This window comes from Peromyscus leucopus, chromosome 15 (genome assembly GCF_004664715.2).
Source record: "Peromyscus leucopus breed LL Stock chromosome 15, UCI_PerLeu_2.1, whole genome shotgun sequence".
In the NCBI taxonomy this organism is placed as follows: Eukaryota; Metazoa; Chordata; class Mammalia; order Rodentia; family Cricetidae; genus Peromyscus; species Peromyscus leucopus.
The window spans coordinates 80,264,621-80,336,709 of record NC_051076.1 but is presented as its reverse complement, the minus strand read 5'-3'; positions in this window follow the sequence as shown (position 1 = coordinate 80,336,709).

Sequence of the window (72,089 nt, the reverse complement as noted above, 5' to 3'; positions counted from 1 at the left end):
TTATTACACAGTTTTTGGTGAAAGTGCTGAGTCAGCCCTGCCAGTGGAAAGGCATACCAGTGTTATGGAAAAAATATATTACACACACACACACACACACACACAAACACACACACACACACACACACACACACACACACACACATATATATATATATATATATAGGCAGGGGTTTTATCCTCAAGAAAAAAGGTAAATGGACTGGAAGGATGTCCAATGCTGCAGCACAAAATTCTCTTCTGTCAAAGTTTTCTATCTTCTATCCCTTTCTCAGTTTCTATCTGTGAAAAATAAGTATAAGGTATAGGGTAGTAATATAGTGTAGGAAAAACTTAGAAGTGTAAGATTGTGTAGAAAAATTTAAGATAACTAAGGCAACTAGACAGAAAAAACTCTGCAATTTTCTAACTTTGTGGGCTTTGAATGCAAACTGGGGGGAAAACCTTTCTTTGGGCTTTAAGGGTAAAGTAAAATAAAAAGCTCTTCCTTGAGCTTATGGGAAAGAAAAAGTTTCCTATGCAACCTTTTGACCCGGGGACATCTGAAATGCTAAGTCCAAGTGGTAGGAGAAAGTGGTTTCTCCCTGAGGCAAAATGGGGGTGTAAAAAGTCAAAGTTTAAAGTTCAGAAGTTTTGGAAAAAGTTGGTCTTTCTCTCTGGGGGGAAAAGCCTTTCTCTTAAACTATAAAGCTTTTCTTGGAAAATTTGGGCGGAAAAAAAATCTCTCTAAAAAGTCTTAATCTTCCTCAAAAGCTCTCTTAAAAAACTTAAAAACTAAAGCCTTTAACTTTCTTTCTCAGCAGGACAAAAATTAGAATCACCTGAAGATATTAGTATGGGGACCACCTATGATTAGCTCTAAGGGAAAACAACAAACTTCTTAAGACAACAAAACCTCTCTAAGTTTTCTTTCAAGCTTTAAAAGTCCCCCCTGCAATTAAGGAGGCAGGGACAAGTTCCTAAAAACCTCTTCTAAGCTCTGTCTCTTCAAGCTAGTAAAAGACTGTGGGTCAGAGTACCCTGAGGGAAACGCTTGGGAGAGTGCAGGTGAAGAGCTACAGAGAGCCCAAAAGGGCCAGAAACTTTACCCTGAGAAAAGCAAAAAAGCCAAGCTTTTCAGTTACAGCCGAACTGAGGCATCAAGTGTTTTGTTTCTTTTCTTTTTTTTTTTTTTACTTATTTGTGGTGGTAATCTAATTGTACTGAATTATTATTTTGATTGTATGTTAATAAATAAAGTTGTCTGGGGGTCAGAGCTATTAGAGCCATAGCAAGAGTGTGGCAGTGGTGGCACACGCCTTTAATCCCATAAGATCTCTGTGAGTTCAGGGATATAGCCAGCATTGGAGACATATGCCTTTAAGACCTAGGGGGCTGTACATTCAGACAGTGACAAGGCAGTCATGTGTTTGGGTTTACAACCAATGAGAAGGCAGAACAACATACTATAAAAAAACGAACCGACAGGAAGTAGGTCTCTTTTCGCGAAGCTGGGACAGCAGGAGGAAGGGTGAGATTTTAGCTCTGAGCTCTGACCTCTCGGCTTTCTCTTTTACATTGTTTCTGTGTTTCTTATTTAATAAGACGGTTGGATACATCAATATCTGGCGCCCAACGTGACAAGAATCCATTAAAAACTGCTTGGCTTGGCGGCAGGTCCGCTTTCCCGCAAGGGCGGCAGGCGGCCGGCGGCGGCGGCGGCAAGCGGCGGCCAGCAGCGATCGGCTTCTTAGTCCGAGCAGCGGCTTCTTAGCCTGGGTCTAGTTCTGCTTGACCTCAGGCTGGACTATCGGTGAGCTGCTTGCTTAAATCCTGCTTGCTTAAAGCCGGTGCTACAAACAACTCAGAGTTGCCCTGCCTAACAGGGCCCTGCCTGTAAAGCCAACGCACGTGATCGGAGCTTAAGGAAGCCAGACCCAAGCCTTGACTCGGCACAAGAGGGAACACGTGGCTGCATTTAAACTTTAGCCAGCTATGCTTTCTTACTCTCTCTCTCTCTCTCTCTCTCTCTCTCTCTCTCTCTTTCTCTTTGGATTTACACCTGGGACACTAGGTGGCTGCTTTGAAAATCCCCTCGGATTTCTACTGTTCTACGCAGATTTGGTAAGTCATAACATATCAGATATTTTAAAGGAAACTATCTAAAAGAGAATTTTTTCCACATTAAAAAACAAATGGGTTTTATGTGTACATTGGAAGAAAATTGGTTTTTGTTCGAAATTTTAGGCAGTCTGACAATGGAACAACTATATAATATTAGTATTGGTGGAATTATGCACCTTATCACTATAATAATCCACATTTTAATATTTAAAAAGATAGTCAATTTAAGTGCCAGGATAACAGCTTTAGAAGAACTTGTTAAACCTGTAAAAATTCAGACAGAAGAAATTAACAGTGAAGTTGTTTCAAGTTGGGATCATAAGGTTGCAGAAAGAAAGCCTGTTTTCACACAGTCACCCTTAATTTATCCTGTAACCATACAGCAGATGCCTGATCAAATGGCTACACAAAATAATTGGGCTCCAATTGAAATGTTGGATTTAAAAAGGTTTAAGGAGGCAATAGTATCTTATGGCATGCATTCCCCATATGTAAAGCAAATGTTAAACTCTTGGTCAGCATATAATAGGATAGTACCACAGGACTGGTGGGACCTTGCACAAGGTGTTCTGGAACCCAGCCAGAGACTTCAATTTCTGACTTGGTTTAAGGAGGAGGCTAAAAACATAGAAAAACAATGGAGGGATAAAGGAATACAAGTTTGCCAGGATCAGCTTATGGGCGAAGGCCAATATGCTTCAGCACAAACACAATGTTTATATGATGTCCAAACCCTAATTTTATGTCGAACGGCAGCCTTGAATGCATGGGACAAAGTTGAGGAACCAGGAAAAAAATCTGAGTCATTTACAAAGGTGAAGCAAGGCCCAAAAGAGTCTTTTACAGATTTTTTTACAAAGACTGGCTTCAGCAGTAAAGAGAATGGTCTCGGATTCAGAAGCTGGTAAGGCAATAATTGAATCTTTGGCCTTTGAGAATGCGAATGCAGCATGCAAAAGAATAATCAGGCCATTAAGGGCAAGATCTGCACCTATGGAAGATTGGATTAGAGAAACAATTAGCGCAGGCCCCCAGTGCAAATCCAGTTCAAACCTTTCCTGCAGCCATAGAGGAATTCCCTGCTCTGGAGAGCGATTAAATAACCAAATGCCTATTGGAATAAATCATGCTGGTCAGGATGATAAAACAGAGAGAATAGAAAATTCAGGAGAAAACATAAAGAAAAATTTTTGGCAAACTTCTATTAATGAACAAAGACCAAAATTAACAATAAAAATAAATGGTGTTTTGTTGTCTGGTCTGGTAGACACAGGTGCGGACGTTACCATAATTGCACCAGAATTTTGGCATCCAACTTGGCCTCTTCAGGAGGTAAACGTTCAACTGTTAGGAATTGGGACATTATCTCAGGTGAAACAGAGTGCAAGATGGATCGAATGTATAGGTCCAGAAGGACAGAGAGGAAAATTAAAACCATATGTGGCTAACATAACTATGAATCTGTGGGGTCGAGACTTGTTGCAACAATGGAATACTCAGATTAACATCCCTCCAATCTCAGAAACAAATCATAAACTAGCACATGTTACTGAGAGAAATATTAGAAGATATTGTTCTAATGAGTGGTCACCAGCCATCCATATTATATAAGAACAGGGCACAATAACTGATGATCTTCCAAAGACACCAACAGCTCTACCTTTAAAATGGTTAACAGACAAGCCTGTATGGGTCCAGCAATGGCCTTTAACAACAGAGAAACTCCAGGCTTTAGAAGAGCTGGTAGAAGAACAGTTAAATGCTCAGCATATTGAAGAATCAACCAGCCCTTGGAATTCTCCTGTATTTGTTATTAAAAAGAAATCTGGTAAATGGAGAATGGTAACAGACCTTAGAGCAATTAACAAAGTAATTCAGCCAATGGGCTCTCTACAATCTGGATGCCTTTGCCTACTCTGTTACCAAAAGGATGGCCTCTCATAGTTATTGATTTAAAAGACTGTTCCTTTTCAATACCCTTACAAGAAAAAGACAGAGAAAGATTTGCTTTTACAGTGCCTACTTATAATAATTCTCAACCGGTTAAAAGATTTCAATGGAGGGTCCTCCCTCAGGGGATGTTGAATAGCCCAACTCTGTGCCAATATTTTGTACAACAGCCATTGGAAGTGATATGTAAAAAATTTCCTAAATCTATAATTTATCATTATATGGACGATATTTTACTAGCTGACTCAAATGCAGATACTTTAGAAATAATGTTTGAAGAAGTAAAGAAAATTTTGCCTTGCTGGGGATTACAAATTGCTCCTGAAAAGATACAAAGAGGAGATTCTATTAATTATTTAGGATATAAAATAGAGCTACAAAAAATGAGACCCAAAAGGTGCAAATTCGGAGAGATAGACTACAGACTCTTAATGACTTTCAAAGATTATTTGGAGATATTTCTCATCTACGAACTATTGTTGGGGTAAAAATGATGAACTGACTAATTTGTCCAGAACCTTAGAAGGTGACAAGGACTTAAATAGTCCAAGAGAATTATTACCTGAAGCTGAGAAAGAATTGGCCTTGGTAGAAAAGAAAGTGCATGAAGGACACATGGATCGTATTGATCCAAAGCTGGATTGCATTTTGGTTATTTTACCTTCTAGGCGTTCTCCTACTGGAATATTAATGCAGAGGGAAGATATTATATTGGAATGGATATTTTTACCAAATAAACCAAATAAAAAATTAAAAACTTATGTGGAAAAATCTCTGACTTGATTTACAAAGGAAAACTGAGACTTCGTCAATTAGCAGGCATAAATCCAGCAGAAATTGTCGTACCATTAACTAAGGAGGACATTGAAAAATTATGGACAGAAAGTGAACCTTGGCAAAGAGCTTGCAGTAATTTTTTGGGAGAAATTAACAGCAAATATCCCAAAAGCAATAGAATTGATCTTATAAAGAGAGCTGATTGGATCTTGCCTCGAATTGTACGGCAAAAACCCATATCTGGAGTTCGTACATTTTATACAGATGCCAACAAAGAAGGAAAGGCAGGTTACAAATCAGAAAATTTAAGTAAAGTGGTTCAAAGTCCGTATAATTCAGTTCAAAAATCAGAATTGTATGCTATTCTATTGGTATTAATGGATTTTTCAGAAACTCTCAACATAGTAACTGACTCTCAGTATGCTGAAAGAGTGGTGTTACATATTGAGACTGCAGAATTTATCCCTGATGCTTCAGAATTAACTTCACTATTTATTCAATTACAAGATACAATCAGGAAAAGGAATCATCCTTTATATATAACTCACATTCGATCCCATACTGGTCTGCCAGGCCCTCTAGCAAAAGGCAATGATGAGATTGATAAATTATTGATAGGAAATGTGCTGGAGGCCTCAGAATTTCATAAAAAACATCACGTTAATAGTAAAGGTTTAAAAAAGGATTTTTCCATAACCTGGCAACAAGCCAAAGAAATAGTAAAGAAATGTCCTACTTGTTCCTTCTACAATCAAACGCCATTACCAGCAGGATGTAACCCAAAAGGTACTCAAAGAAATGAAATCTGGCAGATGGACGTGTTTCACTTTGCCGAATTTTGAAAATTGAAATATTTACACCACACTATCGATACTTATTCAGGATTTCAATGGGCATCTGCTTTGAGTTCTGAAAAAGCTGATTCTGTAATCACTCATTTGCTAGAAGTTATGGCCATCATGGGTATACCTGCACAAATCAAAACTGACAATGCTCCATCATATGTCTCTGTTAAAATGAAACAGTTTTTTGCTTATTACAATATAAAGCATATTACAGGCATACCACATAATCCTACAGGTCAAGCAGTTATAGAAAGATCAAACAGAACTCTAAAGGATATGCTAAATAAACAGAAATGGGTAACAAAAACCCCCAGAAATAGACTGCATAATGTTCTTCTAACTTTGAATTTTCTGAATGCCAATTCAAAAGGAACAACAGCTGCAGAGAGACATTGGATAATAGAAAAAACTACAGAATTAAATCAGCCTATATACTTTAAGGATGTGCTGACCTCAGAATGGAAACCAGGGTATGTATTACATTGGGGATGAGGTTTTGCTTTTGTTTCTACAGGAGAAGATAAGCTGTGGGTACCATCAAAATTGATAAAGGTTCGATATGAACAAGAGAGACCTCTCAATTAGAGGAGGTGATAGTTCATCAACCAGCATGAACATCCAATTTAAACTAACTTCTATCAATAACACAAGCCTTTTCATTTAATCAGATAATAACTTGCCAAAAAGGAACATCCCAAAATTAGTCTTGGGGAAAGGTTTTTGTTTTTATCTTTTAGGAGAATGAAGGTTAAGGAATCTGAAGAACACTGGACAAATGAGACAACTGAAGAAAAGGGACAAATCATCTATCCCAAGAAACAGAGTGAAACGGTGTATGGGTATATATTATCTAAAAAAATTTTTATGTCTTCCTAAATGTTTGTTTCTGCTTTTCTCTAAAGGTTTAACACTATTGGTTTTCTAATAGTCCCAGTTCAATTAAAATTTAAAGCTGACTTTGGAGTTGGAGAATGGATCTCTCCTTCTTTAAACTCAAGCATGTTGTTAAAAGGAAAATGCAAACTCCCTGTATCATGCCAGAATAAAAGAGCCATCTTCTGCTATGGTACAGGACAAAAGCCAAATTAATTAAGGGACTATTCTATTACTAATCTCAACTCTTTGATTCTATTCTGATTCTTTAAACTTTTCTCAAAGTATAAATTTTATATCAAAATTTACAAGATTAATATATATATACATTTTAAACTTTATTAAGATATGAATGGTCACATAGAGTACTAACTAATTCTAGAAAAAAGGCTAGCTGCATATATATGTTTTTGTGTTCGAGTCTCTTATCAGTTTTCTGCAGGAAATCACGGCCAGGCCTAACATCAACTGAAGTCTCCAGAAAGAAGATGGGGCCCACAACAACAACAATTCCACATGGACAATAATAATATCATTAAGCTGACAAACATCATCCATAGATCAGCTTTGAACTACAAGGTGCTCAGAGCAAATTTGAGATGACTAGCTGAGATGATCCAGTCTCAAAGACTACTTGAATAAGGACTTGAGATAAACCCTGAACTTTGGCATTATACACAGACTGGATAATGAAGGATATAGTTACCTCTCCTAGAATTTGACAATTAACCTAAATTTTTTCTTTCAGGATAAAGAAAACTTCGCCCATACCCAGCAGGAAGCAATTTTAAGAATACGACGCCCACATTCCCAAAGAGGTGGTGTGGGTGGGTGGTTTTTTGGTCTTTTTAATGGGTTTTGGGTCTGGGATAATTTTCAGTATTTAGGGGGTTGGTTAAAAGTTATTGTCAAGGGTTAGGAAAAAGGCTAAGCAAAGGAGATTAGATTTAAGGTTCTTGTTTAAAAAAAAAGAAAGAAAGAAAGAAAAGAAAAAGACAATTACTAGTTTTAAATACTTTACATTGGATTTAATTGTTTTATATTGTATACAAATTTGAAACTGATATTGTTAGAAAATGCTATATGTATATTTCTAATTGTATTTATTCCATCCATTTAACAATGTAATGCAAATTTCTGATCCTTGAATGTTATTATTATCAACTATTAGGGTATAAAGAAATGAAAGCTAGTAGTTAGACATTATCATAGAACTTGTAGTCATATTAGATATGTTTTAAAAATTGAGCAGAGATGTTTTAGACAGGTCATCTTCAAACCCTTCAGAGATCTACAGAATATGGCATTTAAAATATTTTAATAACTTAGAAAATTTTTCTTTTTTGAGACATGTCGGCTCCTGGCAGTACCAATCTACTTTAGAGAAAATATGGGCATTGAAGAAACTGCATATGGAGTCAACTTTCATTCTGGCAAAAGTTAGCCACTGGACAACAAAGTATCCTCAAATCAACAGGACAAAATGGACAGACAGATCATGAAACAAGGGACTACTGATTCTTGCCAAAACAAGTGTGGTTATGGCTTTATCAAAAGGCATCTTCTGAGGCCAGGACAATATGGCCCCATCCCTGAAGTGGCCTTCGCATCCGGAAAAGGTACAGTGCCCTTTTCTTCGAAGGCAGCTTAACAGGCAGAGGGCCGATGGATTCTGTTGTACAATGGAACAGCAGCTGAAAGCTCATGCCTCTCAAAAGTAGACTGGCATTTAATAGAGGGATGTGGAGAAGAAGGGGATGCTGAGATGAAGCCATATATACACAGCCAAGAAGAATGGACAGCTGAATTAAAAAACTGTCAACAATTTCCAGAATTTAAAATCCTGAATCATGACAGGACACTAGTGGAATTCAGGTGTTTCTGGTACGTGGACTGCTCTCACCCAATGTGAGGTTGAACTGTTGACCTTGTGTACATCCTACATCACAAATGAGTCTGTCAGATACACTAAGCCTATAGGCTGAAGATGATGCCCCAACACTGCGGAGAAACCTCAGGTGACTGCCCAGGCAGCTGGCTGTTTCTGTCAACTCACAAAATTTTTTGGAAGTTGCTTGCATGCACTTCCTGTTTTTATTTTTGTTAGCTAATATTATTCCCTTTTTGGGTCTCTGAGGGAGTTGAAGATTAGTTAGTTATGGTTGAAGATTAGTTAGTTATAGTTGAAAATTAATTAGGATAGAAAGTGCATTAGATACATCTTGGATTTACCAAAATAGAATAGATAATGGAATTATTTTCTCTGATTTGTCAAATACCTGTTTAGGTATTTATTACTTGTATATATTGTATATAGTTATTGTACTTTTGTATATAGTTTTTCTTTTGTTAGTTATAACCTTTTGCTTTTTTTCTTTTTATTAAAATAGAAAAGGGGAAATGTGGTGGTAATCTAATTGTACTGAATTATTATTTTGATTGTATGTTAATAAATAAAGTTGTCTGGGGGTCAGAGCTATTAGAGCCATAGCAAGAGTGTGGTGGTGGTGGTGGTGGTGGTGGTGGTGGTGGTGGTGGTGGTGGCGGTGGCACACGCCTTTAATCCCATAAGATCTCTGTGTGTTCAGGGATATAGCCAGCATTGGAGACATATGCCTTTAAGACCTAGGGGGCTGTACATTCAGACAGTGAAGAGGCAGTCATGTGTTTGGGTTTACAACCAATGAGAAGGCAGAACAACATACTATAAAAAAACGAACCGACAGGAAGTAGGTCTCTTTTCGCGAAGCTGGGACAGCAGGAGGAAGGGTGAGATTTTAGCTCTGAGCTCTGACCTCTCGGCTTTCTCTTTTACATTGTTTCTGTGTTTCTTATTTAATAAGACGGTTGGATACATCAATACTTATTTTTTATTTATTTTACAATACTTTTCAGTTCTACATAATAGCCACAGATTCCCTTGTTCTCTCCTTTCCTGCCCCCTCCCCTTCCCCCCAGCCTACCCCCCATTCCCACCGCCTCCAGATCAAGGTCTCTCCTGAGGACTGGGATCAACCTGATAGACTCAGTCCAGGCAGGTCCAGTCCCCTCCTCCCAGATTGAGCCAAGCGTCCCTTCATAAGTCCCAGGTTTCAAACAGATAACTCATGCAACGAGCCCAGGACGTGGTACCACTGCCTAGATGCCTCCCAAACAGATCAAGCCAATCAACTGTCTCACCTATTCAGAGGGCCTTTTCCAGTTGGGGGCCCCTCAGCCTTTGGTTCATAATTCATGTGTTTCCATTCATTTGGTTATTTGTCCCTGTGCTTTATCCAACCTTGGTTTCAACAATTCTTGCTCATATAGACCCCCCCTCTTTCTCACTAATTAGACTCCCAGCGCTCCACCAGGGGCCTAGCCGTGGATGTCTGCATCCAGATTCTTCAGTCCTTGGATGGGGTTTATGGCACAACTATTAGGGTGTTTGGCCATCCCATCACCAGAGTAGGTCAGTCCCAGCTATCTCTCGACCATTGCCAGCAGTCTTTTGTGGAGGTATCTTTGTGGATTTCTGTGGGCCTCTTTAGCTCTTTGTTTCTTCCTTTTTTCATGTGGTCTTCATTTACCATGGTCTCCTATTCCTTGTTCTCCCTCTCTGTTCTTGATCCAACTGGGATCTCCCGCTCTCTTTCCCTCGACCCTCACCATTCATTGCTCCCACTCATTTCCAGGCTATTCATGTAGATCTCATCCATTTCTCCGTGTCTTTCTTGGGGTCCCGTTTTCCAGGTAGCCTCACTGGTGATGTGAGTAGCAGTCCAGTCATCCTTGTTCCACATCTAGCATCTTCCTATGAGTGAGTACATACCATATTTGTCTTTCTGAGTCTGGGTTACCTCACTCAGGATGATTTTTTTCTAGATCCATCCATTTGCCTACAAACCTCATGATGTCATTGTTTATCTCTGCTGAGTAGTATTCCATTGTGTATATGTGCCACAATTTATTTATCCATTCTTCAGTTGAAGGGCATCTAGGTTGTTTCCAGGTTTTGGCTATTACAAACAATGCTGATATGAACATAGCTGAGCAAGTGCCATTGTGGTATGATTGAGCATTTCTTGGGTATATGCCCAAGAGTGGTATAGCTGGATCTTGGGGGAGATTGATTCCCAATTTTCTAAGAAAGCACCATATTGATTTCCAAAGTGGTTGTACAAGCTTGCATTCCCAGCAGCAGTGGAGGAGAGTTCCCCTAGTTCCACATCCTCTCCAGCATAAAGTGTCTTCAGTGTTTTTGATGTTAGCCATTCTGACAGGCATAAGACAAAGAAGCTGAGAAGGCAATTAGAGATACATCACCCTTTACAATAGCCACAAATGACATAAAATACCTTGGGGTAACACTAACCAAGCAAGTGAAGTACCTATATGACTAGAACTTTAAGTCCCTGAAAAAAGGTCTCTGGCTTGAGAATAAAAGTTGCAGAGACACTTGTTTGAACTAAAATTGTTAACTGCAAAAAGTTTTGGTTGAAAAACTCTTCATATTTGGAAGTGAAAGCCTGATACCAGAATTTATTTCTTGTTTGAACTTTTTGAACTTAAAATGAGATAAAACTACAGAAAGATTTTGGTTATGGATTTCTTCATATTTGGATGGCTAGTACCAGAATTTATCATTTGAATTTTGGGACTTAATGAAATGAACAATAGATTTCATTGCAATGGGACAATTTTGAGTTTACTTATAGTAATGACCTAGGAACTGTTTGCTGGAATTGGGTTAAAAATGGAACTGTTTAAATGAAGAAATTTATTTCTACCTAGAATCAAGATGCAGTTTTGTGTATGCACATGCTTTATTAACTGGTCATTCATGAATTGTTTTGTGGAACTGTTTATGTAAAAATGGAATTACTTATGGAACTGGTTTTGTGTTACAAATGGAACTGTTTAAACAGAAAAGTTTGGGTTTTCTTACTAGGCTTGAGATTTTGCTTAAAATTATAAAGAAAAAGGAGAGTTAATATTCCTTAGTCTATTTATTTTAAATTGTTGTTTGAGTGGATTAATGTCATGTTTTGTTAGTAAGAAATGCAAATGGGGTATACTAAGAGACTACTTTTAAAGTGTAAAGAGTTTTATTATGAAATTGCTTTTGGATGATTTGCTAAGTTTTCAAAGTGTTAATGGTTAGATTGAGAATACTGCATTTCAATATGGGTTTATAGGAATTGTATAAGTTTGTTTTTTCTAACTAGTTTTGAGACTTTGTTTAAAAAATTATAAAGAAGAGGAGTTATGAGGTTGACTTATGTTTGAAGAAATTATGTTTAACCTATTGATATTAATGTACCCTGGTTTTGTGGAGTTAAGGAAATATTTAAGTTTGATATGAATACATTGAAGTTTTTCCTATGTTCTGTTAGCAAGGAAATTCAAATGATTGAGTTAAAGTTGTAAGACAGAAAAAATTGTTAACTATATATAGCACCATATATGCTAATTCAAATGGTTCTGTTAAGAGTTTGCTCTGAGTTGTAAGATTGAGAGAATTGTGACTATGTATAGCAATATTTATGTTAACCTGTTAATGGTAATGATGAAGCTAAGGGATTCTTTAAGTTTGTAGTTGCCTTAAGAATTTTTGGTTTAGAAAGGGCTTGAGGCAGCTGAGACTGCTGTAGTCACCTTGGACCTAATTCAAAAAAGAATGCCATCTTTATCATTCCATATTGGGAGGTGTAACAGCTATGGAGATTGCTGTAAGTCATTAATAGTTATTTTTTATATATTAAGAAAGGGGGACCTGTGGGAGCCTGTTCTCGAGTTTCTCGTGGCTTTACCCAGCAGGTCCGCATAGAGGATGATTAGGACCATGGGCCTGAGTGCAGGTGTCTGAGATGGTCTGCACTTGGCTGTGCTGTGGGAGGAGGTCTTTTGCTCCACCCCTTGGTGTCTTTATAAAAACCCTGGGGCAGAGACAGTTGGGGCCTATTGGAAAAGGTTCCAGGCCCTCTCGAGGCTATCCTTTATTTTCTATCTGTTTATCTCCATGATATTCTCTGCAATAAATCCTTCTATCTAATATTTCGTGCTGCTCACACTCAAGAAAACTCTGGGGAGCTGTGGGGTTGGTGGGTAAATGCCCCACATCCATTCTTCAGTTGAAGGGCATCTGGGTTGTTTCTAGGTTCTGGCTTATTACAAATAATGCTGCTATGAACATAGTTGAGAATGTGTTCTTGTGGTATGATTGAGCATTCCTGGGGAATATAGCTGGGTATATACTACCCAGTGGTTTAGCTGTGTTTTGAGGGAGGTTGATTCCCAATTTTCTAAGAAATCTCCATAATGATTTTCAAAATGGCTATACAAGTTTGCATCCCCACCAACAGTGGAGGAGTATTCCCCCTGCTCCATATCCTCTCCAACATAAGCTGTCTACAGTGTTTTTGATCTTAGCCATTCTGACAGGTGTAAGATGGTATCTCATAGTCATTTTGATTTGTATTTCCCTGATGACTAAGGATGTTGAGCAATTCCTTAAATGTCTTTCAGCCATTTGAGTTTCTTCTGTTGAGAATTCTCTGTTTAGTTCTATAGCCCATTTTTTTAATTGGAATGTTGGGTATTTTGATGTCTAATTTCTTGAGTTCTTTATATGTTCTGGATATCAGCCCTATGTCAGATGTAGGACTGGTAAAGATCTTTTCCCATTCTGCAGGCTGTCATTTTGTCTTGTTGAAATGGTGCTGGCATAACTTGATGTCAACATGTAGAAGACTGCAAATAGATCCCTATCTGTCACCATGCACAAAACTTAAGTCCAAGTGAATCAAAGACCTCAACATAAATCAAGTTACTCTGAACCTGATAGAAGAGAAAGTAGGAAGTAGTCTTGAATGCATTGGCACCAGAGATCACTTCCTAAATATAACACCAGTAGCACAGACATTGAGATAAATAATTAATAAATGGGACCTCTTGAAACTGAGAAGCTTTTGTAGGGCAAAGGACATGGTCAGCAATTCCAACTATTTGTATGGTTATTGATTGATATCTCACTCTCCAACAACCTTCTCAGCTTCACATGGCAGGGTAGCTGTCCAGAGTGCTGTTCATTAAACAGCAATTAGCACAGTGCCTGGTGCAGAGCACTTGCTCAGTAGTTAGCTATTGCATATATGAATGCATGGGCCTCCAGGACTGGCCCTAAAGTATATGTTTAGGGAGAGATAAATGCACTATATGAAGTGTAAGACAGGGCCATATTTCAGTGTTTCCTTTAAGTGTGTAAGTGAGCTGGCTTGAGAGTAAAGTTCATTATATGTCCTAGTCTACTGACTTTGTTAGAGACTTTTCTTCATGTGAGATTATCTTGTGTGTAATAGACTTTTTTTTTTTCTATTTGTCTACAAAGTCCCAGTAGTGTGCTGTGGATATCGCTCTATATAAATAAAACACTGATGGCCAGTGACCAGACAGGAAGTATAGGTGGGACAAGGAGAGAGGAGAATTGGGGAAACAGGAAGAAGGAGGGAGAGACACTGCAGCCACCACCAGGACAAGCAGCATGTAAAGATGCCGGTAAGCCACCAGCCATGTGGCAAGGTATAGATTTATAAAAATGGGTTAATTTAAGATATAACAACAGTTAGCAAGAAGCCTGCCACGGCCATACAGTTTATAAGTAATATAAGCGTCTGAGTGATTATTTTATATGTGGATTGTGGGACTGCAGGGCTTGGTGGAACCTGGAGAGAAGCCCTCCAGCAACAGTAGTGTTTTTCTTCTTTTCTAAATCATTTCCTCATTTCCATGGGATCCTAGATATTTACAAATGACGAGTAAGTGGGTTAACAGTTTTTTTCTAGTTGCTGTGAATTAATATCTCACAAGAAGCAATTTAGGGAAGGAAGGATTTATGCCATCTCACAGTTGAGGGTACTCCATAATGGTGGGAACATGGGCAGGAGACCTACTGGTCACATTGTATCCACAGTCAGGAAACAGAGAGCAAAGAAAAACATAGGAAGCGTGACTGGGCCATAATGCCTCAAGACTTATGCCTAGTATCCCACTTCTTTGACTGAGACTCTACCAAATGTTTCCACAACTTTCTCTAAATGTACCATCAGTTGGAAATCAAGGGTTCAAATATAAGAGCCCTAGTCTGATATTTAACATTCAAAACACAAAAGCAACACGTTATTCTTAATTCTCTTTTTAACTTTAATTTTGTTAATTCTTTGATAGTTTTGTACTGTGTTTTGGTTATTTCCCCCCCCAAGCCTCAACTACTTCAAGATTTACCCTGTTCTCTTTCTCCCCATACCCATCAAGTTTAATTTATGCTTCCTGTATATTGTTGGATATTTTGCCTTTCACTGAAGCAACACCAACTTACCTGAGTCAACTCTCTTAAAGAAAATTCCTCTCCATCTCCCAGCAGTAATCAATTGGCAATAGATCCTGGAATAGGGGTAGAATTTTGTGTCAAACTCTCCTCTCCAGAATGGAATCTGGTTTGGATTGGTCTGGTCAGAGTAGACTGTAACAATCAATATGAATTCATGTGTGCAGTTGATCTGTATCAGGAGGACACTCTTTCCTTATTTTACCCACTGCCTTTAACCCTTACAGCCTTTATTCCCCCATTTCCACAATGACCTTTGAGCCTTAGGGGACAATATATAATATAGATGTCTCATTTAGGGCTGAGTGTTCTGCAGATTCTTTTCTTTGCATCCTAAGCAGTCATGCGACTTTTTATTAATCACTGCCTACTGCAAGTAGAAGCTTCTCTGATGAGAATTTGGAGGTGACTTAGTCTATAGGTATCCTGATATGTTATTAGGAGTCTGTTTACTATTATGCCCATTTAGCAGAATAGTAGTAGCAGGTTCTCTCCTAGAGCCTGTGACCTATATCTAGTTACAGGTTCTGGACATTTTAGTGATGCCATTATGTATTTCTTTTTGTGGAGCTAGATTTAAATCTAGTGTGAAAGTGTTTGGTTAATCCCATGGGATTTGTGTCCATCCATGCTCATTTCTTTTAATCCCGTTAGCAGCTGTTCCTGCTTTAAAGAGGTCTATTCCCACAGACACAATCCTGCGTCTCATCCCTAGCACTACAAAAGATCACCAGCTACAGCCCACTTGCCCCTTCCAAAGTCTTCTGTGGATCCCATAAACTTCCACTCCTAAACCCCCACTCCTTGCTCTATCCCAGTCCCCAACTCCAGCTGGCACCCTCTGCTCATCCACAAGCCATGCCTGCCAGAAACCCAGGTAGGCTGCCTGCAGACTCCTCTCTCTCTCTCTTTCTCTCTCTCTCCCTCCCTCCCTCTGCCTCTATCTCTTCCCCCAGATCCAGTCCTGAGTCTCATCCCTAGTGCTGAAACAGAACACCAGCTTCAACATTATTTCTCCTCTAACATCTCCTCTAGATCCCATAGACCTTCCCCTCCCAACCTAATTCCCCTCACTTATTGCTGTACCCAAGTCCATCAGGCACCCCCTCCTAAATCCAAGGTTGTACCTGCCAGAAAAAACATGTAGGCTGTCTACAGACCTTCTCCTCTCTCTCACTTCCCTCAGACCCACTCCCCATGTCTCATCGCCCAGTTCTGCATCAGAACACTGGTGGCAGCCTTGCCTTTCCCTGTGCTCCCATCTCCTATTGATCTCATAGATTTCTCCCTTCTAACATTCCTCTCTCAGCTGGTTGCCTTGTCCCACAGCCAAACTTCAGTAGGTGCTCCCCACCAACTTCAGGGGTCCTCCTCCCAGTATAACAAGTGGGCTAAAGGCAAACCCACACCTCTCCCACTGCTCATGATATCCAACTCCCCCACTTCATTCCCAGCTCTGTAGCATAACAACTGATCTGGTCTCTCTTTCCACTCTGACCCTAGCTCCAAAAGATCACAAAAATCTCCTATAATCCTCCTTCCACCAACATCCCAACTATGAAAATACTAGCTGAGTAGGCCAGGAAATCAGGCAATACACAGCTATAACACTCTCCAAAAATTCAGAAAAGAGATGAACCATGGGAAAATAACAACCACCCAAAAAAGATAATCCAGAAGTTAGCAACTAGAATTTTAATTATCCCAAACCCAAATGCATAGATGCCAATATAAAAACACTGCCAATAACAGACAGGGAACTATGTCTACACTAGAGCCAAGCTATACTGCCATATAAGACTCCAAATATTCCAAAAGAAACCAACTATATGAAGATTATAGAGGACTTAGATAGATGAAAGAGGAAATGAGTAAATCCCTTAAAGAAATCAAGGAAAATACAAACATTTGGAGGAAATCAATAAACCTTTTCAAGAAATCTAAGAAAATACACACTTGAAGGAAACAAAAATAATTGTTCAAGTCCTGAAAATGGAAATATAATCAATTAAGGAAACATAAATTGAGGTAGTTACGGACATGAAAAAGTTAGAAATTGTAACAGGAACTACAGAGGCAAGCCTCACCTATAGAATACAGCAGATGAAAGAGAGAATCTCAATGATAATATCGTAGAAGAAGTGGATGCATAAGTCAAAGAAAATGGAGAATCCAAGACCTTCTAACATAAAACATTCAGGAAATATGGGACAGTATGTAAAAAGGAAATCTAAGAATAATAGGAATAGAAGAATGAGAAGAAACTCAGCTCAAAAGCCCACAAAATGTCTTTAACAAAACCATAGAAGAAAATTTTCCTAACTTAAGGAAGGTGATGCCCGAAAAAGTATAAGAAGCACACAGAACACCTAATAGATTGAACCAGAAAAGGATGTCCCCTCACCACACAATAATCAAAAGACAAAGCATGTATGTTGTGTGATATTTTTAAGTAGGCAATGATGTGTTACATTTGTTTATGCTGTAGAATATTATTTTATCTGTGTTAAGGTGTGTTATATTTGTTTATACTGCATTTTTTAATGATATAAGGATGCACATTTAATTATGCAAAGATGTTTTGTAACTGTTTTACCTTGCCTGACTAAGACACCAGATTGCTCTAATAAAAAGCTGAATGGTCAATAGCTAGGCAGAGAAAGCATAGGCAGAGCTGATGGACAGAGGGAGTAACTAGGAAGAGAAATCTATGCTCACAAAAAATGAGAGAAGAAGAAAGAAGTGAAGGAGACAGAGGGGGGCATTCCTGAGGCAAAAAGCTAGGCAACCACCAGCCAGCCAGACAGTGAAAGTAAGATAAACAAAAAGAAAAAAAAGTAAAAAGCCCCGAGGCAAAAGATAGATAAAGAGAATTTTAATTTAAGTTAAAACTGTCAGCCAGAAATGAGCCTAAGCTAGGCCGAGCATGCATAACTAATAAGAGGTCTCCATGTCATGATTTGGGAGCTGGTTGGTGGGCCAAAATAAAAAGCCTGGCATATATGTAGAACAAAGAAAGAATACTAAAAGCAGCAAAAGAAAAAGATCAAGTAATATATAAATGTGGACCTATTAGAATTATACCTGACTTTCAAAATTCAGATTTTACAAGCCAGAGAACCTAGACAGATGTGCTGCAGACTCAGAAAGACAACCAATTTCAGGCCACACTACTATACTCATTAAAATGTTTAATTTCTATAGATGGAAAATATGATAGCATATGATTAAGTCAAATTTAAACAATATCTGTCTACAAGTCTTGTCTTACAGAAGGTACTAGATGGAAAACTCCAACCTAAGGAGGTTGACTACAACCATGAAAACACCAAAAATCATTTTGTACTCTCTGTCTCTGTCTCTCTCTTTTCTAAATTATTTTTCCTTTCTTTCTCTCCCTCACACACACACAACAACAACAACAACAACAAACAATAACAACAGCTCAATTAACAGGAATCAAAAGTCATTGGTCACTGATATCTTGAACATCAATGGTCTCCACTCCGCAATAAAAAGAAAGATGGTCATTCTGGATGTGAAATCAGGATCCATAATTCTCTACTTATAAGAAACACACCTCAACATCAAGGATAGATATTACCCCAGAGTAGATGGAAAAAGATAGTCAAAGCAAATAGACCTAAGAAGCAACTTGGTGTAGCCATTTTAATATCATACAAAAAAGACTTCAAATCAAAACTAATCAAATGGGATGAGGAAGGATTTTACATACTCTTCAAAGTAAAAATATTATAAGGTGAAATTCCCATTCTTAACATCTATGCCCCAAACACAAGGGTAACCAAGTTTGTAAAAGAAACATGACTACAGCCTAAATCATATATTGACCCTCACATAATGATGCTAGGTGACTTTAATACTCCACTCACACCAGTGGACAGTACAACCAGACAAAAATTAAACATATACTGGAGATAACAGACATTATAATACAAATATTCCTAAGAGATATTTACAGAACATTTCACCCAAATACATAATAATGTGCCTTCATCTCAGAACCTCAGGAAACTTTCTTCAAAATTGACCACATACTGGACACAAAGAATTTCTCAACACATTCAAGAAAACTGAAACAACTCTCAGAATCCCACCATGGATTAAAGTTGGATATCAACAACAGTAACAAGGGAAAGCATACAAACTCATGAAAAAAGAACAATTCTCTACTGAATAAAAAATGTATCAAGAAAGAAATAAAGAAAGACATTAAAGACTTTCTAGAATTCAGTGAAAATGAATAAACAGCATACCCAAACTTGTAGGACACAATTAAACCAGTGCTAAGAGGAAAGTTTATAGCACTTAGTCATAGATGGAGAAATTGGAGAGATCTCATGCTTCCAACTTAAGAGCACACCTGAGAGCTCTAGAACAACAAGAAGCAAGTACATCTAAGAGGAGCAAACAACAAGAAAAAATTAAACTGAGGGCTGAAATCAATAAAACATGACAAAGAACAATATAAAGAATCAATGAAAAAAAGAGTTGATTCTTTGAAAAAAAATGAGATAGACAAACCCTTATCCAAACTGACTAAAAGATGAAGAGAAAATGCTCAAACTCAGAAACTGCATGGGGGCATGACAGCAGACACCATGGTAATTCAGAGAATTTTAAGGACATGCTTTTATATCCTGTATTTGACCAATTTGGAAAATCTAAAAAAATTGATGATTTCCTAAATAGGTAACAATTACAAAAGTTAAATCAAGGTCAGATAAATAATATTAGTGGAATTATAACATCTAGTGAAATAAAAGCAGTCATTAAAAGACCCCTAGCCAAGAAAATCCAGGGCCAGATGCTTTTAGTGGAGAATTTTACCAGACTTTAAATGAAGAGCTAATAACAATGCTCCTCAAATAATTCTACAAATCAGAAACAGTAGGAACATTGCCAAATTTATTTTATGAAGCCATAGTCACCCTGATACCCAAACCACATAAAGACTCAACAAGGAAAATTACGGATCAGTTTCCCTTATGACCCCAGATGCAAAAAATTTTAAAAAATAGTTATAAACTGATTCCAAGAACATATCAAAAAGATAATCTATCATGAAGTAGACTTCATCCCAGAGATGCAGTGATGGTTAAACATTTGGAATTCAGTCAATATAATCTACTATATTAATAAATTGAAAAAAAAAGATCATCTTATTAGATTCAAAAAAGGACTTGGCAAAGTCCATCACCCATCATGATGAAGTCCTGGAGAGATTAGGGAAACAAGGAATGTACATAAATATAATAAAAGCAATTATAGCAAGCTTATACCTAACATCAAATTATATATAAAGAAGTCAAAGGAATTCCACTAAAATCAGGATCAAGAAAACTTTTCCCACTCTCTCCATATATATTCAATATAGTATTTGAAATTTTACCTAGAGCAACATGACACCTAAATGAAATGGAGATAAAAATTTCAAAGGAAGAACTCAAAGTACCATTATTTGCTAATGATATGATAGTATGTATAAGTGACCATGAAATTCCACCAGGGAATTCCTACAACTGATAAACACTTTCAGTAACATACCTATATAAAAGAGTAACTGAAATAAATCAGTAACCCTCCTATACACAAGTGAAAACAGACTGAGAAGAATATCATGGAAATAACATCATTAACAATAGCCTCAAATAATATAAAACATCTTGGGGGTAACTCTAATCAAGCAAGTAAAGACTTGTATATTTAAAAACTTCAAGCTTTTGAACAAAGAAATTGAAGATATTTGAAGATAGGTCTTTTATGTTCAGGAATCAGTAGGATTAATATAGTAAAAATGGCAATCCTACCAAAACCAATCTAGAGAATCAGTGCACTTCCCATCAAAACTCCAATACAATTCTTTGTAGATTTTGTATGGACAATTCTCAACTTCACATGGAGAAAACAAAAACCCAGGATAGCTGAAACAACTCTGAACACTAAAGAACTTCAAGAGGGATCACAATACCACCAGGTCTCATGTTGTACTACAAATCTGTATTAATGAAAACTTTATGGCACTGCCTTAATAACAGAAAAGTTGACCAATGGAATTGAACTGAAAACCCAGACATAAATCCAAACACATATGGAGACATGATTTTTGATAAAGAAGCAAGAAAGACATAATAGAAAAAAAGGAGGCATTTTCAACAAATGACTTTATTTTTTAAAACTTTGTATTTCTTTATATAACTGTCTATATTTACTTTCTTTTTTATACAAACATATGTACATTTTTATACACATTGTAAACCATTTAAAGTCTTATTCCATTTGAATCTGCCTTGTTGTGAATCTATTGCTTTAACTGCAGTGGCTAGTACTGAAGTGGCAGCCTTGGCTGCTGACTCCACCCACCTCAGCTTCCCAATATGGCAGTGGTATGTTTACAGCCAGTCCTGGGCCCCATGATCTCTGCTGACTCTGGGAGGCAGTGGATCCATGCCTCCATCCAGCAGCATATAGCCTAGAAACCTCTTTTTTTTTTTTTTTTTTTTTTTTTGTATTAGCAAAAGCTGAATCTACCATGCAGCATACTGCAAGACTTGGAGATACCACTGTGTACTGTGGTGGGAATCCGTCATGCTGTGTTTCAGCATGCACACTGTGAACCTGCCATACTATAGCTCAAGTCCGTATACCACAGCATCTCTATACTTTGACATCTCTATATCTTGGCCTGCATGAGTCATGCAGTAGAAAGCTGTTTTGGCTTCATTATAGTGTGTTTAGAAGCCCCTTTTAAACTCTTTTAGGCCTTATGGAAATTCAAGAGCCCTATGTTGGTATGCCAATTGTAGATGAATTTTTAAATGGTCTTATTAAATAAAAAACCTGGAGTCAAACATAGGGGCAAAAGCCTTAGAGAGATCAGGGAAATTGGGAAAGACCCCAGCCAACCTTATCTCACCAAATCTGCAGCTTCCAAATGCGAGTTACTTCTTGTCTACCCATGTCTATATGCCTTGCTGTTCTGCCATCTGATTTGCTCTCTGTTCAGCTACCAAAACCAATCTAGAGAATCAGTGCACTTCCCATCAAAACTCCAATACAACTCTTTGCAGATTTTGTATGGACAATTCTCAACTTCATATGGAAAAAAACAAAAACCCAGGATAGCTATGTAGAAAGAGAAAAGAACTTCCTCTTTCTGCACAGCTCTGTCACTTTCTGTCTGTCTGTACAGACCTCTAGACCTCCATGGTTAACTAGTGTTGGAGTTAAGGCATGTGCCATCACACCTAACTCAGTTTCCAGTGTGGCCTTAAACACAGAGATCTTGCCTGCTATGTGATAGGATTAAGGGTGTGTGCTACCATTCCCTGGCTTCTTTGTTTACTTATAATGGCTGACCTTTTTCCTCTGATCTCCAGGCAAGCTTTATTTATTAAAGCACAAATAAAATATCACCACAAAGAGCCCAAACCTGACATATCTGACACTGCTTGGGAAATCAAGAACAAGAGACTAGATAGCCCAGAGACCTAGGGTAAAACCCAACACCATTACGAGTCAAAAAAAAAAAAAGTCAATATAATTATTCCTAATGATATTCTAACTCCAGTCATCATCAGAGAGGACTCCTCCCACAGTAGATGGGAACAGATGTAGAGACCCATAGCTAGACATTATGCAGAGATAGAATCTAAATTGGAGGTTTTCATCAAATCCCTACCCTTAGAGCCAAGGGAATCCCATGGAAATGTAATGGGAAGATTGTTGGACCATGAAGGATATGAGAACACCTTGAGAATGAAGCCTTCTGACTCAACTAAAAAAGGTGCATATGAGATCACAGAGACTGAAGGAGCAAGCATAGGACCTACACAAGTCTGTACCAGGTCCTCTTTATATATATTAGAGGTATTAGTTTGGTGTTTTTATGTGACTCCTGACAGTGGGAATGAGTAGATCTGTAACTCTTTTGTTTGCTCTTAGGACTCTTTTCCTCCTGTTGGGTTGCCTTGTCTAGCCTTGATTTGATGATTTTTGCTTCAATTTATTAATTTTATTTTGTAATGATTGGTTCTAGAAGCCTGTTCTTTTCTAGTGAGAAGCACAAAAGGAGTAGATCCAGAGGGAAGGGGAGGTAGAGAGGAACTGGGAGGAGTATAGGGAAGGGATATTTTAATCGGAATATATAGTGTGAGAGAAGAATATATTTTCAATAGAATAAAAAATGCAGAAACAATAGAAGGACAATGTTTGGGAAAGTCAACAAAAAGAAGGAAAGACTGAGGAAGAGTAAACAGGGCATCTTAAAGAATGTAAATGAGAGATAGGGATTCATAATAATAGTAGATAATAATACTACCAATAATAAAAGCTAAAATAGTTAACACACACACAATGAAAGAAAGAAAAGAAAAAAAGAGAAAAAGAAAAAACATCATTTTCATCCTATCACAAATGTAATATCCAGTGTTGGCTTAAATATTATTTGAGAGAATCTACATGAAGCAATTAGTATCTGCTTAGCATATAATAAACTCTCAATAAATCACATGTAGAATTAATAGGAATTGATGTAGAAGGTCTGACTTGAGAAAGTTACAGGGAAGTTGGGGAAAATAAAGAAGAGTCAAGGAACATTTAGAAGTCATGTTAGTTATTGTTCTATTGCTTTAATACAATACCTGACAGGAAGGTATTTAAGGAAAGAAGATTTGATTTTGGCTCACGTTTGAAGGATATGGTCCATCATGGCGGGGAAGGCATGGCAATGGGAGCATGAGGTGACTTGTCATAATGTATTGAATCAGAAAGAAGAGAGCAGACAGGAAGTAGGCATGTCAGAGAGAAGTAGGCGTGTCAGAGAGGAGAAGTAGGCTGTGTTAGGGAGGAGCCAAGGAGATGGCTCAACAATTGAGAACACTTGCTGCTCTCTTCCAGGGGACCCAGTTCTGCTTCTCTGCATCTACATGGTAAACCTTAAACATTTGTAACCTCTGCTCCAGAAGACTCAACACGTTCTCCTGCCTCTGTGAGCACCAGGCTCACATGTGGTATATATGTAGGCCAATATCTATATACATAAAACACAAACAAATAAATCAACAAAAGAAGTGTAGCCAGGAGACAGGCCCGGCAGCGGAGACAAGCAGACACAGGTAGGCGTGTGGAGGCGGCCCTCAGATGTAGACAGGGCCTGGCGCCGGCAGCCAACAGGGACATACAGGCCTGGCAGCAGCCGGCAGAGACATACGAGCCTGGTGGCGGCCCGCAGAGGTAGATGGGCCCAGCAGCAGTGACAAGCAGAGGTAGGTAGGCCCGCGGCGGCAGCTGTCAAAGACATACAGGCCCAGGGGCAGCTGGCAGAGACATACAGGCCCAGCGTCAGCTGGCAGAGGCAGACAGACCCAGCGGCAGCTGACAGGGACATACAGGCCCAGCGGACCGAAGAGGTAGACAGGCCCAGGGATGGAGACAAGCAGACGCAGCTTGGAACAGGGACGCCTCTAACCCCAACACCTGGGGAAGAAGCTATCTCCATGGGTCGGAAACAGAACAAATCTGAACACTCTGTCTGAGGACAACCCAGGGCCCAGCTGCTGATCCTGTGAAACCCAACAACTTGGAGGTGTTGGTGAGACTACCCCACTCAGCAGAAACCCATCTGGGAGAGGATTCAGATGCCTACAGTTTGAAGTCTGAAGAAACAAGATCAGCTGAGGAGTTGACAAATGAACAAAACGTGACCTGGGAACACAGAAGAAGGTGCTACCCAGCCACCAAACCAGATCACCAGAATCATAAGTATATACTTCACCAACTGAAATCAGCTGCCCCTGAAGAAATAGCCCAATAGCACCAATTTAACCAAAAGCCCTACTAAACAAAGACTAAAAATTAGAACAAGAGGGGCACTCTCAGACACAGACACCACCTGCACCACACAGAGGAAGAGATGAGTAGATGCCAGTGCAAAAATACAGGCAACAACATAAAGACCTATATGGCAACATCAGAACCTAGTGATTCTACACCTGCAAGACCTGAACATACCAAGACAGAAGAAACAGAAGAAATCAACCTTAAAAATGACTTTAAAAAGATGATAGAGGCCCTTAAAGAGGAAATGAAAAACTCCCTTAAAGAGGAAATAAAAACTTCCCTTAAAGAGGAAATGAAAAACTCCATTAAAGAGGAAATAAAAAACTCCCTTAAAGAAATGGAAGAAAAAACGAACAAAAAAAATGGGAAGAAATCAAAGAAAGCCAAGAAAAAGCAGTTAAACAGATGAAAGAAACATTCCAAGATCTGAAAAATGAATTTGAGACAATAAAGAATACACATGCTGAGGGAATGCTGGAAATAGAAATCCTGACTAAATGAACAGGAACTACAGAAACAAGCATAACCAACCAATTGCAAGAGATGGAACACAGAATCTCTGACACTGAAGACACAATAGAGAAAATAGATTCATCAGTCAAAGAAAACACTAAAGACAAAAAAGTCGTAACACAAAATGTCCAGGAAATTTGGGACACCATGAAAAGACCAAACCTAAGAATAATAGGGATAGAAGAAGGAGAAGAATACCAACTCAAAGGCACAGAAAATATATTCAACAAAATCATAGAAAAAAACTTTCCTAACCTAAAGAAAGAAATACCTATGAAGATACAAGAAGCTTACAGAACACCGAATAGGCTGGATCCAAAAAAAAAGTCCCCTTGCCACATAATAATCAAAACACTAAACACACAGAACAAAGAAAAAATATTAAGAGCCGCAAAGGAAAAAGACCAAGTAACATATAAAGGCAAACCCATCAGAATAACACCAGACTACTCAATAGAGACTATGAAAGCTAGAAGATCATGGACAAATCTCATGCAGACACTAAGAGACCACGGATGCCAAGCCAGACTATTATACCCAGCAAAACTCTCAATCACCATAGGAGGAGTAAACAAAATATTCCAGGATAAAACCAGATTTAATCAATACCGGTCCACAAACCCAGCTCTACAGAGAGCACTAGAAGGGAAAATACAACCCAAAGAAGCTAAACACATCCATGAAAAATCAAGCAATAGATAATCCCACACCAACATACACCACAGAAGGACAATACAACACAACCACAAAAAATAACAGGAATTAACAATCACTGGTCATTAATATCCATCAATATCAATGGTCTCAACTCACCTATAAAAAGACACAGGCTAAAGAAAACAGGACCCATCCATCTGCTGCATACAAGAAACACAATTTAACTTCAAAGACAGATACTACCTCTGAGTAAAGGGCTGGGAAAAGGCTTTCCAAGCAAATGGACCTAAGAAACAAGCTGGTGTAGCTACCCTAATATCTAATAAAATAGACTTCAAACTAAAATCAATCAAAAGAGATCAGGATGGACATTACATATTTATCACGGGAAAAATCCACCAAGATGAAGTCTCGATTCTAAACATTTATGCTCCAAATACAAAAGCACCCACATTCATAAAAGAAACACTACTAAAGTTTAAAACGCACATTAGTAGTGGGAGATTTTAACACACCCCACACATTAGTAGTGGGAGATTTTAACACACCACTCTCACCAAAAGATAGATCTACCAGACTGAAACTTAACAAAGAAATAAAGGACCTAACAGATGTTATGACTCAAATAGGCCTAATAGATATCTACAGAATATTCCATCCTAACACAAAAGAATATACCTTCTTCTCAGCACCCCATGGAACCTTTTCAAAAACTGACCACATGCTTGGACACAAAACAAATCTCAACAGATACAAAGAAATTGGAATAATCTCCTATATCTTATCATATCACCATGCCTTAAAGTTAGACCTCAACAACAACAAAAATTATAGAAAACTCACAAACTCATGGAAACTGAATAATGCCCACCTGAAACATCAATGGGTCAAGGAAGAAATAAAGAAAGAAATTAAAGATTTCCTAGAATTCAATGAAAATGAAAGTACAACATACCCAAACTTATGGGACACTATGAAAGCAGTGCTAAGAGGAAAATTCATAGCTCTAAATGCACACATAAAGAAGATGGAGCAATCCCATACCAATGAATTAACAGCACAACTGAAAGCTCTAGAACAAAAAGAAACAAACTCACCTAGGAGAAATAGACGCCAGGAAATAATCAAATTGAGGGCTGAAATCAACAAAATAGAAAAAAAGAGAACAATACAAAAAATCAATAAAACAAAGAGTTGGTTCTTTGAAAAAATCAACAAGATAGACAAACCCCTAGCCAAATTAATCAAAAGGCAAAGAGAGAGCACTGAAATTCACAAAATAAGAAATGAAAAGGGAGACATAACAAGAGACAACGAGGAAATACAGAGAATCATCAGATCATACTTCAAAAACCTGTACTCCACAAAAATGGAAAACCAGGAAGAAATGGAGAATTTTCTGGATATACCACATACCAAAATTAAATCAAGACCAGATAAACCATTTAAATAGACCAATAACCCCTAAAGAAATAGAAACAGTCATCAAAAGTCTCCCAACCAAAAAAAGCCCAGGGCCAGATGGTTTCAGGGCAGAATTCTACCAGACTTTCAAAGAAGAACTAATACCAATACTCTTCAAAGTGTTCCACACAATAGAAACAGAAGGAACACTACCAAACTCTTTTTATGAGGCTACAATTACCCTGATACCCAAACCACACAAAGATGCAACAAAGAAAGAGAACTACAGACCAATCTCCCTCATGAACATTGATGCAAAAATACTCAACAAATTATTGGCAAACCGAATCCAAGAATACATCAAAACAATCATCCATCATGACCAAGTAGGATTCATCCCAGGGATGCAAGGATGGTTCAACATATGAAAATCAGTCAGTGTAATACACCATATAAACAAACTCAAAGAAAAAAAACACATGATCATCTCCTTAGATGCTGAAAAAGCCTTTGACAAAATCCAACACCCCTTCATGATAAAGGTCTTAGAAAGATCAGGAATACAAGGAACATTTCTATACATAATAAAAGCAATTTATAGCAAGCCAACAGCAAACATCAAATTAAATGGAGAGTAACTCAAAGCGATACCACTAAATTCAGGAACAAGACAAGGCTGTCCACTCTCCCCATATTTATTCAATATAGTACTAGAAGTTCTAGCTAGAGCAATAAGACAACAAAAGGAGATCAAAGGGATACAAATTGGCAAGGAAGAAGTCAAACTTTCACTATTTGCAGATGATATGATAGTATACATAAGTGACCCCAAAAACTCTACCAGGGAACTCCTACAGCTGATAAACTCCTTCAGTGAAGTGGCAGGATACAAGATCAACTCAAAAAAATCAGTAGCCCTCCTATACACAAATGATAATAGGGCTGAGAAAGAAGTCAGAGAAACAACACCCTTTACAATAGCCACAAATAATATAAAATACCTTGGAATACCACTAACTAAACAAGTGAAGGACATTTTTGATAAGAACTTTAAATCTCTAAAGAAAGAAATTGAAGAAGATATCAGAAAATGGAAGGATCTCCCATGCTCATGGATAGGTAGGATTAACATAGTAAAAATGGCAATCTTACCAAAAGCAATCTACAGATTCAATGCAATCCCCATCAAAATCCCAACACAATTCTTCACAGACTTGGAAAGAAAAATACTCAACTTTATATGGAAAAACAAAAGACCCAGGATAGCTAAAAGAATCCTATATGATAAAGCAACTCTTGGAGGCATCACCATCCCTGACCTCAAACACTACTATAGAGCTATAGTAATAAAAACAGCTTGGTACCCGGTATAAAAACCGACATACGGACCAATGGAATGGAATTGAAGACCCTGACATTAATCCATGCACATATGGACACCTGGTTTTTGACAAAGGAGCCAAAACTATACAATGGAAAAAAGAAAGTATCTTCAACAAATGGTGCTGGCATAACTGGATCTCAATATGTAAAAGATTACAAATAGATCCATATCTGTCACCATGCACAAAACTCAAGTCCAAGTGGATCAAAGACCTAAACATAAATCCAGTTACACTAAACTTAATAGAAAAGAAAATAGAAAGCACTCTTTAATGCATTGGCACCGGATACCATTTCCTAAATAAAACACCAACAGCACAGACCCTGAGCACAACAATTAATAAATGGGACCTCTTGAAACTGAGAAGCTTTTGCAGGGCAATAGACACAGTCAATAAGACAAAAAGACAGCCAACAGAATGGGAAAAGATCTTTACCAACCCCACATCTGACAGAGGATTGATCTCCACAGTATATAAAGAACTCAAGAAACTGGACATCGAAGTACTGAACAGTCCAATTAAAAAATGGGCTAAAGAGCTAAACAGAGAATTCATAAAACAAGAACTACAAATGGCTGAAAGACATTTAAAGAAATGCTCAACATCCTTAATCATCAGAGAAATGCAAATCAAAACGACTCTGAGATACCACCTTACACCTGTTAGAATGGCTATGATCAAAAACACCAATGACAACCAATGTTGGAGAGGATGTGGAGCAAAGGAAACACTCCTCCACCGTTGGTGGGAATGTAAACTTGTACAACCACTGTGGAAATCAGTATGGCGGTTTCTGAGAAAATTAGGAATGGAACTACCTCAAGACCCAGCCATCCCACTCTTAGGCATATACCCAAGAAATGCTGATTCATACCATAAAGATACATGCTCAGCTATGTTCATAGCAGCACTATTTGTAATAGCCAGAACCTGGAAACAACCTAGATGCCCATCAATGGGAGAATGGATGAAAAAAAATGTGGTACATATACACAATGGAGTACTACTCAGTAGAGAAAAACAATGAAAGCATGAAATTTGCAGGCAAATGGATGGAACTAGAAAAAAATCATCCTGAGTGAGGTAACCCAAACCCAGAAAGTCAGTCATGGTGTGTACTCACTCATAGGTGGATTCTAGATATAAAATAAAGAACAATCAGACCACAACCCATAGAACCATAGAGGCTATATGTATAGCATGGAGGTCCCTAGGACGACTGTGGCTTATAATAAATTTCAGTTTTACTCAATTATTGAAAAAAAATAGCCAAATGAATGGAAACACATGAACTATGAACCAAAAGCTGAGGGGCCCCCAGCTGGATCAGGCCCTCTGAATAGGTGAGACAATTGATTGGCTTGATCAGTTTGGGAGGCAACTAGGCAGTGGGACCAAGTCCTGTGCTCATTGCATGAGTTGGCTGTTTGAAACCTGGAGCTTATGCAGGGACACTTGGCTCAGTCTGTGAGGAAGGGACTGGACCTGCCTGGACTGAGTCTACCAGGTTGATCGCAGTCCTCGGGGGAGGACTTGTCCTGGAGGAGGTGAGAATGGGGGTAGGCTGGTGGTAAAGGGAGAGGTGGGAGGGGGGAGAATAGGGGAACCCATGGCTGATATGTAGAACTGAATGGTATTGTAAAATTATATATATATAAAGAAGTGTAGCCAGGCATAGCCTCAAAGTTCCCTATTCCCAATTAGCCATTTCCTTCAGTAGGGCTCACTTCCAAAAGCATCCATACCATTTCAAGCAGCACTAAAAGCTGAAGGGAAGTTGTTCAAACTCAAGTGCCTGTGGGGAACATTTCACATTTGCACCACAACAGTAATTAAACTTCCTGTTCTTTGTGACTTCCTCCGTGTGGTAGGAAGGGGAAGAAGGAGTCTAGCATTGTTCTGTCATCTGTTTGGGCAAATGAAAAACAGAGTATGCTTGAAGGACCTACTTTTAAAGGGGAATAGGATTAACTGGGTTTAGAAGCCTGAGATTTCTGCTGTCTGCTTCATTGGCTAACAAAGATATGAAACATTTGAGTTTCAGGGAATTGGTAGTTTTCCAATTCTTATTTGTTGGAGACCTTGCTCCAGATGGGTTTATTGACTTGGGACAGAGGTGTGGAATCTGTGCCAAGATGAGACTATATCCACCAGTTATCATTCAAGCAAGAGCACCAATTATCTTTATTTATACAATTTCAATAATTGCATGAACAATTTTACAAGTCTTACTTCCTGTTTTTAAAAATGATTACAATAATTACTAGTTTGTTCCTTGCCTCTTTCCCCTTCCATCTACCAACCCTCCCACCAGTAGCCATTGCCTTTTTGATCGATATCTCTATCATTAGAAGCACAAGCAGTTTTTCAAGCTACAAAGAAAATTTTCTAACTAGGCACACATACAGGTAGAATGGTGTATCCAACTGGCAGCACATGAAGTTACAGCATCATGCTGTGTAAGAGACAGTGTTATGTCTTGTGGTTAATATGGACATCTTTAGCATCTGGTAGGGTCTGGGTTCTCATTATCAACTCACCATCCAGAGCTGGTTTAAACTATTCTAAATTTTGTACTGTTCTATCCTCTTTAGAAACCTACCAGATTTTTCTATTTATCCTATAGGCAACATAACCTGGAAATTTATTCTGAATAGTTTGCACTGTTCATCCCTTGTCCTTATGTCTATCTCTCTTAACTTCTTGATGTATTGGCATAGTTATTAGAAATGAGGGGATAGTGGGTTTCTGTGATTCTGCTTCATTCTCTCTTCCTTGAATGTTCTCATAATCTCCTGACACTATTTAATAGCATTTCTTTAAAGCTCTTATGGTTATAATTATTCTTCCCAGAACAGTCACATAAATACATGATATTAAACTTCATGGCCTACTGTGACTCATTCAGGCCAGCAGTATGTCTAGCATAGTGAGAGCAAAGAGCACACATACCACATATACTCCTGGAGTTATACACAGAATCATGCAGTGTACTCTCCACAAGTCCTTGCCAAGTGGATCAGGATCTCCAAAAGTGTCACTCATGCTATTCTCAAGCATTGCTCCTTAAAGAAGTTGTATGGCTCCTGCCACTTATTATAGGAATTAAATACTGAAACCAGAACAGCTTCTGAAGCTCTTCAGAGTAGTTGAAGTTTTCTCTGGTCCCACCTAGCCCAACAGACCCCACAGCCACTTATAAAATAATCACTCAGAAGTTTATATTAATTAAAATTGCTTGGCCATTAGCTCAGGATTATTATTGAATAGCTCTTACACTTAAATTAACCCATAATTCTTATTTATGTTTAGCCATGTGGCTTGGTACCTTTTCTCAGTTCTGCCTTCACATCTTGCTTCCTCTGTGTCTGGTTGGTGACTCCTGACTCAGCCTTCCTATTCCCAGAATTCTACTTGTCTGTTTACCCAGCCTATACTTCCTGCCTGACTACTAGGCAATCAGCATTTTATTTATCAACCAATGGAACAACACATTCACATCATGCAGAGCACAATCACCCATCACTTCAGTAAGAAAGAATAGTGTTGGAGTCTTCAAATGCCATATAGGGTTTAAAAAGGGCATAAGAAAAGAGGATACTTTCAGGGACAGATGAACAGTAATTGGAAGGGGAACAGACATGTGTGCTGCTTGGATTCCAGCGAAGAGTGTGCCTTTCTATGCTGTGGGATGTTCTGTATGTCCTGTGGGAGCCCACTCTCGGGTTCCTCATGGCTTTACCCAGCAGGTCCGCATAAAGAATGATTAGGACCACGGGCCTGAGTGCAAGTGTCTGAGATGGTCTGCACTTGGCTGTGCTGTGGGATGGTCTGTATGTCAAGTTGCTCTGATTGGTCAATAAATAAAACCTGATTGGCCAAGGCTAGACAGGAAGTATAGGTGGGACTAACAGAGAGGAGAAATAACAGAACAGGAAAGCAGAAGGACTCACTGCCTGCCAGCCGCCACCCTGACAAGCAGCATGAAAAGATGCTGGTAAGCCACGAGCCTCGTGGCAGGGTATAGATTTGTAGAAATGGATTAATTTAAGCTATAAGAACAGTTAGCAAGAGGCCTGCCATGGCCATACAGTTTGTAACCAATATAAGTCTCTGTGTTTACTTGGTTGGGTCTGAGTGGCTGTAGGACTGGCGAGTGACAAAGATTTGTCCTGACTGTGGGCAAGGCAGGAAAACTCAAGCTACATTTATAGAAGCAAAACATCATCAGGACAGAAGCTCAGAGGGCAGTAACCTCACATCTTTTGCCTATATAGCTTAAGTAGCTACTCACTAACCCTTGTCTATGCTCTCCTAGTGAGCATACCTATAGTGTATACTGTTTCATTCTGTCCAGTAGCCTTTCCTTTATCCTTATAGTAGGAACAATATAATTTGTGGAGAGGTACCTCACCACCCTTATGGTGCATGTGGATCTGGTGGTACCAAAGTCTTCTTCTTTGCCCACTACTGGTTATTGGACCTTGCTTGAATGTCCTCTAACTTGATACTCCATCTCCAGCCACAGACTTCAGGACTGAATAGATGTGCACTAAGATGGACCAATCAGTGGTTTTCTGAATTTGAGCACAGACTTTGGAATAGAATAGGAATAATTGTGTCTTTTCTGAAATAATAAGCTAGGCTAACTAAATTCTGAAGTTATCTTCAAAGGTTGTTCAGAAATTTGCATATCAGAGGACAGGTACTGAGGGGCAACTAGCACTTATCAAGATAAAGTGCTGGATCACAGAGATGCAAGAAGCTAGGATATCTTAAAAAATATAGTTTTATTTGTAAGATTCCCAGAAACTATCTGAGAGATGAATGAGACTGTACCCCAGACCATATGATATTTACCTTAAGCTTGGTTTAGTGCTCTTTCAACATTGGTATTTCTTGTATATGCATTTTTGATGTGTGTGCATGTGTGTATGTTTCTGTGACTTTGGATGCATGTGGTGCTATTGCACACATATGAATATGTGGAGAGCATTTGCCTACCTAAGGTGCTGGTTCTTGCCTTCCACCCTTGTTTGATACAGGGTTTCTTTGTTATTTGGCACTGCATATTCCAGGGTAGCTGGTCCATGACCTTCAGAGATCCTCCTGTCACTACCTCCCACCCCCCATGTTTAGCACTGGAGTGAGGATGGTGATAATACCTCTGACTCTATGTGGACTCTGGTGACCACATTCAGGTCCTCCCACCTAAGCACGAAGTATTTCCCCACTAAGCCATCTCCAAACCCTTTACTTGAAAATATTTCTGTGTGAAAGAAATTTGTCTGCATTGCCAGCCTTCACAGAAAATGTTATTTGTGCCAGAATTCTTAATTGTTAGTGGTGAGAAGCTCCAACCAGACTCAGGGATGAAGAACACTTTTTCTTCCAGTGTTTCTGTAATTTTCCCCACCTTTTGCTCCTGTCTCAGTCTATACCCTAGCAACACAGTTAGTCATCCACCCCATGCTGCCTCCCCTTTCTCAGAAGAGGCTGTCATAGCCAGCCGATGTCCCCTTCTCTGTGGGCCATCACACTTATTTCAGTCCAGTTAAGAATTTAACACAATGACAAATGTACTTCTCTTCATTTTATATGTCAAGTAGATGAATCTGTGGTGATCATCTTAGTAAATGTCACATGGTGTAAAATAGAGCACACATTTTCTTGCAAATGTAACATTTACTCTCTTTTCTAATTTTTAATGCATTTTTAAAATCATATTTATAGGACCGATGATTGGGTTGTCATGACAGAATACTTAATAGATAATTTCAGAACAATTCCTACATCCTCTCCCTTAGGAATCTCCTGTTACCATTGACAGACAAAATTAACTCAACACACAATAACATAGAGGCTGGGAGGGTGGTCTCGTTAGTAACGTGCATGCCATGCATGCATGAGGGCTTAAGTTCATATTCCCAGTACCCACGGAGAAGCTGCAGGCAGTGACACATCTGTAGCACCAGTGGTCGTGAGGTAGAGGTAGGAGGGTCTCTGGGCTCACAGGCCAGTCAGTCTAGCCAAATTGGTGGGTTTCAAGTTCAGTGAGGGACCATGTCTCCAAAAATAAGGCAGAATTCAATCATGGTACACACTCAGTATCAATCTTTGTTCTCCATATGCACATGCACATACAAGTACATGCAACTACATGCACATGTGTACACAGACCACAGACACAATAACCTATATGCATATGCACACATGCACATAACCTGTATGCACATTCTTACACTTACACATAACACACACACACACACACACACACACAATTCCATGTATTGCTTTTTGTATGTGTATGTGGCACAAATAATCTTGTTTCAGTGTAGATTCACCTAATAGTAATATGAGTGTGTCAGTCATGGAAGGGTTAGTGGAGGAGAGTTCATTTAAACACAGGTTTAGAAGTATTCAAACACAGAAGAAGACATTAGGTGATGATTAGTAATGCACTCAACAGGATAGGATTGGAAAGCTTCTTGGAGAGCTGAAGAGACACCCCTCTAATTCCCTGGGAGTTTTTCTCACGAGTGAGGAGAAAAGCTTTATTTTTTCAGATGATGCTATTTTTCTTGTTTAGCTTCATTAGGTATTATTTTGTTGGTTTTTGTGTTCTTACTTATGAGAGATAATGGTTTCTAGCATCTTGTGTGAGTGTGTGTCTAAATGTGTGTATGTTTGTGCATGCACACACTCTGTACAAGTTTGTACTCATATATGTGGGTACTACAACATATATTCATGTGTGCATGTGGGGGCAAGAGGTTGTTACCACTTATCTTCTTCAAACACACTGTAATTTAGCTTTTGAGGCAGAGTCTCTCACTGAATCTTGAGTTCACAAATTTGGATAAATGCTAAATTGACTGTCCAGATACCTACAAGGATCTTCTGTCTCTGCCTCCCTGGTTCTGAGGTTATAGGTGTGTGTCATCACATCTGAAACTTTTGTGTTGGTTCTTGGAATCAAATTCAGATCCTCACTCCCTGTTGTACCTTATTTTGTGTTGTCTTTTGTGGGCTTTGGCATCAAAATAGCACTGGTCACAAAAGAAATTAGAAATCATCTTCTTTGGGTTTTGGAAACCTAGACTGTGTAGCACCATTCTGTGGGGTGACATCCTGACCATAATAATGAGTCTGATTCCTAACTTGATGCAATGTGGTCAGCTGCTTGTTCTGCATAATAGTGAGTTTGATTCCTAACTTGATGCAATGTGGTCAGCTGCAGTATTCTGACTACCATGCTTCCTCATCATCACTGGACCATTTCCTCCAACTGTGATCAGAAACACACCCTCCCTCTCTTAAGTTTACTTTGTTAGTGATTTTGTCACAGTGAGAAAAGTGACAAATACAGTAGACATTGTCCATTTATGACATTTTTCCTGTTGTGTTTCTTTTTGCCTCCTTCTTGAGGACCAATATGTGAACTCTTAACTGTTTCCACTACCATGTCCTTACTCTGCCTTGGAACCACAAGCCGAATTCAACTCTTTCCTTTGTAAGCTGTGTTGGTCATACTGTCTTATGAAGGTAATGGAAAAGCAACTAAGACAACTGCCCGCTCTCTCCATTTCTGTTCAATGCAATGCTTGAAGACTTAGCTTCTTGCAGTCCTCTGACTCCTCTAACCTTAAAAATGTAAATTCTAAAATTAGGATTCCTGTTTGGCTAGAGTCTTGGCTAGGTCTCCTTGAGATTTGGAGATTAGAAAGCTTGTCCTACCATGATGTCTTCAATCTGAGTAAAATTAGTTACATCGTTTAGGGGATTCAACATGAAAGGAAAATGCAAGACTCTTTCTTCAAAACTTATAAAGAAGGGCTGGGAATATATCTTGGTGGGGAAAGAGCTTATGATGCAACCATCAGGAACCAATCTTGTATTCCTAGCACCCATATTTGTACCTGGGCAATATAATGCACAGTTGTAATCCCAGCACTGAAGGGTAGACACAGGTCGATTCCAGAAGCTCACTGTCCAGTCAGACTAGCTCACGTGAACTCCAAGATTAGTGAGAAACCCTGAATCAAGAAGAAAATTAAAGTAGAAGGCTGGAGAATTGGCTCAGTCATTAAAGCTAGGACCATGACCAAACATCAAAAAATAATGTAGATAGAAACTGATGAAGCTATCTAGCACAGAACTCTGACCTTCATGGATATACACATGAATGAGCTCACCTGCACATGTATTCAACCACATGCATCTGCTCACATATACAAAAGATTAAAAAATGAAGAATGTCAGTAGAGACTGATGGGCATTGCTTTTCTGAGATGGACTCTTCTGATTGAAGCTAAAGCCCACTCCAGATGATGAAACCCATACCTAGCACTATTACAGGGGCCAAGGACCTGCGTGTAGATAGGTCAGAGGCTCTATTTTAGAATCAAACATTCTGTAAAAATAGACCTTTTATTAAAAAGGATTCCCAATGAAGTATGACTATGCTAAAAAATCAGAGCATCTCTCATCCTCATCAGAGAAATTTTCTTTGCAGTAGATGGAAATTAACAGAGAGATTCCCACCTGGCCCATGTGGAGCAAATGAGAGATAGTAGAGGGCTTAGCCCCAAACAAAACCTGTGCATCACACTCCTTTTCTCAACCCTCGGAGATGTTCTAGGAAGAGGGAGCTAAAGTAAAACATGTAAGAGCCAGAGGTAGGGGATAACACCAAATAGACTGTTTTCCAGACAGAAGATGGTAAATGAGCAAAATGAATTCACAGTAATTTTACTAGCATGCAGAAGACCACAGCAAATTCCAGACAGACACAATTCTATCATAGATTAGGAAAGGTAGGCACAAAATTCCACCACTAGCTGAGGAGATATCGACATAGATTCTGGGGAGGGGAAAGCCAGTTTTCTCTAATGCTGTGACAACTGTTATATTGATCACATGGCAGGGAAGGGCTCGCTCCCAAGACTAGCCGGGCAGCATAAACTGGACTCAAGGGAGAAAAACAGACACACTGAAGATATCCCAAAGTCGAGTGGGAAGGTTTGCAAGAGTGGTTATAGGAGTTGTGTGATGGGGAGTGAATATGCTCAAAATACGTTATATGGGATTATCAAAGAGTTAATGGAAATGTTTTTGTAATGTTTAATAATGAGTCAACAAAAATGTAACAGACAACTTTAGTGTGTGTGTGTGTGTGTGTGTGTGTGTGTGTGTGTGTGTGTGAGAGAGAGAGAGAGAGAGAGAGAGAGAGAGAGAGAGAGAGATCAAGACACAACATACCAAGTGACAAACATCAAGAATGATAGGAATTGTTGTCTTCAAAGGAGATTTGAAGTTGTGAATGAGGGAAGGTATCTCAGAATCTGGCATCTGAGCTATGGATGCTTTTGAAACATCCAAAGGGTCTATTTTTGATGTTTGTGAGGGTGAACTAGATGTACAGATTTCTTTTCTCTATGACTTACACAAGTATTCCTTTCTATACATTCCAGACTTTTAGGACTAGATAGAGCCTTATTCCATTAGAAACATAATGCTCAGTTCACATAAATTACTGTTATTTTTCTGGGCTGTCCTGGAAATATGCCTGATTAATAAAGTTGTTTGGTGCTGGTATCTTTCAGATAATGCTTATTAACTGCAGGTACAGTTTTACATTTCAAGCCTCCCCAGATCTTTACCTCTTCTGATACTATTTGTCAATTGCTTTAAAACCAAGTTCTCTGGTAATTATTGCTGATTAAGGGAGCCTGCTTCACACAAGAGTTCATGAGCACCCAGCTCTCAAGGGAAATGGTTTGTTAAGCAATGAACTGGAAGCCAGCCTTAGCTACTTTATGGCATGGCAAACTGTATTGATTCTGATGGGAACAAAAGCAGAGCAGGTCAATAGTATGAGATCCAAATTCATTACCGTGCAGAAGAGAAGACTAAATCAAAATGGAATAATTTTTCTCAGACATTTTGTGTTGTGTTTCAGCAGCCTCATAAATGATCCTATATCTTGGTGGCAGTGTGACTGTGATGGAAATTTTAGACCTGGGGCAGAACAGAGGAATAAATACTTTGAACTTCAGATGTTTTTCTATGAGAATGATTCAGTTTTATATTTCAGTAAGTACTATGTTTGGAAGGACTCAGGTCCAGCTTTCCTTACCTCAATTTACTGACTTTTCAGCCTCCTTTCCATGTTATTCACCATTGACTAGGATAATAGATAGATAGATAGACAGACATACAGACATAAAGATAAATAGATAGATAATAGACAAATAATAGTAGATAAATAATAATAGACTATGGATAAGGAGATTGATATAAATAGTTAGAAGACAATGGGTTATATCTAGCGATACAGAAAGACAAGTACTAAGAGATAAGTAAATATATGATTGGCACATAAATGATAGAGAAATGATAAGTGAATAAATAGAGCTGACTTCTCATACCTCATATTTCTGGGATAGTGCCCTCTTTAAGCTACCCTAGTTAACATGCCTAATTAAAATTAGCGAACTCACCTTTCATGTGGTTTCCCCCTTTCCCTCTTTGAACTGCCTTTTGCCTATGGGCCACATCTGTCCCCTCTCTATCCAGAGGCAGTCTTTTATTCCTAGGGGCAAATATGCCTTCCCACTCTTCCTTGTTCCCTTTGCTTTCTGCATTGTCCTCTGCCTCATATCTTTGTCTTTTATTTCTTGCCCTTTGTCCGTCTATGGCAAATAAATCTCCTTTGTGCTGAGAACTTGGTCTTGGTGTGTCAGGTGCTGACTCCTGTCATTTCAATATATGTTCAGTGTTCACATGTGGTCCCATAGATACACTCCCACGCCAGAAAAGCTAACTTCTACAAGTCTTAGGGAAGGCAACTGAGGATTAAAAGAGGCACTGCAGTGTTGGAATGACACTCAGACTCCTGTTTTTGTCTTCTCTCTCAATGTGAAGAAGCTTGGAGTTGCAGTATGTAGAGTGAACACTACTGAGAATGAACAAACTCACGCTGGGTAAATAGACAGTAAGTGTCTGCAGATTTACTTTACAAGTGGCCAAACATTCTGACCCATCTCACTTGCACCTAGGATCTCCAGGGAATCTCTTAAGTACCACTGATCTTCACATGCGCTGAGCTAAAGAGAAGCTGAAATACCAGAGATGGGCACAGTCAATGAAGAACTGCAAACCGTGGGTAAGGTTTATTCCAAAGCCCACTCACTAGTAGGAGAAAATTTATCCTCTGTGACTTTCTTCTTTCATTTGAAAGTGTTTTGTTTCACTCATGGATCTGTTCCTGCAGTCCCCTCATGTTTACTGCACTGCAGTAGTTCATTACTTCAGTAAATTATAATCTGCCCCAAGCACTATTTTTTTTGTCTTAGTTTCTTTTTCTATTACTTCAATAAAACACCCAACCAAAGGAACTTAAAGAAAGGATTATTTAGCTTACATTTCCACATACAATCCATTATGTTGGATGAGTCAAAATGTCATGAGCTTGAAGCAGCTGGTCACATGATATTCACAATCAGGAGAGGGAAAGTGAGATATGCATTGCAAAATTTCTCCATTTTTTTAAGTCTAGGATCCCAGCCAGGGAACTGTGCTGTCCACAATTAAATTGATCTTTCTATGTCAATTAATAAGGTAATCAAGATATTTTTTCACAGAAATGCTCAGAGGCCCATCTCCCAGGTGGTTCTAGATTCTGTCAAGGGGACACCATGACTATCACAATTCTTTAGAGTCAGATTTCAATAGTTGAAAATGTCTGCGTGTTTTCATGGGAATAGTGCTTGCTTGTGTGTCTGCTCCTGTCGTCCAGCCCTTCTGCACCTCTGCTGCTTCTCTTCCTCCTTCACTCTCTCCTTCCTTTGGCCTTTCTCTAATAAGACTGTGTGTGTGCGCGCACGTGTGTGTGTGTGTGTGTGTGTGTGTGTGTGTGTGTGTCTGTGTGTGTGCGCGCGCGCGCGCGTGTCTGTGTGTGCTGTGGGCCGCAGGAATGTATCATAAGAACTCAGCTGGTTATGGCAAAGTCACTACCTGGAGGGATCAGGGAATTCCTCCAGAGGAAGCCAAATCCCAAGGAGTTTTGGTGTTACTTGGCTTGTTATATATCAGCTGTATTCTGTTATGAAAATCATGTGTGCCTTCATAGCTTTCCCAATTGACTTTTCCCTAAGAAGGGCTAACAGTGTAGACTGATCACTCTCTGGACATACACATTGCAGGTATTTGGAGAACAGCCTCAGGAAAGGCTTTCTCTGGAATTAGATTATCTCCCTTGGCCACTTTCAAGGACTACAGGAAACACCCCCCAGGTGGGCGCCCATTGTTAGTCCCAGGTGGACTAAGAATGATAACAGCCCACATGAAAGTCTCCTTATTTACGGTAAATTCCACAAGGAGACACCGCCTAGGAGAGGTGGACGTTAAGTAATAGCTTTACACAATTTAGCTCGGACCCTCCCTTTATATACCAAGACTTCCAGGAGGCAGAGGAGAAGAGAAAAGAGAATGGAAGAACTAGATGGGTAAGAACTTGAGAGGAACGAACTGAGATGGGGAAGAACTAGATTGAAGGGCTAAAAGAAAGGACTAGAGGAACAAGATGGAAGATGAGGAAGAGCCAGATGGGGAAGAACAAGATGAGGAAGAGCCAGATGAGAGAGAAGGAGACGAGAGAGGAGCTGATAGGGGAAAGAACTAGATAGATGAGAACCTAGAAGGGACAGAACTAGATGAAGGAATTAAGATAGAACCTAGAGGGGACAGTAGATAAATATAGAGAGAAATCAGGCAAGAAAGGAGCTAGACATGAGAACAGAACTGAAGCTGTGTATAAAGGATGTTATGCCAGAGGAATTAAAGCAAGTGGACAATAGAACTCGGTGTGCTGAGATTATATTTCCTGAAAATAGTCCTCACCATTAGTAGTTCTCTCTCCTGAGCCCCTGGGATGTATAATATTAAGGCTAGTCCCTCTAATATTATACAAGATGTGTGTGTGTGTGTGTGTGTGTGTGTGTGTGTGCATGTGTGTGTGTGTGCGTGTGTCTGTGTGTGTGTGCGCGTGTGTGTCTGTGTATCTGTGCATGTGTTTCTGTGTGTGTGTGTGCGCGCGTGCGTGTATGTGTGTGCGCGTGCGTGCGTGCGTGTGTGTGTGTGTGTGTGTGTGTGTGTGTGTGTGTATGTGTGTGTGTGCATGCAGATGCATGTGTATATATTTGTATATTTGGATGGAATCCAGAGTTCTATGTTAGGAATATTTAATCATTTCCCACATTATGTTTTTAACCTATAAAACTTTTATATTTATTTTGTGTGTACATGTTTCTGTACATATCTAGGTCTGAGTGTGTCTATTCATGTGTATGTTTTGTGTATATGTGTCTCTCCGTATCTATGTATGTGTTTGTGTCTCTGTGTGTCTATGTGTATGTGTCCATGTGAATGTCTGTCTATGTGTAGAATTTCCTTGATTTTGTCATTCAAGTTGTTTCAATCTCACATTGCATGTCTCCCTGCTGATGTGGTCCTAATGGTTTGCCTGGTCCAGAGTTCCTCTGTTAGAAACTAATTGCATCAGAGTGGCACTCAGGCATGGGCCAATTGGGAGAAATTTAAGTCCTAAGGGCCCCGACCTCATGAATGATCAATGCAGCTTTGGAGTTTGGTGAATGTTCTCTCCCACTCTTTTTCCCTCCCTAGACCTCCCTGTCCTTTCGTCCCTCACAGTTTGCCACTTAAGGACAGAGGTCCCTTTCTCTCCTTTTACTTTCACTTGGTGAGGACTTAGCAAAACAGACCCACATAAGATGCCCATAATTTCAATATGGATTTCCAAGCCTAAAGAAATGTGGGAGAGTACATTTATACTCTCTCTAAAAATTGGTAAAGAGTAATAATTGCTCTTTGACAATTTCCTGCACATGTGTGATATGCTCTGATTACCCTCACCTCCCCATTATCAGTCATTCTCCTTCCTTTCAAGTCCCTTCTCATTTTCATGACTTTTTTGTTTGTTTGTTTGTGACACACTGAGTTTAACCAGGGCAATATGTGTGAGCATGGGTTAGTAACTATCCTTTGGAGCCTGGTAGGGTAATTGATAGGTACACTAATGAAAGCAATGCCTGTCTATCTCTCATAATCCGTTAGTAGCCAATAATTCATTGGGGAGACAAAAGGCCCAGCTAGCCCCTCCCAGATGCATGACTGACAGCTGATAGGTCCACTCATGCAGGATCAGTACAGGCAACTGCAGTTACTCTGAGTTTGCATTTGCAGTGTCTGTATAACACCCAGAAGAGGGAATTTTGCAGCCCTTTTCTCCTCACAAGGTACCCAGTCTTAGCTACTCTGCAGCAGAATATAGACTAAATACTGCTCACATGTTTACATAAGAAGTTTTAAGGGTTCTTTTTCACCTCAACAATCTGTTCCTTTTGTTGGAGCTTGATATTATAATCAAGATGGTGTGCTGGAGTTCTTGGTACAGTGTTTGTTTGTTCTAAATCTTTTTACCCTACAATGCATTATATATATATAATCTATGTGTGGACTATGTATTTATAGATACTTATATATACAGACTGATAAATATGAAGATCTGACAATAGTCATTTCTATAACCAACTATTTGACTGAAGCATGCTAAGTACAACATGCTTACTGATGTCTCCAGCTATAACCCATCCTCTCATAGACCATTCTTTCTTCACTCTCTTGCTTGGTTCTCCAAACCAGATCCCTGGTGTCTGCCATCTACCACTTGAGGATTTAACTGTTCAGTCTCAGCTTCCAAATGTATAGTGGTATCAAGATTATTAATCTGTGTCTGTGTGGTAAATACCTTTAATAAGTAGAATACAGTGTTTGAGTATAACTTTTTTGTTTTTAGATTTAAAGACTGTATATATTCCAGAAATTACTTATTTCAGTACCTTTTATTCCCATACCTTTGCAAAATTTTATTATATTACTGTGTGTGTATGTGTGTGTGTGTATGTGTGTGTGTGTGTGTGTGTGTGTGTGTGTGTGTAAAACAACATGGGTATGCAGTTGTACCTGTGTGTACTTGTGCTTGTGGATAACAGAGCTCAAGTTCAGGTGCTTTCCTCAGTCTCTCTCCACCTTGTATTTGAGACAGAGTCAATTTGACCTGGAGCTAACTGATTCAGCTAAGCTGACCTGCCAACCCCAGAAATTCATGTCTCTGCATTCCCAGTGCTGGTATTACAAGCTATCACATTTAAAAAAAATAGTTTTTAGGATTGAACTCTGGTCTTCATGCTTCCATACCATGCACACTACCTACTGCTATATCTCCAGCCCACATGTTGTTAGATCGTCATGTCATATTTTACAGGTCATTCTGAAATCCTCTGACCTCCTAAATTATTTGCTAATTTGCATGCATTATGGTTTGCACATTATGTATAGTGTTCCATTTGTTTTAACAAATGCAAAATATCATCTGTTCACAATTATGAAACTACAGATCCCACCTAACATCCATAGTTTCTCCTGCTCCCTTTTTCTCTCATTTCATTTTTCCAAATGTCATTTGGATTATAGGAATCATATAGCATGCAACATTGTTAAATTGCGTTCTTTTTCTTAGCATATCCTTTAATAAGATTCTGTAGATATAACCAACCGTCTTATTAAATAAGAAACACAGAAACAATGTAAAAGAGAAAGCCAAGAGGTCAGAGCTCAGAGCTAAAATCTCACCCTTCCTCCTGCGGTGGTCCCAGCTTCCCGAAAGAGAGCTATTTCCCTGTGTGTAAGTCGTTTCATAGTCATTCTGCCTTCTCATTGGTTGTAAACCCAAACACGTGACTGCCTCATCACTGTCTGTATGTACAGCCCCCCCAGGTCTTAAAGGCATATGTCTCCAATGCTGGCTGTATCCCTGAACACACAGAGATCTATGAGATTAAAGGCGTGCACCACCACCGCCATGCTGTGGATATCACTCTATGTAAATAAAACACTGATGGCCAATGACCAGGCAGGAGGTAGGTGGGACAAGGAGAGAGGAGAATTCTGGGAAGCGGAAGGCTGGGAGAGAGAGACTGCAGCCACCGCGAGGAGAAGAGCATGTAGAGACGCCGGTAAGCCACCAGCCATGTGGCAAGCTATAGATTTATAAAAATGGGTTAATTTAAGATAAAAGAACAGTTAGCGAGAAGCCTGCCATGGCCATACAGTTTATAAGTGATATAAGCGTCTGAGTGATTATTTTATAAGTGGATTGTGGGGCTGCGGGGCTTGGGGAACCTGGAGAGAAGCCCTCCAGCTACAAATGGCGCCCAACGGCTCGAGTTTCCACCTTAAACCTGAAAATATTTAATAACCAGTTCTAAACAGAGCCAAAACCAGGTTCCTGCTTCTTGTCTCATATGAACAGCTAGACGCCGCAAAACGCAGGTTTGAACACTGGCGGGTTCCTGGCGGGTGCGTTTGACCGGCAGTATGGCGGAAATGAGGCATCTGCCAGCGGCAAATTAAGCTGTGTGGTAGATTTAGTCTTTACTAGTATTAAAAAAAAAAAAAAAAAAAAAAAAAAAAAAAAAAAAAAAAAAAAAAGAGGTTTCTGGGCTACACGCTGCTTTGATAAAAGCTTAGACCCACTATTTCTGAGACTTGATGACTCCCAGAGCTGGCAAAAAACGTACCACTGCCATGTTGGGAAGCTGAAGTGGGCGGAGCCAGCAGCCACAGCGCCGTTTCAGGCTTACAATGGTACAGTTTAAAGCAATAGGCTCAAGGCTCAAGGTAATATAAAACATAAGCCACATAAAGATGGCTACCACACAGAGAATCTGGATTATGTTCTCTTTGATATTTATAACTAAAGAAAAACATTTGATTACAAAACCTGTTGAGTTATGCCAAAATGTATATTTTAAAGGTACCTTGACTTCAAAATTTGGATATAAAGATATGTTACTTTGGAAAAGAGGTTCTGCTTTTGTTTCCACAGAAAGCCAGAGGCTGTGGACTTGTTCCAGATTAAGATACATCAGGTTTCACCAGCCAAGACCCCCTGAAAGGTCTCCGATGACACCATGGCCCAGATGATCCAACATCCAGACCGGTTTCAAGGCAACTGGTTCACACAATACAGCCTCACGGACTACCCCATAGGTCTAAAATTTTCTTTGTATCCCCATAAGATACAGCGCCCCCCTCCAGAAGGAAGTAGTAAGACATGCTACGCCCAAATTCCCAAATATACCAAGCTGGCTTTAGAGGTGGAATTGGCTCACTCCCCCTCTAAACCCAGACATATTGCTTTAAAAAAAAAATGGTTAAAAGATTCTTATGTCCCAAATCAGAAGAGCCCTCTGGTGTGGGACAGAGAAAAACCAATATTTTTATTTAAAACAGGTTGATTATAAATGTGATCTCTTTCTAAAAAAAAGAAAAGGGGATATAATATAGATATATAGGAGGATATGGAGATGATAAGATAAAAGGGTAGATTAATGAACCTACTTTTAAAGAACAACTTGTTTAAAATGTTTTACATTGGTATAGATTTTAGTTTATGTTTAAAATGTTTTACATTGGTAAAAATTTTAGTTTATTAATACAAACTTGAAGTTAATTTTGTTATACTGTATATATATATTTCTATTCTTGTTTGAGGTATTATGTTTAACTCATTTAAAATTGTAATGGATGATTAAAAATAGATTAATAATCAGTCATCTATGATAATCATATTTGTAGCCATGTTAGTTAAGTCTTCTAGGTATACATAGATATATTTCAGATAGATAGGTAATCTTCAAACACTTCATAGACCTAGAGAATATGGCATTTAAATAACTTAGAATTCTGTTGACGTGAGACACAATTGCTCCTGGCTGCACCAATTGATCCCGAGAGAATGTTGGGCTTCTAAGACATTTCCATTTGGAAGTTTGTCTTTTTGGCACAAAATGGCCTACTGGGCAAAGAACTGCCCTTGCCTTGACGGCTGACAGTACAAATGCAATGCTGTCCTTTCTGGACAAGCGGGACACAAGGAAAGCGACCACTGTACTCTGCCAAGACAGGGTAAGATGGTCTCTCAGAATTCCTGCTTCTGAAAATGGTCTGTCAGATACTCTAGGCCTGTAGCCAATTTGAATGCACCAACAATGCTGAGAAACATCAGGTGACTGTCCAGGCTGCCAGCTGTCTTGGTCTACTCTTGCAAGATTCCCGAAGTTGCTTGCATCCGTCTACCATTTCTCAGGTACCATTATGTTCCTTCTCAGGTCTTTGATGTGGTTGAAGGCTAGATAGTCGTAATTTCCTCAGTTATGATAAAAGATAAGTTAGCTATAAAACCTTAAACTCACAAATATAAGATAGATAGGACATCTTCTTTAATATTGTAACTATAATTCTTGCTCGGTAATTGTTTTGTTATATGTAATTTTACCATGTTAAAGTTAAAACCTTCCTTTTTAAAAAAAGAAGAAAGGGGAAGTGCTGTGGATATCACTCTATGTAAATAAAACACTGATGGCCAATGACCAGGCAGGAGGTAGGTGGGACAAGGAGAGAGGAGAATTCTGGGAAGCGGAAGGCTGGGAGAGAGAGACTGCAGCCACCGCGAGGAGAAGAGCATGTAGAGACGCCGGTAAGCCACCAGCCATGTGGCAAGCTATAGATTTATAAAAATGGGTTAATTTAAGATAAAAGAACAGTTAGCGAGAAGCCTGCCATGGCCATACAGTTTATAAGTGATATAAGCGTCTGAGTGATTATTTTATAAGTGGATTGTGGGGCTGCGGGGCTTGGGGAACCTGGAGAGAAGCCCTCCAGCTACACTGCCACACTCTGTCTATGGCTCTAATAGCTCTGACCCCCAGGCAACTTTATTTATTAACATACAATTAAAATCACATTTCAGTACAATTAGAATACCACCACAAGATTCATTAGTGTATTTTTTGAATGGAGGCAGCAAAACCTTATTATTAGAACCCAATGATAATCCCTTGAACACAGGTACACAGCTTGTTTGTACAAATCTTGATGAATGTCTTAATTGATTCTATGTTAGATAATTATGCATAAACTTATATAAATGTTAAGAGTAAGGTTTTATGTGAGGATCATTTATAAATTATGTGGGTAAATATTTACTGAACAAACTCTAGACATTATTGTAGGGAGATACCTAGCTTCAAAGGGTGTTGATGAGCTTTACTCTAAGGGATATGAGGTAATGTGCACGATGCTGTTTTTACAGGTCTAATGACCAATGTTTGGCTTTACCAGCCCAAGAAAGTGAATGTTCTTCTTACTTTGAATACTCACTAATGTACAATACTACCAGCTCTAGTGTTTCAGCCATTCCTACAGCTCTGCCATGGCATTTCATTGCTATTTTATTTTTCAGTTTTTTAAAACAAGTTATATTAAGCACATATTCACATACTTACTTACATCTACCAATCTCCTTTATTGAGGCATATTTGGGAATATTAACCTGGTTTAAAATTTAAATCTTTGCTTTCCTTTGAGTTCATGAGTTATTTGTATTTTATTAGACATGTTCTTTATAAGTATTTTCTTCTTGTCCATAGCTTTTTATTCTTGTCACTAAATGGTGTCACATTTTAATTTTTAATAGTATCTATGATTTTATTCTCTAATTGATTATGATTTTGTCATTACATCAGAAAACTCATTACCAAACTGAAGATTTTGTCAAAATTTTGCCAATTTTTTCAATATTACTTTAGTTTTAAAATTTGCATTATTAATGAATTCTTATAAAAACTGTAAAACTGTAAGATAGGTGCCTCGGTTAATAATTTTCTTTCTATTCTCTCTCTCTAATTTATCTCTCCCAGATATCTCTCTTCTTTCTCTTAATTTGGTATCCAGTTATCCCAGTAACATTTGCTAGAAAGGTGAACATCGTTTTGTTCATTTATCAAAAATCAGTTTCCATCTGTATGGATCTACTTCTGAACTCTCTGTAAGCCGGAAGATTTCTCTGGTCCTGCCTGACACAGCAGTCCTGCAGCCGCTTATAAAATAATCATTCAGAGACTTATATTAATTACCAACTGTATGGTCTATGGCAGACTTCTTGCTAGCTAGCTCTTATACTTAATAGATTTCAATTAATCTTTAAGGTGCCACGTGGCTGTGGCATTAGTGGTCTGCTAGCATCTTGCTGTTCCTTTGTCTGTGGCTGGCATCTCTCTCTCTCCTCTCCTTTCTTCTCTTTATATATCTGCTCAGATTTCCCACCTGCCTCTAAGCTGCCTTGACATAGGCCATTGCAGCTTTATTTATCAACCAATCAGAGTAACATATATTCACAGCATACAGAAAGACATCCCACAGCATTTCCCCTTTTCTGTCTAATCAAAACAGAAATTTTTAACTTTAACATAGAAAAATTACATATAATAGAATAGTTATCAAGAAGGAATTATAGATATAATATCTAGTCTATTTGTATTTGGAAAAATTAAAGAAAATATTTTATCTATCCTACATTTGTGAGTCTGAGGTTTCATATCTAATTTAGCATAACCAAGGAAAAATTGTAACTATTTAGTCTTCAACTACATCAAAGAACATAGAAGGATATAATATTACCTAAGTAACAAGAAGTGCATTGTAATCAATTCTTAAAAACCTAGAATGACAGAGACAGCTGGCTGCCTGGACAGTTACTCAAAGTTTCTCTGTAACATATAAGCATCTATCTTCAGCCTAAAAGCCTAGAGTATTTTAGTTGCTTCTCCTTGTGTCCTGTAGAATATCTGGCAGTCTCCTCTACAAAGTAGGAATCTGAAGGACCATTTCACTTTGTTTTGGCAAAATTTAGTGGTCATTTTCTATAGGTCTAGCATGTCCAGTTTATATAAAATTCTGTCAAGCAATCCAGGCAAGAGCAATTTTTTGCCCACCATCCATTTTGTGCCAAGAAGAAGATAAACTTCTATGGAGTGCTTTAATGCCCATCTTCCTCTTTGAAGTAAATTGGTGCTGCCACGAGCAGATATGACTCACTGTCTAGAAAGTCTAAGTTTTTAAGACATTTTAAATGACATATTCTGTAAGTCTTTGAAGATTACCTAATTGAAATATACCTTTATATACCTAAAAACTAAACTAACATGAGTATAAGTTTGATTATCCTAGATGACTATTAATCTATATTTCTTAATTATATATTATAATTTTAAATAAGCTGCAATATAATACCTTAAACAAGAGAAGAAATATGCACATAGTATAACAAAATTAACTTTAAATTTGTAATAAACTAAAATCAGTAGCAATGTAAAACAATTGAAACAAGTTGTTGATCTTTAAAAGTAGATTCAATACTCTACCCTTTCATCCTATCATATCTATAATAGCCTCCTTTTTTCTTTAGAAGGAGATTGCAATTATAATCAACTCCCTTTAAATAAAAATAAACATTCATGGACAATATTTTGGGAATTTGGGCATAGCTTCTCATACTACTTCCTGCTAATTAAAGGCACTGGCAATCTTATGGGGATCCTGAGAAATGTAAGAATTATGGTCAAATCCTGACTGGAATAGTCTGTAAGGCTGCATTACAAATATGCTTTGTTAAGTTTTGAATTATATTGTTGTTCTTGAGAATGTGTGCCTATGTTTATCATTTTTTAGCTTTGTAAGGACAGGTTGTGCCTGGCTCGATATTAGCTAGACTTTCATTATAAGACTCTGTTTTGAAAACAAGCAAACAAAAACAAACAAACAAGAATAATTTTATTATATTGAATACCATTCAGTAATATTTTATAGTTTTCAGAGTATAGGGTTTGCAGCCTTATACTAAGCATTTGATTCCTTTGATGCTGCTGTAAATAGACTTAGTTTCTGAATTTACCTTCTGATGGTAATCACCACTAAAGAAACAACAGCACCATAAGCACACCTCATTTCCTGTTGACGTCATAAGACTCCATGTTTAATGCTGTGTCTTCTGCAAATAGAGATACTTTACTCTCTTAGAATCTAGGGTCCCTTCATTGGACTTTCTTGTAACACACACACACACATATATGTATGTGTATACATATATGTATATGTATATATAGATATATAGATATGTATAAATATAGATAGATACTATTATTGATAAGAAAGGATAGTAGTTTGCACTTTGTCTTGTCCTTACCTCAAGGGAAAATGCTGCATTCACTTTCTGTCTGCTATGATGGCAGCTTTTTTGTTCATGCTTTATTTTTTATATTTTTATTAGATTGTAGAAGTTCATTTCTATTCTTAAATTGTTAAGTATGATTTGTTTTATATTACTTTATTTCTGCATTGAAAAATATTGCACTGTTTCAAATGTTTTCTCCATATTTTTTGAGAAAATAATGTGATATACCTATACTTCTAGATTATGAATGTGACACATATTTCAGTTCTTCTTAGTCATAGTGTTCCACTGTGGCCAGGATGGCACTTTCCCATTATCCATTTGGAATGCTTGTGTATGATGGCAACCTCAGTTCTTTTTCTTCAACCCCAATGGGGTCTAGTGAAGCCCCAGCAGCCCATACTTTGGTTATCTTGTAATGAGGCGTTCCCTTGAAAGGAAAACCAAATGCTCCACAGAATTCAAATATAATTATTTTCTCACTGCACTGCCGGGGATGTCTTTCTATATGCTGTTAATGTGTTGCTCTGATTGATTGATAAATAAAATGCTGATTGGCCAGAAACCAGGCAGGAAATATAGTATAGGCAGGATAAGCAGAGAGGAGGATTCTGGGAGGTAGAAGACTGAGTCAGGAGACACTGCCAGCTGCCGCTGCTATGAGAAGCAAGATGTAAGATACCAGTAAGCTATGAGCCACGTGACAAAGTATAGATTTGTATAAATGGGTTAATTTAAGATATAACAACTAGATAGCAAGAAGTCTGCCATGGCCATACAGTTTATAAGTAATATAAGTCTGTGTGTTTACTTGGGTCTGAGTAGCTGTGGCCCAGGTGGGACTGCAGAAAACTCCAACTACACTGCACTGGTGGAAACATCATAGGGGGGCGTCTCTCATAGTCACTAATAGATCTTTTACAGATCTTTAGTATAAAAGCCACAGAAGAAGGTGGACTTCCCATGCAGACTCCATTATTCCATCAAAACTATTTGTTTGCCTCCTCAAATATACAATTAAATACAATCCTATTCATCTATTTATTCATCAACTTCCCCCATCTCACCCAACATAGACATCTCTCAACTCTATGTCTTCACTTTCTTTCCTTTGATTTATTGTTTGTTTGTTAAAAACCCATTAAGGCAAATTAGTGCTGCCCATACGTGCATGTGCAAACTACCAGTTGCCATGCTACCAAAGAAGACTGACTTTCCCTCCCCTAGCAGCTATCAACTGCCAGTGACTCCTCAGCTCCTCACGTCTAGGTTGGGGGTGAGGTATCTGTCATTAATTTTGGAACACTCTCAACCATTACATCTTCAAACATTTCTTCTCCATTCATGTCCTTTCCTTCTCATGTTCTAATTATATTTATCTTAACTCTTTTGAAATTGGTCCATGATATTTGAATGTTTAATCCTTTTAAATTCTAATTTTGCATTTGCAATTTATTCTGGGAGTTCTCTGATGAGCTGACTTTCAGCTCACTAATTTTCAGCTGTGTGCAGTCTTCTGATGAGCCTATCCTCACCAATCTTCACTCCTTTTCACAGTGCTTCCGACTTCTTTCAATTCCATTAGATTTATTTCTTAAACTTCCATTTCTGTATTTATATAAAGCATCTGTAGATTGTTGCTGTTTTTTGAGTCCTTAACATATTAACCAGCTATTTAGATTTCTTTTCTTATAATTGTACCACCTGCAGAATATCTAATATCACCTGAAGAATTTTTCAGTTTGCACCATGTCTTCAATTTTGTGGATATTTTTTTCCTTACAAGTTACTATACCATTTTAAGTTTTGTTATGGTTGATGAAAGGTCATATTACAGAAACTCCAGAGAATAAGTCTTAAATGAGGCTTGTTTTCACTCAGTCTGGGAGCCAGGCTGTGCTTGATATTTACTTGGGATATAGGGACTGGTACACAAACTTTAGATTTTTGTAGGGTGGCTTTTTTACTTGTGTGTTTGTTTGTGTGCCTGTTCACATGTTCTCTGAGAATGCATATATACATATGTGCAAGGTCTCTTGCTGAACCTGGAGCTAGCCAATTCAGGTGGTCTATCTAGGTAGTTTGCTCTGTGGATCCTTTCTCTTATCTCCCAGCTGCTGGAATTATAGACAGCCACAGCAACTGCCATTTTTCTGCAATGGTTCTGAGGATATAAACTCTGGTCTTCAAGCTTAGACAGCAAATACTTTATCCACTGAGCCATCTCCCTTGTCCCTCAAATTTCTCCAACATCTTTTCTGTCACCTTCCCACCCCCGACCCCTGGGCTTTTCTGTGTGCACACTTAGAGATGAGTGTCTCTTGTAGTTTTCTTTTGTGATTCCCTTCTGTGGATGTGGTAGCAAGGTGTATTATAATTCCTAACATTAACAGGACATGCTTCATGACACCTGAAACTCTGAAACTTTGTAAGCATTGAATGCTTTGTTACATTCCTGTGGGCAAGATCTCTTAATCAATAACCCTCTTTTGCCCAAGAATGACATTATGGGTGTTCTTCCCTGGGTGGGCAACCATTGTTTGTATGGGAATTGGGACCACTCTACTCAACTAATAAAGTCTGCCTGCTTCAGGGTCTATATTTTTTAGACCTTCCTTAGTTGAAACTTCAAGAGACCCTCATAAACAAGCATTGCCTTTTTCATCAAAATAGTGTGTGTACATGTATCTACTGAGGAATTTCTGCCGAACTTCATCATGCTTGGATATTGTGTGTTCAACTCTTCTCAAAGGCCCAAGGCAGGAGTCCTCCTTAACTTGAGTTGGCAATGTTCTTCAAACTCAGAACTAGGTCCCAACACTGCTGTGGACTTCTAACTCTCAAAAGCAACTTAGGGAGAAAGAGCTTATTTTGACTGCCAGATTGAGAGTGAATAAAGTCTATCCTGGTGCAAAGACCTGACTGCAGGAGATTAGGCCAGTCTGCCATTTTACACCGGTACTCTAAAAGCAGAAAGAGTGAATTACAAGTGGGGCCAGATAATAAAATCTCAAAGCCTTTCCCCAATGACTTGTCTCCTGAAGGTACCACAATCTTCCCAAGCAGCTCTGTTAGCTGGGAACCAAATGTTCAAACACAGGAGCCTATGGGAACATTCCACACTCAAACTGCAATACATGAAAGGGGAACTTTGATCCCTGCTGTGAAGACCTGATGGAATCCTGGAGGTTAAAACCTTCAGGAAGTTGGTGTTGCACGAGACTGACATTTTATTTGTATGATAGATCACACTTTTGAGGACATGGCATGGTAAATTCTTATCTAGTATCACCTAGTATCCATTATTAGTTCTGACTCAGAGTTTTAGAAACCCTTGCAATATCCTGAGTGAAGGAGAGAGGACAGTCTAATCACATCTTAGTGGCATTCAATGACAGAGGGGTTGGTGTCCAGATGAAGAAAACATGTGATGTGAGTTTGACTTTTTGATTCTGAATTTTACAGAAAGTAGAGGCTTGATACTGGGTTTATCCAATTCAGAGCTGTTATAAGAACCCTTGATTTCATGTTGGTTAGTCATACGCTCAAGTTACAAGCCAAACCTTGATTTTGGTCTCTTCCAGCCGGGTGGCATTGTGGGGCTGTGCCCCCATTCTACACATCACATCTACTTTCAGGAAGTAGAGAGTGAACAAAATGTGAACCCATAAATAAAATTAAAGGCCCATTCCACTGACCTACTTCCTCTAGTAGGCTCCACAGTCTATCCAACAGCACCACCAGTTGGAGGCAAAGGTTCACAAATCTGAGTCTTCAGGAAACACTTCACATTTAAACCATGTGTAAGGAATCTAGACACAGTGACAAACACAATTCTTCCTGAGGGGTGGAGACAGGAGGGATCTGTTAGGCTTACTAGCCAGCCAGCCTAGCCGAAATGGTGAACTTCAGCCTACTGAGAGATGCTGTCTCAACTAACAAAATGGACATCAATTAAGGATATCTTTTGGCCTACACACCCACCCACCCCTCACACACACACACAGCATGTTTACATGCACCTGTACACACTGACCATGCATACACATGTCCATATGCATCCATATACACTGACCATGCTCTCTCATACACACACATTAAAAAGCACATTTTTTAAAATGATTTCAGTATACCTAGCCTTTAGTACCCTCAGTAGATGTTTGGCATGCATCCATTTCTCTTCAAAGATATACTTACTTTTCTGTTTTTACTATTTGGTGGAGAGTATACAGAAAATAAGATACCAAGAACTGTACCTTCAAAGAATCACTAAATTACTAAGATGGTAATTTTAATGTAACTATGTACACTCCAGTAATAAATTTGGAGATTTTAAGTGAAACTTTTAATTTATTTTTTAAATGGGTTATCACATTTCTGTTGACTCACTGAGGGGAATATTTGTTTTATTTTTGTGTACATTTCTCTATGTTTGGCACATTAAAAATATAAATGTGAGGCACTGGGAGGATTGTTTGGCAGAGAAGAGAGCATACTATGCAAGCATGTGGACCTATGTTCCACTCAGCACTACTCACATAAAGCTGAGCATGACTGATATGCCTGGAACTCCAGAATGGTATGGTGGGTAGAAAAGATGGGCACATCTTAGAAGCTTGCTGGCTGAAGTCTTGCTTAAATTTTGACTTTCTAGTGAGAGACCCTCTTGTAAAGGACTAAGTCAGAGAGCAACAGACACATCTGAGTGTAGTTGGTAGCCATTCCAGCTTTGATCTGGAAGTTCCAACCCCCATTGAGGCTTCGGTAACTGTCATACCTACAAGGGAGGGCCAAGAGAGGGCCCTGGAGACCTGAGATCTGGATGTGCTGCCTCCTCTTGGTTCCTGGACCCTGAACGCTGGTGCTAGACTGAGCAGAGTTCTCCAGAGAACACTGCCAAACTGTGCTAAGTCTTTCCCAGACCCTGCAACCTACCTACCCCTTCATTTGTAAGTTATGCCACTAAATAAACCCCCCTTTTAACTACATGGAGTGGCCTTAATAATTTCACCAATATCTGGCACTCACGTGGGGGTGGGGCAAATTCCAAATGCCTGGGTGGCACCCACCCTCAGCCTCCTCCCCAGCTGGCGGGTACCTAAATCCGCCTGCAAAGTTCCATATAACCAGGGAATGCCTACACAGTTCCATTCCCAAAAAAGGGAGCAGCTAGTCTATCTCAGTCTCCTACCTTAGCCCCCAGGCCAGCGAAAAAACACTATGAGTGAGGCATTCCTCTCCTCCCTGAGTGCTGGCTCCCTGCCATCTGGGCTCCTGCCTTCAGTTGCCACCAGCCAAGGTCACCAGCAGGCCCTGGTTTGGAGCTGTACCAATGCCTCCTGCTGGGTGAAAAGTGCTACTACACCCCCCAAAACCACGAAAGGTAAGCTAGGCAAACAAGCATATTATTTCAAAAGTACTTTATAATTTTACACCTTAAAATTGACTAACAAATTTTGAGTAATTCTTGTAATATGGCTGACAACATTACCTCACACGAATTTAAAAACTTGTTTGCCTGTATGATGAATGACATTTTCCTGAAAATATACGACCTTCCTAAGGCATATCTGGCTTGTACCATTTTGGCATTCATCATAATATTCACACAGTGTTCAAACACTGGTTTAATAATAAGAACAAAGATGAGTCATTATTGGGACTTATAGAGGCTTTAAAAGATAGCAATGAAGGCTTACAGAAAAGGATTCACACTCTGGAATCTGCTAATCAGGATTTACAGGCTTTCAAAGATAGCAGTAAAGGCTTAGAGAAAAAGATTTTTTCTCCGGAATCTGCTAATCAGGATTTACAAAACAGGCTTGTACCCAAAATTGATCTTATTGATAATAAATGTGAATATTTAATGGATAGAACTGTCCAGACACTATATAAGGAAGAAAGGTTATCATTAATTGATAAGATAAGGTCCATGGAATCATGTGTTTCTGAAGAACATAAAAACTTCCACGATTACATGAGAAATCTGGAGTCCCTTGCAAGAAAGGAGGTTCACTCCCTAGAACAGACCCTAGGTGCTCATTTGCAAACCCTGGAAGAAACTCTCAGTAAACATGACAAGGGACCTAATAAGCAGAAGGTCAAGACCATACAGGTTGTAACATCTCAAATAGCTCTCATACAATGACTTATCCTGTTATCATCGATGAGAAGCCAGCAGATGACACACCCCCGAGCCATATAATACATATACATTACAACCAATTTCAACAAGGGACTTTAAAAATATAAAGGAAGCAGTAGTTACATATGGGATACATTCCACATACATAAGACAGATGTTAAATTCATGGTCTACTTCACATAGAATCATTCCAGATGACTGGCATCAGTTAATTTCAGCTGTTCTAGAATATAGCCAGCAGTTACAGTGGAAAAGCTGGTTGAGAGAAGAGGCAAAAAATTTAGAACAACAAGGTAAACTCAGAGGATTTGTGATCTCCCAAGATCAAATACTTGCTGAGGGATGTTTCACTGACAGGAATGTACAAGCCACTTATGATGAGCATACAATACCCCTATGCCATACAGCAGCTCTAAATGTTTGGGAGAAAATTCCAGAACCTAGAAAACCAACTGAGGTATATACAAAGATATTTCAGGGACTGCAAGAACCCTTCAGTGATTTTTTTTAACAAAGGCTGAACAGGGCTATAACAAAATCTGTGTCAGATAAAGGAATTAAGAAAAGTATTAACTGAGTCCTGGGTGTTCAACAATGCTAATGCAGAATGCAGAAGAATACTTGCACAATTAAAGACTAGATCAGCTCCTTTGGAAGAATGGATTCAGTATACTAATGGTGTTGAGTCTCTTAACTACAGTAATGAGGCTTGAATAGGAGAGACAAATCCCAGAGGTTAAAGAAGGCCCCATGGTACCAAATGTTTTAAATGTGGTACACTGGTTCTTATAATTAAAAACCGTTCATAGGGTACTCCTAGAAGTATTACTTTTTAAGGAATAGCCTAAACAGGAGACCCCAACCACCTCCTGAATTATGTAGGTGTGGCAAAGGCTAGCATTGGACCAGTGAATGCAAATCAAAAATAGATATACAAGGCAACCCTTTATGGGCAGGAAATGCCTCAGGGGGCCTCTTTCAGGTCCCCAAACCAAACGTAGTAGGAACATTCCCAGCCACTGTGGAACAAATTCCTCTCCAGTACAACTGAATAAACCAATGCCTAATGTAAAAACCAATACTGCAATGGATGATAAAACAGCTCTGATAGATGAATCACAGTTTACAAAGAATACAATAAAACAAATATTTTGGCAGTCTTCCAAAAATGAGCAAAGACCAAAGCTTAGAATTCGAATTAATAGCCTGGTTCAAGAGGGCCTGGTAGACACAGGTGTGGATGTGACTATAATTACACCAAAATCATGACATCCGAATTGGCCTCTTCAAGAGGTAGATGTCCAACTTTTAGGGATGGCACACTATCTCAGATAAAACAGAGTCTGCGATGGGTTGAATGCATAGGGTCAGAAGGACAGAGAGGAAGGATGAAGCCATATGTAGCAAATGTAGAAGTAATTCTTTGGGGCCGAGATCTGTTACAACAGTAGAATACCCAGATTAAATTTCCTACACTCTCATAAAAGGAATACAGACCAATGCATGTTTCTAGGAATAATATCATAACATGCCATAAAAAACATTCACCAACCATTCAGGCTGTACACAAAAAGAGCACAACTGCTGTGGAACTCTCAGAAGTACCAACGACCTTACCTTTAAAATGGCTAACTAATAGATCTGGGTTAGACAATGGCCTTTGACAAAAGAGAAGCTAAAAGCTTTAGAACAGCTGGTTCAAGAGCAGTTAAATGCTCAACATATTGAAGAATCTACCAGCCTTTGGGATTCTCCTGTATTTGTTATTTTAAAAAAGTCTGGCAAATGGAGAATGCTGACAGATCTGAGAGCTATTAATAAAATAATTCAGGCAATGCGCTCCCTACAGACTGGGATACCCTTGCGTTCTCTGCTACCCAAAGAATGGCCTATAATAGTTATTGACTTAAAAGACTGTTTCTTTACCATACACTTACAAGAAAATGATAGAGCAAAAATTGCCTTCACTGTACCTAATTATAACAATTCTCAGCCAGTCAAGAGATATCAATGGAATGTCCTCCCACAGGGAACGTTAAACAGTCCTACCTTGTACCAATACTTTGTGCAAAAAACATTGGAGATAATTCTTATAAAGTTTCCACAATCCATAATTTATCACTATATGGATGGTATCCTATTTTTTTTTTCTTTTTTTGGTTTTTCGAGACAGGGTTTCTCTGTGTAGCTTTGCGCCTTTCCTGGGACTCACTTGGTAGTCCAGGCTGGCCTCGAACTCACAGAGATCCGCCTGGCTCTGCCTCCCGAGTGCTGGGATTAAAGGCGTGCGCCACCACCGCCCGGCTGGATGGTATCCTATTAGCCGATCCAAAGTTAGACACATTAGAAAGCATGTTTGAAGAAGTTAAAAAAAAAAAAAAGTTTTGCCTCACTGGGGACTGCAAATTGCTCCTGAAAAAATACAAAGAGGATATTTTATTAATTACTTAGAATATAAGATAGAGCTACAAAAAATTAGACCCCAAAAGGTACAACTAAGGAGAGATAGATGGAAGACTCTTAATGATTTTCAAAAGTTGTTAGGAAGCATTTCCAATTTACTGGGTGTCGTGGGAATACCCAAAGATGGACTACAAAATTTGGCTAGTACTCTAGAAGGGGACAAAGAATTAAATACTCCAAGAGAATTATCAGCCGAAGCTGAGAAGGGATTGACTCTAGTAGAAAAGTCAATTTGAGAAGCACATATAAATCGTATGGATCCAGAACTTAAATGCATTCTTGTCATATTCCCCTCCAGACATTCCCCCACAGGTACTTTGATGCAGAGGGAAGATATTATATTGGAATGGGTATTCCTACCACGTAAACCAAATAAATTAAAGACTTATATAGAAAAGATCTCTGATTTGATTCAAAAGGGTAAATTAAGACTTCACCAGTTGGCAGGAATGGACCCAGCAGAAATTGTAGTACCTTTAACTAATGATGAAATTTCATCACTATGGATAGATAATGAATACTGGAAGAGAGCCTGCAGTAACTTTTTGGGAGAGATTAACAACCACTATCCCAAAAGCAAGAGAATAGAATTCATAAAGAAGACTGAATGGGTCCTTCCTCACATTGTATGTCAAAAGCCAACTTCTGGAGTCCTCACATTCTATATTGATGCAAATAAATCAGGGAAAGCAGGATATAAATCAGGAGACTTAACTAAAGTGGTACAAATTCCATATAGCTCTGTACAAAAGTCAGAACTGTATGCCATTCTTATGGTACTGATGGACTTCACAGCACCCCTCAATATAGTCACTGACTCTCAATACACACAGAGAGATGTTTTACATATTGAAACTGCTGAATTTATTCCTGATAATGCAGAATTAACTTCATTATTCATACAACTGCAGGAAATCATCAGAAAAAGGGCACATCCTATATATATAACACATATCAGATCTGATACAGGTCTGACAGGACCTCTAGCACAAGGTAATGATGAGACTGATTAGTTACTGATAGGTAATGTGCTAGAAGCCTCAGAATTTCATGAGAAATACCACGTAAATAGCAAAGGTTTGAAGAAGGATTTCTCTATCACTTGGCAACAAGCTAAGGATATTGTGAAAAAATGTCCTACTTGTTCTGTCTATAACCAAATTCCATTATCTTCAGGGAGCAATCCAAAAGGTATACAAAGAAATGAAATTTGGCAGATGGATGTGTTTCATTTTGCAGAATTTTAAAGATAAAGTATGTACACCATTCCACTGATACCTATGCAAGATTTCAGTGGGCAACTCCTATGAGTTCTGAAAAGGCTGACTCTGTGATTACACAACTATTAGAAGTTATGGCCATCATGGGAATACCTGTACAAATTAAGACAGACAATGCCCCAGCATATGTCTCCAATAAAATGAGACAGTTAGTTGCTTATTACAATAGAAAGCATGTTATGATATACCACACAACCCCACAGGCCAACCAGTCATAGAAAGATCCAATCGAACTTTAAAAGATATGCTAAATAAACAGTAACAGGTAATAATGACTCCTAGAAATAGATTGTATATTGCTTTGTTAACCTTGAACTTTCTCAATGCTGATGAGAAAAGAACAACAGATGTGGAGAGACATTGGATGACAGACAAAACTCCTGAGCTAACCCAACTGGTTTATTTCAAGGATGTGCTGACCTCAGAATGGAAACCTGGATATGTTCTACTTTGGGCAAGAAGTTTTGCTTTTGTTTCTGTAGAAGAAGAAAAACTATGGATACCAACAAAATTAATAAATATTTGATTTGAACAGGAGAAACACCTTGGTGAGGAGAAGTAAAAGATCATCCATCAATATGACATCTCTACAAGTTGTAAGAAAAATTTAACAATCAAAGGTTGGGGTAGGGTTCTGTTTTTGTTTTTCCAGGATAATGGAAATACCCATCTTCCAGAAATCATAAGGCCTTGGATATCCAGTTGTTTACAGCAGAAAGAAAGAATCTTTTGGTACCAATCTACACAGGGTAAAATCTCACTGTCTAACTTCTATTTTTCTATCAATCTAGAATAGTTGTGATTCCAATTCAATTTTAAAGCAAGCTGGCTTTGGAGATGGAATTGGATCATTCCTTCTCTAAACCCAAGCATATTGATAAAAAAAAAATGTTGAGAGATTCTTCAGTCCCATATCAGAAGACCCTCTGGTGTGGGACAGAAGGAAATCAATAAAAGGAACCATTGTCTTCAAGATTCTAATTCTCTCCATGTTTACTCTTGATTTCTCAGAATCCTTTCTTACATGTTATGTCCTCTTTAAATCCAAACTTTCCATTTTGATAAAAAATAAGTTTTTCTAATAGCAATCTTGGAAGCCTCCAGAAGGAAGATGGTACCCCAACAGCAACAACTCTACCCAATCTAGAATGATGTCATGGTAATCATCATCATACTACACTTCTTGCCAGAATTTCAGACAATCTTACCCATTACTCTAAGACTTGCTGCGGAACCTACAGTTAGTCTAACTGAGATTTAACTATCTGAGTTTTCTCACAGTACCCAACAGAGATACCACCACCCCCTAAACAGCAGGAAGCAATTATAAGAAAATGACGCCCTGTCTCCCTAAGGTTTCATATTTCTCAGGGTTATGGAGGATGGTTATAGGGTTGGGGATAGAAGAAGATATTAAACTCAGTATCTCCTTAGGAAAAGAAAAAGTGTATCAAAAAAGAGAAAAGAAGAAATGGAATGGATAGGTATAAGATATTATGGTAGATTATTGTATATACTAGTAAACAAATTTAGTAAAATAGCAGCCTTAGGTAATATGCACTGTAATTTGTACTGTTATGGATTCTTATATGTTGATACAAATGTAAACTATTTTTATATTCCTGTTTAAGATAATTTGTATATTGATACAAATACAGAACTATATTTGTTATAATGTACATATATTTCTACTCCTATTTGAAATATTTGTATATTGATGCAAATGTAAATTTATATCTGTCATACTTTATGTATGTTCTACTTCTATTTAGGATATTCTGTATATTGATATATATTTAAGATTATTGTCATATTGCATATTGCACTATACATTCCTACCTCTGTTATAAATATCTTGTGTATTGTCACAATTTTGAAGTCATCGTCCTTTACCATACATTTGCTTATAGACTATTTACCTTATTTACATGAAGCCTTCGTCCTTAGGTTATTTTGATAGATAAAACTTATAGATTTATAGTCACCTATGCTTGTTATCTCTATAGTTACGTTAGTTAGATTATCCAGATTTAATCTTCAAACACTTCATAGACCTAGAGAATATGGCATTTAAATAACTTAGAATTCTGTTGACATGAGACACAATTGTTCCTGGCAGCACCAATTTGATCCCGAGAGAAGGTTGGACTTCTAAGACATTTCCACTTGGAAGTTTGTCTTCTTGGCACAAAATGGCCTATTGGGCAAAGAAATGTCCTTGTCTCAACTGCTGACAACACAAGTGCTGTCCTTTTGAACAAGCAGGACACAAGGAAAAGTGACTTCTGAACTCTGCCAAAACAGGGTAAGATGGTCTTTCAGAATTCCTGCTTCTGAAAATGGTTTCTCAGATACTCTAGGCCTGTAGCCAATTTGAATGCACCAACAATGCTGAGAAACATTAGGTGACTGTCCAGGCTGCCAGCTGTCTTGGTCTACTCTTGCAAGATTCATGAAAGTTGCTTGCATCCATCTTCTCCATCTTCCATTTCTCAGGTACCATTATATTCCTTCTCAGGTCTTTGATGGGATTGAAGACTAGTAGTCATAGTTACAATTTTGTGTGTGTGTGTGTGTGTGTGTGTGTGTGTGTGTGTGTGTATGTGTGTGTGTATGCATAAAACATCTTAAATATAACATGTTAATTATTAGATTAATTTTTCTTAGGATAGGACACCTTTTGGAATGATCTTTGTAACATCCATTTACCTACACTCTAGACTTCTCTGGATTTTAGTATGTGTTTCTTGCTTGATATTGTTCACATTGATTATAGTTCCATCTTATCTAGGTCATTATCCATCATTACTCCTGGACAATAATTGATAACCATTCCTTTGTATATAGTCTTGTATTAAATTAGAAACTTCTTATTTAGACAAAATGGAGAGATGTAGTGGGTAGCCATTCCAGCTTTGATCTAGAAGTTACCCCATTGATGCTTTGGTAATTGTCACACCTAAAAGGCAGGGCCAAGAGAGGGCCCTGAAGACCCGAGATCTGGATGTGCTGCCTTCTCTTGGTTCCTGGACCTTGAACACTGGAGGTAGAATGAGCAGAGTTCTCCATAGAACACCACCGGACTGCGCTATGTCTTTCCCAGACCCTGCAACATACTACCCCTTCATTTATAAGTTATACCACTAAGTAAACTTCCCTTTTAACTATGTGGAATGGCCTTAATAATTTCACCAATATCTGAGTCTTTCTTTGGCCTATTTAAGTGGACACACATACACACACACACACACACACACACACACACACACACACACACAGATTCACTCATGCACCGCACATATACAAACACAATACTACCATCACCACAGCTGCCGCCACCATACAATATAGAAAAATGTAAGAATCTGAGAACGGGGAGATTTAGAATGCCTTAAAACAACTGTCGAGAATCTGCAAAAACAATGACCCTCCTATGTGTGTTTCTCAGAATGGACAGAAGGGCAAATACTCTCTGTGTAGCTGAAGAGCTAGTCACAAAACAAATGAGAGTGCTTACAATTCAGGATGCCATACATCCAAAACAAACAGACCGTCTACTCAGTGCTTCTCAGCACTTCTGTAACTTTTTCATGGAATGGGGAAGAAGTCAGGGGCTCCTTTTAAATGAGTTACTATATTAACATATCCATATCAGCTGAGTGCATTATGCATGATGGGGATGGTGACTGAAAGAAAGGAACAGCTTTCTGAGGGAGAAAGAAGAGAACAAGGTGATCCCAGTTAGTACAGGCAGATGACAGATCTTCCTGAGCCAAAATGCAACTACCAATATGCACAAGTGTAACTTAGCAGTTAAATGATAAAGGAGTCTGAAACTAAAAATGAAGTAATGTTCTAATCTTGCCTTCAACAACTAGAGTACAGAAATCATTATCCTTCCAATGATAAGACTGGACAAACTGAGAATGAGTACTTGGGTGCACTGAACAACTGACATTGTGGTACAAACTGGAGAAACTAGAAGTTACACAGACTCCCTGGTAGGCAGATAGGGAAAGGCACTATGGATAGGTAAATTTTCAAGCTTGCAAGGCAGCTGACTACATCTACCTCACCCTTCTGACCTGAGAGAAAATCCTGGCAGCTTAAAACATAGGCCCTGTAGACTTATGTCTCCTGCCCCCAAGAATCCTGCTGATAGACTACCTCAACAAGTTCAAGGATAGATCAGAACATGGCACACAACAGTTGTGGGCCAATCAGCCATCCTGTATTTCTTCAAACTGACCAACTTAAATAAGAGGAGAAAGACTCTTAAGAGACTTAAAAATAAACACAGCCCTTGAGAAAAGGTGGGTTTTTTCCTCTTGTCGGGTATTCCCTCTTCTTTTGCGGTCTTTTTCTCTGTGTGTCTACTGCATGTGTGTGTTTCCTTTCTTCAATAAATGCCTTTCTTCAAATGTTGATTCTGTCTGCTCTTGTTTGCTGTGTTTGAAAATTCTCCTTTGCTGCCCAGAGAGCTCAAGATTTTTTTCTGCCTACTAATTCTTTAATTGACAGAGAAAAGCAACCCATCAAAAATGCTAAGGTCTGGAAAGTTGGTAAATCCATCCACTGCTGAGGTATGCTTACTTCAAGGGGTTGGGGATGGCTTCAGGCTTCAGCCATGACCCCTAAGCTGAGGAAAAGAGATACTGTATCTGATCATCATTCAAATACCCATGAGCAATGTCCTCCTTGTATACAGCACATGTCTAATATGTGCCCAAAGAAAGTCATAGAAGCTCAAAGGACAAAGAGAGGCCTAACAAAACCATCTTGTGCCATTTGTGAATAATTTTAGCAAGGATACTCTCATGACTCTATTTACAAAGAAGTTCAAGATCATGTTCACCTAATCTATGCTTTCATGCTTAGGGTGTTGACTATTCCTGATGTCCCCAGGGGATGCAAGAAATAATGGGTCTGGGAAGACTGTTGGGTGCTAAGAATATGTTCAAGGCATGCATATACAGTGTCCAGTGAAAGAACTTAGACTGTTATTCATGGAAGCTGAGCTGTGACTTTAAAACAAGGTAATGGGGTGTACAATGGCAGAGAACTGTGTGTTTTTGTGTAACATCTTCTGAAGTGTGAAGCTCTTGAGGACTCAGAGTTCTAAAGTGAGGTTGGACTGCTTAGGACTTAGGAAGTAAACAATTGAAAAGTCTCAGGAATTCCTTGAAACTTACCAGACATACAATACTCTTTCTTCAAGGTGCCACAAGTGATAAGTTCTGTTGAAGAAACCAAGGCCAGACAAGCTGCTAGAGAAAGAGCTCAGACTGCCAGACTTCCTGGAACAAGCTCTCCAACATCCCGAGTCATACAAGGAGCTTCAGGTTTCCAGCCTTTGTGAATTGTCACCCTGACTGAAGTGGGCTTTTGGTGATACAACTGTCTTTCGAGAATTGTCCCTGATCTGGTAAGTTACCCCCAAAACCTCATGGTTCATCAGATGGGATTTGGTTGGTATCATTGTTTTTGTCTGCCATTGGTTCCCTAATCAAGGTGTTGAGACATTTCTATTTCATCTAGCATATGTTCAAGGCTTTAAGTTTAAACCCTGCTAAAAAAATAAGTAAAAATTCTATTTTTAAAAAGAAAAAAATAGTACTTGGGCTAAATATGGAAATTTAAGGGAAAAATACTAAATCAGGAAACCAGGCACAAACCTAGAATGCTTCAGGACAACTGATTGAGGCTTGTTGCATTATTATAGGCAAACATAGAGCTGTCCTGAACACAGAGAATTATGCACCCTGAACATAGAGAGCCATGTGTCCTGAACAGAGAGAATCATTTGCCCTGTACATAGAGAACCATGTGTCCTGAACAGAGAGAATCATTCACCCTGTATATAGAGAATTAGGAACCTTGAACATAGAGAATCATGTGCCTTGAACATAGAGAATCATGCACCCTGAATGATGTATTTTGATATTGTGGGATTCAATGGTGCTTGCTGTTCTAAAAATGATCTCTAATCAGTATAGAAGAAGCAGGACATGCAGGCTTAATCCCAGAAGATACATGTCCAGTTGGTGGTACAGTAAAATAGGAGAGTATGGCTGAGGGTGCAAGCCAGATACTAAGGTCCAAACCCCTGGTTTCATGGGAAGTCACATTTGTCTTGCCCCTGCAAAATGTGGAATATTTATTTATAAGTTACCACAAGAATTAAATAATGAATATTTATGCAAAGTCCTTAGAACATTTAGAATCGCCAGGAATAATAGACGTTTTAGAAACATTAACTGGGGCCAGCCAGCTAGCTTGGAGGTGAGGACACTGTTTTCCTAGGCTGATAAATTGAGTAATTCCTGGAAATCCATATGGTAAATGGAGAGACCAGTTCCCCCACAATGTCTTCTGACCCCTACGTGCATATCACAGCACAAGTTCAAAAACCTACATGTACACACACACACAGACACACACACACACACACACATACACACACACACACACACATAATGTTTAAAAAATTAACTTATGATAGCATAAATGAAATAGCTTCTGGTAATACAAAGTGCTGGTGCCCTTATCCCAGGCCTTTGGAGCATCTCTATTTGCAGGCCCGCTTACATAGCTCTTTGATAGCAAGTACCTCACTAATTACAGAATTTCCACAGTGATAGAAGATGAAGATAATTTCTTCAAAATAAACTTTTCACATTTTGCATATAAATTCATAGATTGTGCATGAAGAAGGCCAGGAAAGCCTTGTGGCTTTATTAAATTGACTGGCATCTAGTAACTTAATTATCTACAAAAACAGATGTTACTTCACCAGAAAACAAATTATTTTATCCACAGTGAGGAAAAGTAAACCATCGAACACTGCAGAGATCTTTCAAATGACTGCAGTAAGGCTGCAAGGGGAGGAGACAGTGGCCCATCCGGCTTCTGTGCAGACTTCATTTGTTTAGAAGAGCTCAACATGAACTTTCTGGTTATATATTTTAATCATTTTTGTGTACATGATCTTAGGTGAGTTCTGGAAGGGCACGTGTGACACAAGGTACATATGGAAATCAAAGGAAAACTTGTGTCCCAGGGATCAAACTCATGCCATTAGGTTTGGTGGCAAGTGCTTTAATCCACTGAGTCATTGCTCTAGTTTGCCTTCTATTGTGATAAACTGTTTTCCAATGAGAGAGAGAAAGGCATGGGTCCAGTTGGGAGGAGAGGTGGGGAAGAATTTGGAGTACAGGGAGGGAAAGCCATTAATAGGATATATTAGGTGAGGTAAAAATGTATTTTCAATAAGAGGGGGGAAATTACTCTGAGCAAAAGCAATATCGGGAGGAAACAGCTTCTTTGGATTACAGGTTCCTGTCCTTGTTGAGTAAGGGAGTCTTGAGCAGGGGCTTAAAGCATGAAATTGGGGGTAGGAACTGAAGCAGAGATCATGGAAGAGTGCCAAACTGGCTTGTTCCCCTGAATTGGTCAGCTGTTTTTCTCATATAGCACAGACTCTACTCCCAAACCCTGCCCAGGAATGATGGCTTAGCCTACAGTGAGCTGTGCCCCCCTACATCAATTAGGAGTCAATGAAATGTCCCATAGACATAGACACAGGCTAATGTGATGATGCCAGTTCTTCAGGCTCTTTTCAGGTGTGTCCAGTTGACATCCAAGATGAGCCATCACAGTCAACTTGACAGCCCCAAGGCACAAGTGAATTTCATTGTGAAAATTGTTATGTCTCATTGGACTTTGATTTAGAAGACTGTGCCTGAATACATGCGCGCGTGTGCGTGTGCGCACACACACACACACACACACACACACACACACACACACACACACACAGAGAGAGAGAGAGAGAGAGAGAGAGAGAGAGAGAGAGAGAGAGAGAGAGATGTTCAGGGACTAAATATACTCGTGAAATCTAGAAAGACATATTAGGAAACATTTTTTTCTTTCCCTATGGTTTGAGTATGTCCCCAAAGGCTCATATGCTAGAAGCCTCAGTCCATAGTATGATGAGACATATTGGAGTGAAACCTTTGATAGATGGGGCCTTGGTCTGAGGACATGGCTCATTGAGTAATTTGTTGTTATAGCCTCCTTGTTGAAGTTCCAAGCCAGTGAGAGTCCCTACCTCAAACAGAGGACGTTGAAGACGACATCCAAGACCTTCCTCTAACTTTCATATATATATAATTAACCCCACATAGTCATATGCACAAGATGGGGTCTAGTCTTTACATCATGCTATTCTACTCTTGGAAGGAATTAATGCTGGTATTGAAGAAATCTGGAAACCTCCTAGAGTCTTGCTCAGAGGAAGTGCCATTTCATTCTATATAAAACATTAAGAACACACTCAAAGTGCAATGTGTGATGTCACTCTGTGTATTAAAGCCTCTGTGAAAGCTAGTCCATAGTGACATTTGGGTTTTGTGAATAGAGTTTTCGGCATGGCTTTCCACCCTGTAACATTTGTCTGCATTTCAGATAATCTGGATGTTATACCACAGTAGAAAGGGTCAAATGAATCATAGATTCAGAGGTAAGAAAAACAGGAACCCTCCAGAGAATGTAATGATTTATTCTAGGGAGACAGAGTGAGGGAAGGAGAGGGAAGAGGTGTTACAGAGTATTAGCTAATGCTTCTCCATAATTTACCAATCAATTAAAATGCCATTATTATTCTCCTTTGCCACTTATCTCCTGTGATATTTAAAGGTCATGTGGGTGCTATTGGGAAGGACAGCTATTAACAGATACATGAAAATAGCATTTCCAACTCTAGTGTCAAGGTAATTTCCATTCTAGCTCAAGTCATACTCATCAGGCCCAAGGACAGATGTTTGACAATTCTAGTATACTTAAAGAAATGAGAAGTGGGGAGGGCAGCCTGATGGAATATAGTAATTCAAAGCCAAAACAACAGACACTGGGGAGATGACCCAGTCAATAAAGCATTACGGTGCACGCTCGAGGACCTGAATTGGGACCCTCGCTATCCATTTAAAAATGAATAAAATACATAAAAACCTGTGCAGTGGTATGTGCCTGTAATCCTAGCACTCGAAAGACAGTGACAGGAGGATTCCTAGGGGTCACTGGCAAGTCAGGATACAATTCACTGAACTCCGAGTTCAGTGAAATAATAAGGTGGGAAGCAATCGGAGAAGAAACCCAGTGCTGACCTCTGGCCTCTACATGAATATACATGTGCACTCACACTCTTGTAACCAACCATTCACATAGAGGCAGGCGCTTTTTGCATTTTAATGGGGCCAGAATATGACAGAACATGCTAAATTAACGCCCACATTTATGTTAGCCAGGCTCCAAGGATGAACAATTTTTTGAGGACAAAAATATTTCAGTTGTAACTATAGTTTATCAACTACTTATCTAATAATTAGCTAATTTTTAATACTTAATATTTGTGACAAGTTGTATTAGACACATTTCAGTCATATTATCATCTATTCTAATAATAAAAACAATACAGTATATACCCTCATTTTATAAATTAAGGGACCAAAGACAAAGACTGGAAATATGAATCATTGGTAAAACAATCACTGCACAAACACGAGGCCCTGAGTTCAGATTCCCAGCAACCACGTAAAAGCAGGACCCACTGATGCATGTCAGTAACCACAGCACTGGGGGTTTCATCAGGGCAGGTCTAAGAGGATCCCAGAGGCTTGTTTTCCAGCAAGTCTAGACAACATGATGAGTTTCAAGTTTAACAAGGCTCTTTCTTTAAAAATAAGGTAGAGAACAATAGAAGAAAACACCCAATGTCTGTCTTTGGCCTCCACATGTTCTTGCATGTTCAAGCATGTCTCCTCATGCCATACACTAAAATAAAAACAAACAAGCAAATGAAGAAAATAAAACAACAACAACAAAAACCCAGAGAATAAAACCACACAAAACTAAGACAAAACTCACAGTAGCATGTGGACTCTGGTCTTAATACTTCATAAGTCTCTTGTTTGGAATCAATCTGTTATTTTCTTGTTTCCTCTAAAGTTCTGTAGTTTACCAATTGTCTTTGTTACTGTTCTGTTGCCTTGAAGTGGAACCATGACCAAGGAAACTTATAAAAGACAGCATTTAATTGTTGGCTTGCTGACAGTTTCAGAGAGTTAGTCTGTGGACATCATGGCGGGGAGCACAGCAGTAGACAGGTGTGCCTGGTGCTGAAGCAGTCGCTATAAGCTCACAGCTGAGGCAAAGAACTTGAGACTGGGCCTGATATGGGCTTTTGAAAAGTCAAAGCCCACCTCCAGTGACAGACCTCCTTCGATTAAGCCACGCCTCCTAAACTGTAGCAGGGGGTCCTTGCTGTTGTTCCCTTTGGGGGCAGGGGGCCAAGTAGGTGCAGAGTCAAACCACACAGACTCTGGGAGAATGTCCAAACAACAAGCTCAGTTTATTCAGGAAGAGGCAAGCCTTATATACCCTCCACCCCATCCTTGGGGGAGGTCGTCTGATGAATATGCATCTGGAGGTGTGACATGACTGCCTCTCATTGGTCCAGGTCATCTCCAGATCATGTTTCAGCTGATGTTGCTAAGACCATCAGGCAGACCCAGGCTGGCTCTCAGAAAGTATCTTTTTTACTTATTTGTGAGGTCTGGCCCTCAATCCAGTGAAGGATGAATCATTCCACATATCCACCCCTTTTTATTATTTTATAGGACATGCTCAGTGGGAGCTAGGGTGCATTGCCCTAACCTTGTTGCCCCCACCTCAGGAGAGCTCAGCATAATGGACTGTGCCTGTCTTAGATTGGCTTGCCAAACAAGCTCGTATCCATCATTGACTACCAGCCCTGGAAGAGCATCAGTCCTGGAGAGCTGTCTAGGTGGTGGGCTTTAGGCAGTAGCCTTCAGTGAGCCATGTAGGCATTATCTCTCTAGGAGTACTTTGATCTAGAGCCAATAAAACCTGTAGGGTTGCCTTTGTGGCCACCTTCTGTTGGTGAACCTGTTGCAGAAGATATTTGAACAAGAGAAGGATTAGTCAAAATTTCAATCTCAAGGACATGGATGGGACCCCAGTCATTTTTATTGCGCCAATTGAAGTTCTTCTGGTGGTGTATAATCGACCTTATATGGGGTGAAGCAATTGCTTAATATCTAGGGCCGCATGCCAGTGATGGCATGTCCTTTACTAATGCCACAGTAGCAGGGCAAATCATAATTACCCTTCTGAAGCTTCTTCTTTGTCCAAAGTCTCTTGGTCTGTTGCCGGACGCACATCTCTGGGGGGTATCCATATCAGTGTGGTGGTATTCTGGAAAAAAATGCAAGCATATCCTCACCCCCAGCTTA